This window comes from Eubalaena glacialis, chromosome X, assembly GCF_028564815.1.
Source record: "Eubalaena glacialis isolate mEubGla1 chromosome X, mEubGla1.1.hap2.+ XY, whole genome shotgun sequence".
Classification (NCBI taxonomy): Eukaryota; Metazoa; Chordata; class Mammalia; order Artiodactyla; family Balaenidae; genus Eubalaena; species Eubalaena glacialis.
The window spans coordinates 31,948,130-32,020,218 of NC_083736.1; the positions used below are offsets into that span (position 1 = coordinate 31,948,130).

The 72,089-nt window shown below is 37.5% G+C and overlaps 1 protein-coding gene across 1 annotated transcript; it reads right to left on the bottom strand.

Annotated features, from left to right (window-relative positions):
• Positions 1-1,781: 1,781 nt before the first annotated feature.
• Positions 1,782-31,404, bottom strand: TMEM47 (transmembrane protein 47). The gene is made up of 3 exons (XM_061178344.1): positions 31,099-31,404; positions 15,626-15,766; positions 1,782-5,162 (listed from the first exon to the last, which is right to left on the bottom strand). Exons 1-3 carry the CDS (start codon positions 31,322-31,324, stop codon positions 4,984-4,986), a joined length of 546 nt encoding a protein of 181 aa, XP_061034327.1. The 5' UTR covers positions 31,325-31,404; the 3' UTR covers positions 1,782-4,983.
• Positions 31,405-72,089: the final 40,685 nt, after the last annotated feature.

Below are 72,089 nucleotides of genomic sequence, written 5' to 3' on the forward strand. Positions count from 1 at the left end.
TGAACAGTTCAGCTCCTGTTCTCTTAGTTATACTTTGGAACCATTAGACTTACGGCTGGAATATAAATGTGTGTCACCTAGCTGGTGAGTCTTTGAAAACAGATTTTCCAAGTATGGATATATGGACCCTCTGCTCGTGGCAACATCTAGTAGTTGTTAAAAATGTGAGGACTTCCCAGTCTGCAAACCTGCCTTATATCAGAAAAATTGTTGGCATTTTATTTGATAGAGTTTTGTTACTTAGTCTGATTTTAACTTTGACATTAAGTATCTATGACATTGTGTTCCCAATACTTGACACAGAAGTTATTCATGTTAAATTATTCAAATAAATTAGTGCTTCCTGTGAAAATACTAAGCGCTTAATTCTCATTTTTATTTGCTCCTTTAATCTTATCTCATTTAAGGTTGCACTTCTGAAAAGCTATTAACAGAAGGTCGTAACATGAAAATTTGACCAATAAATTAAAAATCCAGGTATTCAGTGGATTATTCTACAGAATACAAAATAATTTCGCTATCAGTTAATTTTCTAACCAAAATGACTTAAAGACCACCAAAATGGAACATTGTGTTGACAAAGCATGGGCCTGACTTAATAAAACAAACCACAAACTGACTATATGGCCACTATGGCAAAGCAAATTAAAATTGTTTTCCTGTTTCCTGTTCACAGTGAAATCTCTGAAGGCAATGGATTTTCCCTTGTCTAATCCTAGTGAAGTTATCTCTCCATGTCTTCCAAATTCAGAGAAACTGGGTCATGGATAATTACCAGGCAGGACATGACTGTAAAGGTGTTTTGCCCGTGAGAATTCTGTATGAAAATGAAAGTACCTTATACTGAAAATATAATACATCAAATGAATGATGCTGCTCCAACAAATTAGAATAAGGTCATTGAAAAGGAAAATTTCTACGACAGAAAATTTGTGAAAATGTTAGAATTCATAACTTAAATGTGCATACTTTTGAACGTCTGATATTAAATACCTCATAGATTTATGAATGATTTACAATATTTTTTTCAGCAGAAAAATATACTGTGAACCTGTCAAGATTTGAGCGTTCATGAGAAATGAAAGGCATGACAAAAAATATATATTTTATATTCAAACTGATTTTATCAACACAAGAAAGTTTGCTCAATTATATATGGTTCTATTTCTACCTTCCAGAAAATTTTCTGACAATCATACAAGTGAATTTTTTGCTCTAATATAAATTTCTTTCCAAGTATACTTAACATTTATCTAATACACAAAGGGTGATGGGAAATTTGGACTTTATGAATTTCTACACATACACATACGCACATTGAAAATTTAGTGTCTAATTAAAAAATAGAAATAATGCAGGAAAGCCTGCTTTAACATACCTTGCAACTACTGAAAACTAAACAAAAACCAAAATAGAGTATCAAACCCTTCACTACTCCTCTTTCTACTTGTGTGATTAGACAATAGGAAAAAGGAGAGCCTACACTATATCTCCTCTCTGTGCCTTTTAAGATAGAAAGTTAAAAAAGACACTTAATATTCTTTCTTTTATTGTTCATATAACTCAGCTGCAGAAGATAGAAAGGATTTGGGACATAATTTGAAACAAAATATAGTTAAAAATTTTTTTACACAAAATGAACATGTCATATCAAGCTATGTTTTCTAAATAACATATACTTTATAAAAGAGAAAATGAACTGAAGACATGTAATTTAGAAACCTGTTAAAAGAGTCCACACAGTAGAGAAGACACAAAGTCAAACCACATCAGTGAAGCCACTTTTATTTTTATTTTTTCCACATAGATAACTTCATGTCAGCTACAAAAATCATGAAATGAAGAACTGATCGTGAAACTGCAAACTCAAAACCACTGGAGTGATAAACAGGTTCCCCCCAGAGGACTGTTAAAAAAAAAATAACCAGAATAGCATGAGTTCATATTTAAGTATTAAACATGTCATATATTTTAAAATAATAAATATATAACAGCAGTAGAGAAACTAATAGCATAAACAGCATGGAGTATATTTTATTTTTTAAGACAGATGAAATTTCTAGGCACAGTTTTAGGCATTAAAGAGGACACAGAGGCATAGGTTAGTGTGCGCTGCTCTGTACAAAAATACAGTCTGAATAAATTACATTGCTAGCCATACAATTAGACGTCACTTACCAGTCAGTTCATTGCATGTTTAATAATATACAGGTACATGCTAATCCATATATATCATTTATATTTCAAACACATAGGTCTCTCTATATTTATGTCTTTAAAATTTACATGTTGAACTTACAAAAAGCTAAATTGTTGTGCAAGAAATCCAAATAACTAGCCCTGCTGAGTACTTTATGCTATATGTATGTATGTATATCTCTCTCTGTCTAAGATAAACAATGGGATTGTAGTTAATAGTTTGGCTTGTAAGAAAACATTAAACAAACCTAAAGCTGCAAAGACATAATGTTATTGTGGGTGAAAAATTCACTTGTGTTGATTCTGATAGACAAAACAGTATTTTGGATGAGCAATGACAACTTTCATGTTATATTGAACTTGTTATTAATGAAACACTTTCAAATATTAGTGATGGTAGAAATATAGCATAGGGCTCTTCACTGGGAAGGGGAAAAAAGTTATATAAGAAATCTACTTCTCAGTAAACTGCAAATATGTGTGCCTTAGCCTATACTATATTCTGTCACTTTCCAGCTTTTCATATTGACAGAGAATGAAAACTTTGTTAAGACTCAAGATATGATATTGGTCTAACAGCACACTGCATCCTCTACTAGGACTAAGAAAAGTGCCTCATTGATGTCAGCACCAAAGTACTGTTCTTCCATTATTCAGGAATAAAGAGATTCTCTCCCAATAAAGAGTGTTTAGTAGCTGAAATCCCTTTCCAACAAATACCGTTATTTCTCATGCTGCTCTGATAATATGCAATTAACTGCAAGATAGTCTGGCCCAGATTTTACTATTTCTCAAGAAAATTGCTTCAAAAGATTCTATAATAGTAATATCTTTCTGGAAAATTTCCACTCATAGTTTCTTATGATTTTATACAGAATTATATACTTTTATAAAGGTTTCTCTCTAGGATGCATTTAATCATTTTTGTCTGTCATTGCTAAAATAAGAATAAGCCTGGTTCTTCAAATTTACTTTGTGATTCCATAGAAAAGTCACAAGATAAGAGGGGTTTCTTTAAGCCTTTGAATAATAAAATAGTTTTGTTTTTTTCCTGTTGTTTTGGCAACAGTTCTTAAGACAAGCTGAAAGCAGAACTCTGCTTTGGGAGGTAAAGCAAATTATTAAATACTATTGATGTGGTCCTGCTCTTAACAGATTTTGCAATATAACAGAACACAGGTACATTTTAAATGATTTCTCCAATGCTTCTTTCTGCAAGCGGGCCAAATAGTGTCTTTGTTAACAAAAATAATTATTTATAATTTTTATATTAGAACTGTATATTTGATATAAAAATATGTTTACAATTAAACTAACCAAATTTGTATATTAAACAGGATTAACACAAGTTTGCAGTGTAAGACTCGTTGCAAGCTTATTCCCTATTATTGATACTTCCTTCCATTTGACCAGTCAATAAATGATTCCCTTACCATAAATCCATCATAATTGTGTGCACAAATCAGTTAGCCCATTAGTTAACTTCAGAGGACCAGGTGATAACCAGATGAATTCTACTCCTCTATTGACATTTAGACATTTATATAAATCTATCACTATTCCTTTATTTTTTAATGAAGACATTTCAAATACTTGGAAAAAAAGCAGCCTTCTATTTTAATGAATTTTAAACAAAATGATCATCCTAATTGCTACTCTCTTTTGAACTACAGGGCTTACAGAAGAATCATTAATTTTCAGATTAACACCATTTCAATTTTTCTTCTTATACAATTCTATTAACACTTTCCAGTGAAACAGTAGAGAACATAGAGCAAAAGCTTTAGGGTATATGCACTTTTATACGGTAAATAAGTGTGAATACCGATCTAAGCCTCTTAAAAATGTGTACAAGGTTAGTGTTCAAATCACTTCACTAGAGCAAACATTTATTTTATGTGCAAAAGGCAAATGCATGTGTAGGGCTAGGGAACAACTTATTACCATTTATACTAATGGTTCACCTTCTATAAAAATATTTAAGCTTGTTACATATGCACAACTGTTTGCTGTAATGTTTGGTAAGTGATTTAAAGGGTACTTAGGACAAAAGCAACTCATGCATATTTCTTTCTAGTTGCCCCAAGGAAAGTAGAGACTCAATTTTTCCTCATTCTAGATATGGCTGAGGCAAAATTTCTAACCACATAATGAAAAGCACATGTCTCCAAGTCTTGACTTCCTTCCCAGGGAGATGCTGATTGCCAAAGCATAACCTCCCTTTAAAACAAGTATTCTTGAAGGTGGAACATGTATCATTAACCAGTTACATTCAGAACCCCCATTAGATGCTGAAGGGAAGTTCACTTTTCAAGAGTTCACTCAAGCAAATAACCAACGGCCAATGTAGTCACTGGGTGGGATAAGCAGGCGATAAGGACTCTAACAGTGGAATCCTTGTCAGCACAAAGGAGCTTCTAAACGTTGCTTATGCCAGCTGCTCCCCTGCAGGCAATAGGAGATTCAGGCATTTCTCATTCCAACTAGTTTCTCACAATGGTTGCTGTCATATAGACCCTTCGCTTGTCAAGAAAAGTGACATGAACATATAGGAAGTTTGCAGCATTTGCCTATGTCTAATCAGCTCTCTTAATTTGTGCAGGTCCCTAAAATGGATGTAAAAGCTGGTTATGATGTTGACAGCCAAAAGGCAAAAGATATTAAATCAACTGAGCAAACTGCTTGATGCTCCACAAGTGTTTTAGAAAATAGTGAGTTAGAAAAGATGCAGATGTAATCCATTTGTTGGATGGTTGATTTTTTTTTAATTTGAGACTATTGGTTCTAGTAGTAGTCTTCGTAGTTCTTAGGGTTCAGGCAATAAAGGATGGCACCCCCAAACGAAAATATAGTTGCACCCCAGGCCAGGCCATAACCCCAATTGAACTCATGGTAAATTTTCAAGCTCACAGTTTCAATGAACTTGATTGGGTAAAGGACCAGGCTGCAAACCTGTAAAACAACTAAAAAAAAAAGCAAATCAAAATTAGGAAAATGTTATTTACAGGAAATAAAATGATATACAAATATACATATGTATGAGAATTACACTTTAATCAAATAAACAAAAAAGCCAAAAAATTTGAAGCATTGCTTATTCTAGATGGTACACTTTAAAATATGGACAACTTTTTCTGTTTAACAGTATTTCACAGTACAGTAAGAATTACTCTATTAATAATTAGCAAATCACTATAATAGTATTTGATGAAATAATTAGTGTAATATAATTTATATGAGCATACAAAGCAATGGTTCTCACTTTACAAACACATATATAATTATCACTATTATGGCAAGTAGTACTAGTTTAGCTAAACTGTTTCACTATACAACACCTGTAAATAGCTTCCCAAGAATAGTGACCCCAAATAGCAGCTAAAAACCCTTGTTATTTATTTATACTCTTGAGAAATTGGGGACTTTGAATTCATTTGTACTGATGAAACTGGTGTACCTGTGATTCAAGATGTGCTTTTGTTGCTGTCACTTCTCAATATCATCTAACTCAGCCCAATATTCCAAGTCCTACCTTGATGTCCTTACTCTGATCAAAAACTGTTTTTATTCTTTTATTTTCATCCAGTCCATACCTCTCATCTTTTAAAATGGGTTCAAAAGTCATCTTTGTCAAGAAGCCACACCAACTTACACCCTATTAGATATAACAGATGACATTTATATATTTATTCCTCACCTACTTTCAAAAAAGAATTAAGTCTATGAAAGCATGGGAGATAATCGTACTAGAAAACCTAAGTTAATGATGTCTACCACAATAGGGCACAAAACTTAGCTCTTACTTCTTAGTTAAATCTTAGTTCTTAGGCAGGGCTAAAGGGGAAATGTGATGAGTCATACTTAATAAAATAAAAGAAACCAGTTAATCAGGAAGGGGGAGGTGCTTTTTAAAAAAATATCTAAAATGCAGTTGGTATTTATCCAGTGGATATTTTTATATGGGAGACACTGGATTATACATGAGGTGATGTCTTCCATTCAAAATCATAACTTTCTATTGGATCAACTATTATATAATTTCTATTTTTTTTTGGCCACGCCGCACGGTTTGTGGGATCCCCAACCAGGGATTGAACCCATGCCCCCTGCAGTGGAAGCACAGAGTCCTAACCACTGGACCACCAGGGAATTCCCTTCTATTTTATTTAAATCAATTTAACGAGAATTTATGGGATGCCTTGTTCTGCCTTGTTCTGCCTTATCTGCCTTGTTCTCTACTATATGATGGCTTCCACCCTCAAGAGACAATCTTCACCCTGAAAAATCTGAGATATAGTAATATGTGACAGGGATTGGCAAACTACCAAATCTGGCCTGCTTTTTGTTTTTGAAAAAAAGTTATACTGGAACACAGCCAGGCTCATTCATTTATGTACTGTTCACACTACCATGGCACAGTTGAGTAGCTGCAACAGAAACCATGTGGCCCACAAAGCCAGAAGTATTTACTATCTGGCCTTTTATAAAAAAAAGTTTACCAATGCCTGATATATAACGTAAATTTGGGGTTAAAATAATTATTATTTCACTCATCTTAAAAATACCGTAAATTCCAAAAATGCAACAACAAAAATGTGAATAATTAAGGTGTAGGAGACAAGAATAAACTTTGACACAGTAAAAATGAGACCGCTTATTACATTTTTTGAAAACAGCAAGAGGATGGATAGCGTGTTTAATTAAACTGGAATTTCGTGCTTTAAAATCTACTCTCATCTATTCTCAGTACCTGTAAAATATCATTAGTACCAATATGACTAATGTTCCTAGAAAGTCTACATAACAGTCATCTATCTCTGGCATAAGACTGATGAACTACAGAAAACTCATGAGGGGGCATAATTCCTCAAAATTATTACTTTCGATAACGCTCAGACTAGGGGTGAAATGACCTTTCTGGAAGCAGATATAAGAATTCCAAACATTTTTGCCATGTAGCTCAACACTGCTCTGGGCCAGCACTAGCCTACCATACTTCCACATTACTACTGACAGTGGATGGATAAGTAGGTCCATATAACAGGAGAATCTCTCAACATTCAAAACAGAAATCACACCTTGTTTATAGTTTAAAAATCTCAGAAAAAGTTTTAAGTCGTTGTTAGAACAACTAACAGCATATTATATAATCCACACTTCTATTTCCAGCCACTAAGTACTAAATGTGTATTAATTTAAAAACTGGCTGGCTCTGTGCCTTTGTGATGGAAAGGGTGCTTTCATGTTTTAAATGTGTTAAAACTAGCAAGAAGTCAATTACTATCAACCATGAACTACAGAAAAAAAAAAAATTCCAAAGTTACTAAGTAAGTTAAAAAGAAAGAAAGGCATTTTTCTCCTTTGGTTTCTATACTCTGGTCACTAGTCAAATCATGACTGATCCTGCCAGGATATGATTGAAATATGAATGTGAATTAGAAACAGTAAAATTCATTTACTCATTCAACAAATACTTGAATGTTTCTAAAGTGACACAGTTTAAGGCACTGGTAACACAAGTTGCTACCCTCATGGCTAGGCACACCATTATCAGTAAATAAATACAGAATACGGCAGGTATTGCTAAGAGACGTGAAAATACAAGAAAGCAAGAAAACAAGACAGAGGGATGCAGGCTGCTCTTTTAAATGAGAGCTGAAGAAGGCCTCTCTGGGGAGGAGTCATTAAAGCACAGACCTGAATGAAGTGAGGGGTGCAGGTCAATATAGTGGGAAGTGAGCGATCTTGGGTAGAGGGCACAGGCAGTGCAAAACTCCTGATGCAGGAGCACACTGGGTACAGTGGAACATCAGTAAGGATGCTATGGATGCAGTACAGCGGTACAGAGAGCAAGGAAGGGAACAGCATGAGATGAGATAGAAAAGACAGCCAGAGGCTCATTCAGGAATAGCCTTGTGAACCATGGCCAGGGGTCTGGATTTCATTCTAAATGTGATGAGCAACTGCAAGAGGAATGTGAGCAGAGAAGTAAAAACTGATCTGAATTATATTCTAAAAGGATTATACTGCTTCTTTTGTGAATCAGCCAGTTCCTGGAGTGAGGTGTTCACCTAGCCTGCTTTTTTTTTTTTTTTAAATTAATTTTATTTATTTATTTATTTATTTATTTATTTATGGCTGTGTTGGGTCTTTGTTTCTGTGCGAGGACTTTCTCTAGTTGTGGCAAGCGGGGGCCACTCTTCATCGCGGTGCGTGGGCCTCTCACTATCGCGGCCTCTCTTGTTGCGGAGCACAGGCTCCAGACGTGCAGGCTCAGTAGTCGTGGCTCACGGGCCTAGTTGTGGCTCTGCAGCGTGTGGGATCTTCCCAGACCAGGGCTCGAACCCATGTCCCCTGCATTGGCAGGCAGATTCTCAACCACTGTGCCACCAGGGAAGCCCCCTTAGCCTGCTTTTAATATTCATTTCAATGTGTTTTATTTAGCAAATATTTGGTCTTCATGGTATAATATAATGATATAGTTTCCCTCTAGTGGGAAAAGTAGAAATACAACTCCATTAGGCTCCACTGGCTTCCTTCTCTCTCTTGAGCAGCTTTCTTAGAGATGGAACTTTACTGTGTTGTTTGCCAGATGAAAATGACCCTAAAACGCTTTATGCTTCTGAATTATTTTACTCTCTTTGGAATCACTGAGAAAAATGCATGTAATAGCAAAATTGAGAAAAAAATATAATCCTGCATTTGTAAATAATTTTCTTCATTTAATATAATATATAGATGCAGGTTAAAATGCCTCCTTGCCTTTCACAGATGCTGCAAAGGAAACTAACAAACACATCTAGAGTCCAGAACTCAAGAAAATAACACCATACTATGTTTCTACTTTACCACCAATCAATGAAACATAATAGGCATTGGCTGTGGTATTTTCTATGCTCTATCTCAGAGGCATAAGTCAAGTTGTATAGCATTTTAGAATTTGAAGGGAATTTGAGGTTCATTTTATTCCCCCTCCCTACTTTTTGGAAAAGAGGCAACAAAACTACCAGCCGGGGCTTCCCTGGTGGCGCAGTGGTTGAGAGTCTGCCTGCCAGTGCAGGGGACACGGGTTCGAGCCCTGGTCTGGGAGGATCCCACATGCCGCGGAGCAACTGGGCCCGTGGGCCACAACTGCTGAGCCTGCGCGTCTGGAGCCTGTGCTCCGCAACGGGAGAGGCCGCGATAGTGAGAGGCCTGCACACCGCGATGAAGAGTGGCCCACGCTCGCCGCAACTGGAGAGGGCCCTTGCACAGAAACGAAGACCCAACACAGCTAAAAATAGATAAATAAATAAATTAATTAAAAAAAGAAAACTACCAGCCATGAAATTGTGCAGACAGAAACATGACAAGAACTTAGAGGTTCTTGTGTTATTTCTAGTTTTCTTTAAGGGGATATTTTTCAATGTTTTCAATATTGAAATATTCAAAATATTCAATATTCAAATAGTCAATATTTTCTAACATGGGGATATTTCAATATTTCAACAAACATTTATTGGATGCCCACTGCATTCTAGGTGAAAGAGGTAAGACAGATAGGACACGGCCCTTGCCCTTTGATATTTCATACTCTATCGCAGAGACAGACACACAGATACAAACAAATGTGTTCAACAGTAGTAGTAGAGGCATGTTCACTTATAATCCATTCATCATGTTTATTGAGCTCTAATGATATTCCAAGTACCACTTCTGCCTGCAGAAAGAAGGGAGGGCTTCAGAGACGAAGCACTATTTGAACTGGTTCTTGAAGGATGGACAGTACTCGGTCAGAAGAGAAACATGAAAAGACCTCTAGGAAGAAGAAGCAGTTTCCATAAAGCTTAGAGATATAAGAGGCTGTGCCCATAGAAAATTCACATGGGTAGAATGAAGGGCACAGTCACATGGAGATGTTTGGTTTAGACTATAAAAGACTTATTAGCATGTCATAAAAATACAGACTGGTTTCTATAGGGAGACATTTCAGAGGTTATTTGAATTGTAGATGCTGTTGGTACCCTATGCTCTCATCCTCATAATTCCAGTATATGTCAGCCTGACTTTCAATTGTCAGCACCTGCACTTTTTTGCCTGACTTTTCCTCTGGCCACAAAAGCTACTTTGCCTGACTCCGAGGCAGGTACAGTGTTCTGGGAAATTACCATTGCTGTTTCCCCATCATCACCAACAGCCCTTACCAATGACTATCAGCATTTGGTTTATAAATACTCCAATTCCCTAGTCCTTCCAGTGAGGTAACTCTGAGGGGTGTGTTCTGCACTGGTTTCCAAAATTTTTCCAGGAAGATTAAGCTCCAGGTGCTTACAGTGACTACTGGTTTGATAATGTACTCTTTATTGGCTGCCTTCTCTTCCCTGTCTCACTTTCTTTCCATATCCCTTCTTTTACCTCCCAGATTAAGTACTTGCACTTGATTCCTTGCTTCAGATTCTGCCTCTGGGGAAACCAAAGGAACAAGTGACAAGACCAGATTTGTATTTCAGAACTACATCTCATGTGTTTGTATGCAAGACAGCCTAAAAGGGAGGAGACTGGAGGAGGACAGGCCCCTAGGAGGTTAGTCAGTGCATGGATACCTGTGCACAGTGATGACTAAGATAACATCAGTGGGAAAGGTCAGGGAAAGTAAAGACTATAAAAGAAAAACTGAGTAACTGGATTCCAGGAAAGGGAAAGGAAGGAGTCACATAGTTTAACTCAGACGTTACCACAGAAAAATAAATTAGGGGGAAGTTCAAATTTGGGAACTGAGATGTTCCACCTGAGGAAGAGTTATATCCTCAACTAACTCAGTAATGGTGGTGTATAAAAAGAAGCTACAGACTTAGAAGATAATTTAAAGACAAAATTGATAGGACTATCCAGCCAAGTCCCCTAAATATCAAATTCACATAAAGGAAACAATATTTGTAGAATAAAAAACATTTGCCCATGAAAGGTTAACATGAAGCTATCAATTTCTCTCCTTTTAAATTTAATCTATAACTACTTAAAATTAAGCAGTACATATGAAATGAATTCTTGATGGTGATACTGTAAACTGTTCTAACCAAAGGGTAGTTTGATATGGATAAAGATCTGTGAATAGAACTTTTTAGTTTGAAATATAAGCTGGACACTGATTTTTCTGTCAAAATCTAGACTTGAAATACCTCCAGCCATCTCCTTGTGCCTGACAGGATGGAGAGGAGGGCTGCAATACACAAGCCTCTAATCAGAGATGGAAAGCAGGTGCAGGACCCCCTCCCAAAATATCCCCATTCTGCATAAACGATCATTTAGAGGAGGCTTTCTGCAGATATAACAGAAAGGAACATCCTCAATAATACAATTAGTGGGGATTCTGTCATTTAAAATCTGAATTATGAAAGACTCAGAATTTTCTGCAACTTGTCTTAAAGGCCATGGGGGAAAAAAAGGAAACAATCATCCTAAGTCCCAGTGGGGCATAAAAAGATCTGCAAAACCAGACAATAAAAGGACCCAGAAAGAGGCAACCCCTCTAATTTCACCAAGTCTTTAGTGAGAACTAGATGTCAGGTATCAGAATCTCCTCATGCATTTTCTGTTATTGTCAGTTACACAATAAAAAACATGCTATAGTCAACTGTACTGGACATGTGCATGGTTTTCATGATGTGCTATGTTTCAGTCATGCTGTACTGATCAGCTTGTGGTCTTTATGACACCTTGAGTTGCTGCCATCCTTCAGGTGTTGCTCCCAAGAGATGGAGTAACTGGAGTTACAGGATGGACTTCAACTGTAGTACACAGTTGGCAGCTGAATTAAAAATTCAAGGCTGATTCGGCTCTTATTTTTCTGTTATATGTACCCAAGTACAGATAACTCGTGAAACCTCACTTGGGCTCTCAAATTAGATAGCTGCCCTGAATTGAAACCCTGGCTCTGCAACTTACTAGCTGGACAACACCGGACAATTACTTAACCTTTCTGAGGCTGCTTCTTCACTGATAATATGAGGAAAATAAATACCTAATCTTAAGACTCTTATAGCAGAGATAGCAGTGTGCTACAGGTCTAGCAGTATGACACATGGTAGGTGCTCAGTTAATTATTATTATCATCAACAGTATCATTATAGAGAACATCTTATTCTGAAGTCTAAATTTGTAGGACTGAAGGTAGAAGAGTTGTGGAACATAGGACAATGTTTTAGATGGGTTGCAGCGATGGCTAGCTCTTAGATCTTCTAGCAATTATTCAAGCAGGTAGCAAACCCACCCTAAATCAAGGACCTCAGAGAAAAAGAGAAGACAAGAAAACCTTTAAAATTTGTTTGGCTGTGTTTATAAGACTTAATCATCAGCTTTTAGTAAAAACCCTTTAAGAGTATATTATCTAACACCAAGATAGTGTAGTTGCATACTATAGGCACCCAACATATATTTGTTAAATAAATGAATGAAAATATGGATATATGAAAAATAATCTTTACAACTGTTACTTTTTTGAGCTGTTTTGGTCTTAGATTTGTGGTCACAGGGAACTTGCTGCTTCATAAATTGCCAACAGAGAAATGGTTTAAGAAAACCAAATTACAGTTAGCTAGTTGTTTTCATGCCTGTTTTTCCCTATCAGATTATAAGCCACATTCCTCAGTCTTCTTTCCATCATTCATTCAGCTATTTACTGAGTGCCCCAGAGTACCAGGCACTGCATATGGTACTGAATTAATGATGTAGTTCTGTGTAGAGATGTTTCCAAGTGGTAGTGCTATGTCTGTTTTGATTTTATGTACTGCAGGTTTCAGCAGAAGCAAAAAAAAAAAGAATATTTCTTAGTTGAGATAAGTATCATTCCCTATGTGTGTGAATACCAAGATAAAGCTTAATATTATTTGGAGAAGAAAATATTGTGAGAAAAGCGGAGAAATACAGACCATTTTCAAGCAGACCAGGATGAGTAAAAAGGGAAAATAGTCCCAAATACACATTTACAAAGAATCACTAAACTGGTGAGACAAGCCAACCACTAGAATAAGTATGTTTCCTAAGAAGCAAGCAAGATAAAACAACCATGATTTTTAGCTAGCATTGTTTCAAGTAGGCAGATTTTCCAACTTTGTTAATCTTACACCCAAATCATAAATGGATTATTATGTTTAATAAATATCTTTTCCAGAAGTCAGCTACAGGCAACTCTTTAATGGCTTTTTGCAGATGGGAGAGAGAAACTTTTTCATGACATGTTTCAAATAACCAGTAAGTTTTACCTTGTTTATATGCAAAGTGAACGCTAAACTAATGGTTATTTCAAAAAAAGCTTCCATAAGCACAGTCTCAAAAGAGAATGAGTAAAATTAAATCTCAGCACATGTACAGTTTTAAAATGTAGCAGTATAATGCTCATTTTCGGTCTTGGCAGGTAGAATAATACTGTATGAATGTTGCTTTAGGGATTCGTCTCGTTATTTTATAATTTACTAATATTTGTGGCAGCGAGAGTTAAATCAAAATCTTTTTTTGACCAAATCCATTACCTTTAACTTATACTCATTTACAATATGTTTTCTGTTACAACCAGTGCTTATTTTCACATTTTCACAAATTTTGCTATACTTGGGAAAAACTATAGAACTTTTTAAGAAAAAACTGGAACTCCCAGTTATTTCTTAAGAATGTTTATAATAGGTGCTTTAAACAACAGATTTCTTTATAGATTCTGCATATGCCATTATAGAGTAAGTTAAAGGCTAAATGGGATAGTAACTAGGTAGCACAATAATACTGGATATTTATAAGAGAATGTCTAGACTGTCTCTATCTTCATAAATCAGAAATATGAGTATTCTAAAAATTATTCAAAACATAATTCCAGTTTTAAAGAACTGTATATCATTTCAGAACAATTTATCAAGAAATTCTATTATAATTGACTCTCTAATCACTATGTTAATAAATCCTAGCTGCAAAGATAAACTTATACTATAATTAAAATATCTAAGTTATTTCATTGTAAAAATAGGAAAAGAGCCGTGGCAAATCCATGAACTGAGAAATAAACTGGAGAATGATGGAATCTTTAGGAGAATCTTCATGTTATACTAAATGATTCACAATAGAGACCTTTATTACACGAGATTAACAATATAATGATATTGTGGTCACCGCCTAAGACTTCAAAATATTTTTTGTAATAGTGTTTTCTACTCTATTAGAAAGTATCTGTCATGCTATTTAGCCAGTTTTATAGGTGTCTCAATACAATGACCAGTCCATAATAGGTACTCAATAAAGAGTGAATGAATGAATGAGGGATTCAGTAGTGAATGAACCACCCGTTTAGGATTCAGTAGCCTCCTAGCCCCAGGTCCACCAGTAACTACTATGTGATCTTGAGCACATCACTTAAGAGATTTTAATTAGATCTATTTCTACATTCTTTCAGCCCTGTGGACCGTTGTTTTTATGACCCTTGCATTCTGACCAGTCTTCATGGGTATAAGAAGATGAACATAAACAGCAGGGGGCAGCAGAACACTTCTGATTTTATATTTTTAGACCAAATGACCCTTCAAATCCTGAGAAATTTCATCTATTCCCATCTTTAAACAGCTTTAAAAAATCCATCTAACAGGCTAGATGGTTCTGTCAGTGTCTTCATTGTTGACAGTCACAGGGGCTTATTTTGCAGTCTTCAAATCAGATATGACTGACAGGGTAAATTGAAGGCACCAACAAGAATTATTTCAGTTTCGGTCATTTATAAGAATATTTAAGGAGATCCTTATAAATGAAAATTAAACTCATATCAAATAATGTACTGGGCTTTTAGTCTTATAAGCCCCTTTTCTAAATAGCTCCCTGACTTTTAGTAAAACTTCCATTTTACCTGGGTTGATATTTTAATCCAAGCTGTGCTTCATAGAAAGATGGGTTGCTAAATTAATGAATATGCCATTGAACTTACACGATTGAATTGTCTGACGGGTCATGTTAAACGTTATGATTTTTCAGTATAACCATGTTTATTTCAAAACAGATTTATACCTTTAAGGGTACACATATTGGAATTTTTTTTCAGTTTTATGTCAGAAAAAAACAATTTTGCCTTAAGATCACCAAGGGGGCAGTAAAAGGAGGAAAAAAGTACTGGATGTGAAGAAAGACGGTAAACACATCTGCTGCAATTCCTAAGGCAACAGCCCTTGTCAAGAGCCATTATTTATTCGTGTTTTAGTTCGAAGTTTAGAAATTGCCACTGTGCTCTGTGAAATGCTTAACACACTGAAAACTGATACTATGATAAACCTGTAGCCAATTTATCTTAAAATATAACAAATGCCTCTTGATCTGTAGGTAATACAGCAACCACATTACTGTTTCTGCATGAGAAGGGAGGATGGTAGAAAGGTTCATGAAACTTTAATACTGGTTTGAAAGTAATGAATATATTTACCTGCTGCAAAAAGCATGACAGCAACAGGTCTGTAGAAGCGCCTTCGAGATCCCACGCAGATGGAAATCAAACCCACCAGGAATGCAATGAGAATGATGGCAGCACCGCCCAAGAGTAAAGCCAGAGTAGCAATCTGCCAGTCTGGAAGGAAAAAAGAAAGGCATTGCTTTTTTCAAGCAGTAAACTATGCTCAGCAGCAGTCACCTTGCTGCAGCTAAATAGATGTGATTTTACTGCATACCAAGCATCCTTTGGGATTTGAGATGTTTTGCAACAAAAATTACTATAAATGTCCTTATTCAGAAAAGTCTCCTACATTAAACTAAACACAGTTGGGTTTTTTTTAATCTTTTTTTTCCATGTACCCAACTCTCACTTATCCTTCCAGACCCACCTTGAAATCTTCGCTAAGCACAGTTTTTAGACCACAGGTTTGCCATGCTTTTCTTCCAAGGACTCTATTAAGCATTCATGCTAAATTGGTGCCCCCTGCACAACCTACTGTCATTATTATTATTATTTAATTTTCTATTGAGCTATAAAGTTCACAAATCATAAGTATAGAAAGTAGAGAACTTGATGAATTTCATGTATATTTACACACCCACGTAACTACCGCCCAGATTAAGATAGAGAACATTTCTATCACCCAGAAAGTTCCCTCGTGCCCCTCCCCAGTCAATAATTACCCTCCTACCCAGGCTACGAACCAACATTATTTATGTATTCGATTTGCCTTTTCTTAAACTTTATATAAATGGTATCAATTCTTTGATGTCTGGCTTTTAAGTCTGTATTTTCTGTCTGGCTTTTATGTCTCTGATATTCAACCATGTTGTTGCATGTGGCTGTAGTACATACTTCGTTTTTTTAATTGCTATGCTTTCTTAGAAAGCCTTCCTTTGCACACACACACAAAAAAACCTCAACTTTTTAATTGCCTTTCTCTCCCTCCCCCCCCAACTAAAACAACTCCCCCAGCAAATTAGCATCAGGAAGATTTGTTGTTTGTTTTTTCCTCTTCTCTTTCCTTTCATTCTAATCTTACTGTTGTATTTACCACCATAGGGATGGTTTCTGAAAGTAAGTATTCCCAGGGTGCCAGAATGGACTCTAAGTGGCTCCTTGGCTCCTTTCTTCATTCACACACGTTAACAGTAAGCATATACTGACCACTTACTATGTGCAGGCCTCTGTACAGATACTTTGAGTCTCCCATGCCCTGAATGAAACCGAAACCTCGCTGAAATGTATTTGTTATTTCTTATAAAATAAAGATTTAGAAAGAGTATGACACAAAACTGGCCCATTTTCCATTTTACAAGAGTAGAATGTTCTCTAAGAAGTAAAGTGAATATATAAAAGCACTATCCAGCTTAGGAAGCATCACAGAAAATGATACTGTGGAGAACATTCTTTCATGGGTTTTGTTTGGAAGTCCCAGGCTGCCTCTTCTGGTCCTCACTTTAATGTATGTGCAAGAAATAAAAATAGACTTTAACCCATGGTTAAATTGCAATGCAGTCTATCCAAAGTCAAGAACTCATGATATTTTGATGCTGCACTCTGAAATTATCCCTCCAGAGAGCTCCCAAAGTGCACTCTTTACCACTGCAGGATAAGGGACAAGTAGAGGAACCTACAATGCCCTAAGATTTTCTTCTTTTATTTACACTTGTATAACCCTGCCTCAAGCATTCTCTTCCACATCCTCTCCTCCTAATAAATTCTGGAAATACAGCTGGCACTGAACTAGAACTCGCACAGCATTCAAGAAACAAACAAACAAGGGAGAAAACAGAACAAATCCATACTCCTTAAAATATAAAGATGAATCACAAGAAAGTGGAGAGCATTTTTTTATGCCATCTATTTGTAACAAAGCAATATAACTTCAAACAAAAGTATATCTGGCTTTCAACTAGAGTTTAAAAGGATAGCCATACTATGGGTTTTTTTGTTGTTGTTGTTCCATAAAAGCATGTAGCTTTGAATTAAAAAAACAAAAGAACAATCCTTACATTTGGAAGTCTCTAAATTTTTTTGAAAAAGTTTATGCATAGCACAATTTTATTACACTTTAACATAATAAAAATCCTTCTGAAAAGTTATAAGTTGAAATTTCTGAATAATAAATCAAATTTTCATTATATCTAAATGTTTGAGGTACAAAAAATAATAATAATAAAATCAATCCATCCAGACATCAATCAAATTCCTGGAGGCTTTAAGAGCCAATGCTGAACATTTTCTTTTTGGAGTATTACTTTCATAAAATGATTATTGCTTTTAGCAACTTACTCCAATTTATTTTAAATAAATAAGAATTTTGAAAGTATCAATTTTGTTTAAATCAAGATACAACTTATTCACTCACTTTAAAAATATCTTAAAAATAAAAGCACAGTAGATTGCTTTTTTCCAATAAGCTCTTTCACATAGCCCAAAAGGCATAAAATGCCATACATTTGACTATTTCTACTTTTCAATCCAAAATAAAACAGGAATTTTGATCACTTTTCTCTACTTTAAATATCCTCAAAGAATAGCTAAAATATATGTATTTATTTGCATTTTGTAAAGAACAAGACTAAGAAAAAAATTGGCAAACTTTCCCTCTAAAGGGCCAGATATTAAAATATTTTCGGCTTTGTGGGTCATGGTCTCTGTTGCAACTACTCAACTCTGCCGTGTTGTGTGAAAACAGCCCTAGGCAGTATGTAAATAAAAGGAGCATGGTTGTGTCCCAATAAAACTTTATCTACAAAAACAAGTGGTGGGCTGTCAGGCAAGTTTGCTGACCCCTGGTCTATACCTCATGTACCATTTTAATTAATTAATTTATTTATTGAATGTGTTTTTAAAAATTGATTGATTGATTGATTGATTTTTGGCTGCATTGGGTCTTCGTTGCTGTGAGCGGGGGCTACTCTTCGTTGCAGTGCGCAGGCTTCTCATTGCAGTGGCTTCTCTTGTTGTGGAGCACGGGCTCTAGGCGCATGGGCTTCAGTAGTTGTGGCACGCAGGCTCAGTAGTTGTGGCGCACGGGCTTAGTTGCTCCGCGGCATGTGGGATCTTCCCAGACCAGGGATCAAACCCGTGTCCCCTGCATTGGCAGGGGGATTCTTAACTACTGCGCCTCGCAAGGAAGTCCTCATGTACCATTTTAAAATGTTGAACTTTCGTTTAGGTAAAGGCCTCTCAGACAATAATAATTTCATAATGAAGTCAATTTGATTAATGAGTAATACAGGAGTGCAAAGTGATGCATATCCAGCATAACAACGGAAAACTGCAAAAAAATCCTAATTTCACATGTTGAATTTCCTTAAAATAGTAATACTTTATTTCATACCGAAAGCCAATAAAATGCAATAGAAGCTACAGGAGAATAACAAGTATTAAAAGGGACTAGAACCTAATTAGGAGGGGAACCTCTTGTAGCAAAGGAAATCATTCTAAAAAGTAGATGAATACAACCAGTTCTGATTTTCTTCTATATGTCCTATATTTAATTTTAAGTATTGAGGCTGTGGCTAATGAGAAAGTCACTTTAGACATAAAGTCAAAAAGGAGCACCAATCACCAGCATCTCCACAGTTATGATATTGCTACCCTTCCCTTTGGTCCACAACCATAGCTATGCCTGCTCGAACAGAAAAGCCATTTTATTTTCCAAGAGACTAGAATTGGGCCACATATGTCTGCCACTGTCCTGGCCAGAAGCTGGGGCTTAGACTGAAGTATTGAGGCTATATCTCTGGTGGACAGTGCCAAGTTTGGGGATTGTTGTCATTATACCCATTTGGAATGATTCACTTGGGCAGGTTGCCCAGGACCAAAGCTTTAACTCGCTGACCAGTTGAACATCAATCAGTAAGCTGAAAAAGCGGTTTGAAATGGCTACCATAGTCAAGGAGGCTCAGGGTAGTTTTCAAGGTTCAGCACTAGGCATATTGGAGCTGAGAACAGTGCACGTGGCATTGTGTCTCTTTCAGTAAACAGCAACAGGATCCACTGTCCAAATATTAGGACCTGCCTCACAGATGAGTTAAAGTCAGGGACTATGTAGATAGGTCTGATACCATTTTCCTCTTTCTTACTGAACAAGACTAGGAGATGGGGGAATAAAACAAGTCAAAAATATTTTTACAGATACCTACTAATGGCCATTAAAATAATAGGCTGGGATTCATGTTTACAAAGATATGTATTTACTTATCTACCAAATGTAGATTTAACAAGAATATATACATATAAAATATTTTGTTATATACTACAGGACTTGGGCAATTTTACATTAATACTATAATAAATGACTGGAAAACTATACACGAATCGTTTTTTCCATTAGAAGGTTTGCATGCCACAAATACTTGCTATCCCATATTCAGTGTTTGCAAAACAAAATGTCATAAAATTCTCAATTTTCAGCTCCATTTCTTCAAAAAAAAATCATTTATTTTAAGTTCTCATAATTGGTTAATTTCTATATCAATCTTAGTTCCCCTATTTTATAGTCCTCACAGTATTTAATCAGATGAAGTGTTAAGAGTCCTTAGAGATTTATTACTCGGCATTAGTTTTATACATTTCTATAAATGATATACTGATACTGTAGTGGAGCAGTGAACATAAACCAGCTCTGCAGAACATCAGTGGCTATGGTTCTGTTTTACACATTGCAGTGCTCTGCACAATTAAAATTGGTCATTGTTCAATGTTGGGCCACCTGATTTGAAATCTGAGTTTGGTTTCTAAGACCTGAGAGAACAAGTGATAATAGGTTTGGAGGAAATAATGTACAACCTTGGTCCATAAACTGGTTAGGTCTCAAATGGGCTGGGAGGGATGTTTTGGATCCGGAAATGAAACCTGAAATGAGGCTGGCATAGTATATGTCAGGTTCCACTTAAGAGTATTTTGGCAAAACTGACACAGTGACACACCAGATGCATTGGAACTGCACCTACAAAAGCCAAGGCTAAAGATAAGTATGTGCTTCCCTATGACAGCTTTCTCTAACAGAAAAAAGAAAAAAGGAAAAAAATAATTAAAATATATATATATATATATATATATATATATATATATATAAAAGACAAATACACAATGTTATACTTTCCCCCGCAGCTACAGAACAAAAATTGGGCAGTCCATACGTCAAAACATCAAGTCCAACATTAATGTGCAACTCAGGAACTAAATTCAAATCCTCTTTCAAAGTATTTTTATTAGCTGGTGCCAGAGTTTCCAATGTCTATAAATGCTTTAGTATTCTGCAGAACTGTGCTGACTTACTTTACAATCTAATACATGAGACTGGCCTGAAATTGCTACTGCATTATGAAAATTCTATGGGCCACATTATAACTGCCAAATTGGAGAATTCACATTCCCTTGGGGAATTCATGGTCAAAATTTACTTCCGATTTTCAGGAAAAGCAAAATCTAAATGATGATACATTTTCCACACTTTTGAGCCAAGCTCAGTGTACCACACCAGTGCCTAAAGCTTTCCTCCACCCGTCTCATTTCAAAACCTTTAACTCATCAGACACAGGCTAATTTATTTACCTCTGTAGATATTGTTTATACGCTGAGATTAGTTCTACTGTATGTAAATCCTTGAGCACACAATTGTCACTTCTTCTAGGAAATTAGATATAATTAAAAAGCAATGAAGAAACACATTTTTAACCTTATAAATTCAACTCCCACAGCAGGAGTGGGTGGTACTTCCCCGAGTGTATTCTAATATTTTAATGCACGATTATCACTATTCCTATAAGTCTCATCAGAAAGTAAAATATTGATTTTAATAACTTTTATAATCACACTGAAATGTGCCAGACAGGCACTTGTATTTTTACCTTTGAATTCTCCAAAAGAATATTAACCAAAATGATATCCATAACTGCAATCAAAATCATTCACTACTCAACCTAGAAGAGTAATCTTTTCTGTCATCTTGACGCTGTCTCACAAGCCATCCACAAGTTCTCCTTAAAGTTACTCTGCATGTGGCAGATGAAGTGGAAAATCGGAACCATTTTTGAGTGAGTTTAAACTTTGTTTTCTTGGCTAAGTTGCATCCTGACCTAAATCCGTCAGCATTGCGTTAATTTTCCACTGTTCCATGGGATACAGACACAAACAAAGGCAGCCAAAAGAAGAATCCAGATTCTAACTTCAATAATTACAATGACCATCTCTTTTTTCAAACAACTAATATCAAAACTAACATTCACATGCAAACAAATATTTATGGTAAACAACTACGTCTTTCATAAAATGACAAACAGTATAGACACTGTGTGCACCGAGCTGCACAAAGTCAAGTGGAATGTCAGAGAAGCACCTACTTTAAAACCCATGTTAAGTTGGCAACAATATGATTTAAGTCTCACTCTTTAGGACCATTTATGGATAAAAAATGTGTCAGAAATACAGCGCCAACCCGATTTTAAGCACATAAATGACCTCAGGTAACCATCCAAATACATAATGCAACAATTTTAATGACCAAAGTGCAGGTCAATTTTACCAAAATTTTGGAAAATTCTGGTGGTCCAAGAGTGCCGAACAGGTTATTAATTTTCAAGCCATGACAATTTCGTTCAAGACTTTTGAGTTGTTTTGTGTTGATGTTTGAAGAATACACATACTTTTTTCTTTACAAATAAAGGGGCACTTTAGCTGCTTCACAGAATTCTATCACAGAAAATTTGGTGGAAATGTAATTTATCATCTAAACACCATAACATACAGTGTTTTTTTCCCCAAATAAAACCATTGTATACACTGCTTAGCCAAAGCCCTGCTATTAAAGTATGTTTCAGTATTTAGACAAAAAAGAAAGACACCATCACTGCTAATGGCTGCTGTTTCTTACCAAGTATTCTATTAGAAAGATTTCGTTAGCATTTGATGGTAACTAGTATTATCTAATGGGTACTGGTATTTCTCAATAGTAATTCCTAATCATAGTACATATATAAATTTGTGATGTGTTTGTTATATCAAACATTGTTCCTTCTCCACTCTTTGGAAAAAACCTAAGAAGGTTACAATTTGGAAAACTTGGTTATTTGGAAAAATGAGAAGAAGAAAACCCATGCCAAGACTAGGAGTGGGTGACCTGCCTCTAAGCAACTAAAAAGCTTTTGTGATGGGTTTAGCGTAGCTAATAATAATCAAAGAGCAGATGGAAGACAGCCAGCCAGTCACCCACGATCAGAATTAAAACACCCCCCAGTAAATATGGAGGGATAAATTTGGCAAGCTAGTGCCCCCACCAGTTCCCTGTTAGCAAGCTTCTTTAGATGAGAGCCCTTCTTCTACCCCCCTGCAGAAGGTGAATTTATATTTATTTCCTCTTTTATAGTACTTCGTACATTTGTATTATTTCATTAATTTGTTTAAAAGAAACTTTCCTTCATCACCTTGCTCTCACCACCAGAATGACTAGCTGACTTTGTACCAGGACAATGCTTACTCCCTGCTAGGAAATCAATGAATATGTTTCAATGAAGTTAACTACTTGGATACATAGGAGAAGATAGAAAAGACCCTCCCGGGACATTTCTATCTCTCTTTAAGTCACCTACTAGTGCTAGGAAAAGACTCCAGGTTGCCTTCACAAAGCACTATGCATTATGATGAACATTTGGTTTCAGGACCATAAAACATGACAGAAATAAAACTCCTTCTGATGGAAATTTGAGTCCTTTTGAGGGGGTGCCTTTTCATGCATAGAGAATATGTGACTCGGAGTCCCAACTTCTATTTTTTTAACATCTTTTTGCCTAAACGCATATATTTTGTAAAGACAGTCAATATTTGTGACCTTATCTTGAAACATGGCTCATTAAAACTATCATTTTAAATCTCACAACAGTTAATAAGCTGGTAGAGATAAAAATGATCTAGGTATTTTTTTCCTGGTCTTCTGGAAACCATGGATGCTTCATTTTTGTAGGAGTTATTGTTTGTTTTGTTTTGTTTTGTTTTATTAATGGGAGTCTTTGGTGCCAAAGGCAAGACTACAATAGAACAGAAGATTGATGGTCTACTAATGTCTCAAAATCCCAAACAAATATAGGAGCAAAAAAGGGTAAGGAAGGTGTCCTTGTCTAATTTTCAAGGGAGATGATCCAATACTTTGAAAAGACTGGTAAGATTTAACTGTCCATGCCTTTGACATGTGAGGATGAAATTCTGCTTAAGGAAAAATCTGTCTCATGATAAATAAGTGTATCTTTAAAAAAAAAAAAAATAAAGCCAGAATGCAATAATAAGTTTTTTTTGTTTTTGTTTTAATCTTTATTTATTTTTTGGCTGTGTTGGGAATCCATCGCTGCTTGTGGGCTTTCTCTAGTTGCGGCGAGCGGGGGCTATTCTTCATTGCAGTGTGCGGGCTTCTCATTGTGGTGGCTTCTCTTGTTGTGGAGCACGGGCTCTAGGCGCGCAGGCTTCAGTAGTTGCAGCACACGGGCTCAGTAGTTGTGGCATGCGGGCTCTAGGGCGCATGGGCTTCAGTAGTTGTGGCACGCAGGCTCAGTAGTTGTGGTGCACGGGCTTAGTTGCTCCGTGGCATGTGGGATCTTCCCGGACCAGGGCTTGAACCTGTGTCCCCTGCATTGGCAGGCGGATTCTTAACCACTGTGTCACCAGGGAAGTCCCCCAGAATGCAGGAATAAGTTGATAGGAAAAATCAATCTCTTGATAAATAAATGTATCTTTAAAAAAAAAATAAAGCCAGAATGCAGTAATAATTTGATCCAGTGAAATTTATATGCATATAATCAATTTAAGAAACTTACATGGCTGGCTTCCACAGACTTTTGGAAGTGTTTTTCAACTTAAAATCAAGCAGTTGTTTTAAAGAACCCTATCATAGAGAAACTTAAAGAAAAAGAAGTTTTTGTTGATTTTTAAGGACTAGCCACGGTAACAATGTAAAATTTGATGATAATAAACATCTAAAACTTAATGGACTTATCAACATAAATGAGTCTATTTGAAGACTCTTTAAATTCTATGGGAAATCAAATCTTGGATGATAAATAATCTTCTAAAAAGTAGACAGCTGTTTCACATGTAGTCCTTAACTTCTTCATCCAAAGTTCCACACATGATAGTATTCAACAATCCTTCAAATACCAAGAGATAGTTATCTGCAATATTACTGGAAATTCTGAAAACCCGCCCTGCAAAAATACTATGGCTAAGTACAATCTCTCTATTGAGTCTTTAATATTCTGTCTTGCCTTATTTTTCTTGTCCATGCAATAAATTTAATCGGGCAGGATTATTTTTTAAAATCTTTTATACTCCAAATGTGCTGTGATTCTGTGATTCAACATATGGGCAATTATCAAGAGAAGAATCATGTTCTTAAAATAATGAAAATACAAGCAAACAAAAAACATCCCTGCAACTCTCATACCTTTCTAGCACTACAAAACTTGGCTCCTGTATGGAATTGTTACATTTTAGTGTTCATGTACAAACCATGTCGTCAGACTCATACAAAACCTTCTAAGAAAGGCTAAAATTTTATCATGAAATATGAAGTAGCAAATTAAGAGTTCAGATTCTTAATCAGTTTGATCCTTGATCATTTGAGACTATAAACCAAAAATGACCTAAGGTTGAATATATAGAGAGAAAAACGTTCTCTATTTGTAGACAGGTTAAGTTTTTGAGCTCATTTGATTCCAAATCTAGAGTAACCCCATACAAGCAACTAATCATTAAAGCCATGTGTTGGTTGAGGGCAGTTTTTGCCCCAGCCAAATGTTATTTATACAATTGATTCAAAGTTCTTAAAGAAAGAAGCTATGTAGTTGTCTTGGTTCTTCAGAGGCAATAAAGAAAGAACGCAGATTTCTGGCTAGACTCCAGTGGCAGACTATACTTGCAAATGTGGCCCAAGAGCATTTCCTATCCTACATGCTCTTCTACAATGTGACCTTGCCACTGCTCCATCAAGAAGCAGAGCCCAGTTCTCCTCCCCTGGAATCTGGACTATACATATGGCTCCTCTGTGATTTCCCAGGCTGGTTCAGACAGAGACTGATTCTCTTTGAACTCTTGCTCTCAGCAAAACTACTCATCCTGTAAGAAGTCCAACTATGCTGAGACCACCATGTGAGAAAGGCCAGTCCCAGCTGAGTCCAGCCTCCCAGCCATTCCCAACAATAAGTCAAACCCTGTGAAACCATTTGGAAGAGGATCCTGCAGTTCCAGATGTTCTAGTTTCCAGCCATGCAAATCACCCTCAGCTCCAGCTCCAGACATCCTGGAGCAGAGACAAGCCATCCTCATTATGCCCTCTCTGAATTCCTGACCCACAAAAGTCATGAGCATAATAAAATAACTGTCATTTGACACCACTAACTTTGGGGGTGGTTTGTTTTCCAGCATTAATATAACTGGAACACTCTTGGAGAAAACCTGTCCCTACCACTGATTGAGAACTTGGTAAACTTACAAAAATACCTGGTCTTCTCAATAATATATGGAGATAACATTAGCTAAACTGCAAGTTTATTCAACACTGGGAATAATAGAGATGTCTGGCCTGGAATAGTACTGAATAAAAGGTAGCTATTAGACAATAATTTTGTGATCATGCTTTACCAAGAGCACTGTTAAATGCTGGGAAGTACATATCAAAATTTAAATTTGAGACTAACAACATACTTCATCATTCAATGCAAAAAAAAGTTTACCACTTAAGGAGGAAAAAGCCCTCAATTATTGAAAAAAATTATCATTTTGGGTTTGCTTCTCTGAATATATAGGAAGAAACGCAACCCTAAAGAGCAGGTATGTTTGCATATTTAATCTTCATGACAAATCATCTGACGACAGTAAGCTGTATGAGGTCATATGATTGGTAAGTGGTCAAGTTCAGGGCAGTTTGAATCCAAAGCCTCATATATTCTTCACAACACTACTCTGCCCTCCTAGAGGATTATGTTATAATTTATCAGCGTTCATAAAGAAGTTTACTGTGATATTTAGGTAATATAATCCAGGGACTTAGTTTGGAGCACCTACAATCCTTTTCACTAATATATCCAGTAGTACTTTGCGGTCTCACTAAGTGGGCTTAGTATTAAACAGAAACCTGAAAGTGATTCTTCAAATTTATTCCTGACAGCGGGCAAAATCTGTTGCTTGAGATATGCTTTTGTTTGTTTTGGTTTTGTTTTGAAAGGTTTTATGAAAGGCCAGGCTTCTCACATACTCATCAAATCCCTTAGCTGACAAAGATTGATCTAAATAGCTCCCTGGAGATTACAATCATTCTACAAATGTGAACAAAAGAGGAATTATATCTGCCCACAAATTAAAATGTCCTTTGTAAAAGTCAATCTGGGGAACTTCAGAGTCTTAGGAGACCTTAAAAGGAAATCATCATCAAGATCTTGAAATGTTATACTGGGTTTTCTCTGGATTATTAATCAAGAAAGTTTTGGTGCTAAGTGCTGCTCTTTGAATAATTTTCTACCAGTCTACGCTGTATAGGTTAAATAAAATTCCATTTGTTCTACTTCTGTTCTTTTTTAGGAAGCCAGAATAGAGTATAACTGTTGTGACCTCCAGGCTTGCTGAGCTATTTGTAAACACGCATCAATATCAACTAATTTCAAGCAACAAGCTGAACTTTCCCTGGAGTAAATCACATTGCAAAGTTTTCCAATGAAATTACGTTTCCCAATTAAGATATGGATTCAAAATATGCACAGATGATACACATCTGAACTCAGAATCACTGTATCTCAGATTTTCTAAGATTTGCAGGTGTTTAGGCAGTTCCGTTTATCTTAAACTACCACCCAAGACAGGTTTTCTTATAATGCCTTTTAAAGTGGATTTTTATATCACAGTTTTCAAAAAATGAGCTACATACAAAGCACTCTTAAAAGAACCCCTTGTCAACTGAAAATAATAATATTCACCTGTTATTAGCCTACAGCGCACTGCCATTTCAAAACTGCCAGTGACTCATTACAAATGCAGCTATTTTTAGGACAGTGCGCAAATATTAATATTCCTTGAAAAAGGAACCAACTATTTAATCAAGTATTTTGTGGATGGAAAGATGGATAAATGCCACTTGTTATATCCCAAAATTACTCTCAGTAAATTGTGTTCATTTGGCCATCTGCACACCCTTACATTTTGCTTAGTCAGTAAATAACACAGACGTCAAAAAAGGAATCTGATTTATATGAAATAGCTACATATTTATAAATTTTAAAGAAGCAGCATAAAATTACCCTAGAGGTTATACAGTACGTTTGAGTCAAGTTTAGGGTGTCAGCTTTCTGTATACACTTGAGTAATCCTATTTGTACTAAGGATTCTCTTATAATTGCTATGGCTGTGAAACCCCATAATTATATTCTAGGAAAAAAGTTATCAAAACTAAATGCGACTAAGCAAAAGTCTAAAACATTACTATCATTTAAAAATAATATTTAAGATGTATTAAAAGGCTGCCAAAATCATCCTTAGAAATTCTGTGGCCAGCAGCCACGTGAGTACTACCTATTCTAAACTTCCTAACAAGCATACTTAATTTATTTATTTTTTTCCTGTTTCCACCGCGAATGACAGTCTATTAGCCATTTTCTCATTTGTCTTTTTTGGGAAATTTACAGCTTAAAGATGAATGCCTGGATAGTCCCCCATACACTGAATTGGGACACCGGAGAAAAGCATTACGGTTGACTGACACCCGGATTACTGGTTCGTACTAGAAGTGCTGACGCAACCTGCAATACACCAGGACACAAAAGGAATGGTTCTGCTTTTGCTTAAAACCATAAAACAGGTTATAAGCGGCAAACGATGCACATTTGGTACCAAAATTAAAATGCGGCTTTAAAAATAGTGGCTGAGGGGAAAGTTTCCGTAGGAACTGGGCCTAAGTAGGACATATTGTCATCGGTAGAAACATTCCTGAAATTTCCCTTCTGTATTTACAAGCTTGCCTCTTCACGGCAGTTTCAATTCTAATTAAGACAAAGGTTTTTAATTAAGCCCTGAAGATACTGGTAAAGGGCCTTCAGTAAAACTGTCCTTGGTGGTTCCTCCTGAGATAATTCATTTCGAGAGACAAAGAAGTGGATCTCTTAAAATCTTCAGAGAAGACATTTCCCTCCCTGCTTTCTGCTATTCAACACAGCAAACAGACTGAGAAAAGCTGCCTGCCCTTTGGAACGGGCAAGGAAAACATTGCTCGTTTCACTTCAAGCTTCCCCCTTGTTTCAGAATACTGGTGCACAGAAGCTTCAAGTGCACCGAACACTGTAACAAAATAGACTTTGTAAAGTGGGGAGATGAGCGATTTTCCAGATTTTGTTTCCTTTCCTCCTGCATCCTCCCCGTCCACCACCACCTTGGGGAGGAAAAACGAACTGCTACTACATAAAGAAAGTCAAGAACTTGTTCCAGATAGCCTCCAACAAAACCATTTCCACCAGCCCAATTTGCTTCTGAAGTATACTTTTTCTAGGATGAAAACTATTTTATTTTCAGGAACGCAACAAGAAATAAATGCTGCAGTATGAGTTTCAGCAAGAGGGTAGAATAACGGGTTTAGAGGAAAAAATCAGAAGCTTTACCAGCCTCCGATTTTTACCTTGCAGAGTCCTATTACAACTATATTTGCATTAAGCTTGTGTCTCCCTATTTCCTTGCTTAGAGAGGAAAAAAGCAGAGATAAATGGGTATGGAGGCAATGAAGGAAAGATTAGCAAACACTGCAGACGCGCCACAAACTCGAGCTGGCTTCTCCCCATTCCCCACATTCCTGGCCGAGAGAAAAGGATACGGGCCTGAAAAGAAAATGGGAGTTGAAGCTTGTTTCTCCTACCTATCTGAAAAGTCTTTATGCAATCAGGGGGCTATTATTTCAGGAGACAGTGAGAAAGGGGCAAAAGATTCACGTTGCTAAGGAGACGTGCTGGAGCTGGCATTCCTACATAAATTTCCATTTCTATTGGAGAGGGGAAAGAAAGCATATTTTCTCCAAAGTTTATTTGGATCCCCTGGTTACTGAAGAAAGGCATTTTACCAATTTATTTTATCTTTAGTTGTAAACAACCAACCCTGAAAGAATTAAAAGACCTAAATGTTGACCTCCCGCTGCCAACCAGTCCCCTCCACAGTAAATTAAGCAACAAAGACGAAATCCTTCAATGGAAATTTTGAGGTAATATCAAAGAAAAAGCCTTTTGTAAACAGACAAATTTATGGAAGAAACTAAACCAAGTGCACTAATTTCTCTTATAACAAGAAACCAAAGACAAAAGCAAATCTGATTTTTGTGGCTCTTTATCCTATTTCAACTTGCCTGGAACATGACACGTTTCCAGTAAAGCTTTATAAATAGTCCCAGAGAAGACAGGAAACTGTCACGAAGGAATTTAATGAGTTTCTCAGGGGTGCGCGTGTAAGTGTGTAAAATCACAGCCTGGTCCTCTGCCTTTTATTCCCCTTTCTCTGCACTGACACCAGCAGCTGAAGAATCAAGATTAGCGAGGAATAGGGGTTTGCAGCAAGAAATCGGAAGTTGTCAAATTTCTGTTAAGGGCGTAACATTGGGAGGGCAGGGGAAGGCAACCCGGGCTCAAGGAGAGAGTAAAGCGGTAAAGGCCCTCCGTGACTACCTTATTCTCCGTCCTCCACCCCATCCCTTTGCTGTTTCCAGTGCTGGCTGAATAAGCCACAACTTTCCAGGCATCTGTGGGTACCTCATGCAGAAGAGCAAGAAAGATCTGGAGGACTGAAGAGGCATTTGCAGTGGGAAAGAAAGAAGAGCAACTCTCAACCAAGGACGGTGTCACCAAAAAAGGCAAGGAAATTAAAGCCTGTCCCTCTCCCAACTCTTCACATCTCTCAAAAATTTAAGGAACTAAAATCCAAACCAAAACTCACGGGAAAACCCAGGTAAAGTGGAGTAGAACAGGCAGAAACGGGGGCACTCAGAGGTAAACTCAGGCAAATTCCTTCTTGAGAGAGAAGTGGGGAAGGCAGAGAGAACCCACAGCATCCTGGTGGGAGTTGGGGCGCTTTTGCTTGTGTCTTTTTTAACGCGGGTGTGGAAGGCGTTGCATTTTCAACACAGCCACATGGTTCTCGCCTTAAATGATAACAATTACCCAAAATAGCATACGTGTTACTCCAGAGCCCGAGGAATGGCCACGGGAAGAGAGGGCGTGGGACATTGCACTGGGTTTGGCGACCGGGATTGGGGAGAGGTGAGGGGTGGAGATCAGGGAGTTGGCAGGAGCCCGAGGATCCGCAAAGGGCCAGGATGGAGGGGGCGGACTAGGGTGGGGGACACACAAGGGAGAAGGGGAGGCGGGTAGAGGCGGTAGCTGTCCAGGCAGCGGGGCGCGGGGCGGTCCGGGGCGGGAGGCAGGGGTCGCGGCGCGCCGGGCCCTCACCGCTGCTGAGTGTGGACTCGCAGTGCCAGATGTCCAAGCTGGCGGGTTTCCGGCAGGACTCCCACAGGGACAGGTAGTACTGGTGGTCGGCCGTGACCCAGGCCGGGCTCAGCACGGCCCCCAGGTCCAGACACAGTGCCAGGAAGATGCACACCAGCCCGACCAGCTTCAGCGGGGTCAGCACCGACACGCGCACCTCCTCCATGCCGCTGCCCGCCGAAGCCATGTCCCGGGCGCCGCAACCGGCCCGCCCCGCCGGAGACGAGGACGCCAGGCGGGTCCGGAGAGCCGGGAGCCCGACCTCCCACGGAGGGAAGCAGCCGAGCCGCCGCGCGCGGGGACTCGCTCCCTCGGGGATCCACGCGCTTTCCGCCGCGCCACGAAGGTGGATCTGCGGGGCGGCCGGCCGGGGACCGGGTCGTGGGCAGCCGCAGCGACGCCGATCCCGCCGTGGACCTTCGCTGCCGGCCCCGCGCAGCGATCTGCCCGCGGCCGCTCCGCTCCGGCGCTGCCCCGCTCGCTCGCTCCGCCCCGGCCCCTCCCCCGCTGCGGGAGGCGGCGCCGAGCGGGGAGGGGCAGCGGTCAGCACCCGGGCCGACGTCAGGCTCCGGCTCCTGGCTCCAGGCTCCCGGCGCGAGAAGCTTGCGCCCGCCCCGCCCCTGCCCGGTGAGCGCGGAATGGGTCCGCTCTCTCTCTGCTCCCCGTGCGCTGTGCGCGGGCAGCGAATCCTCCCTCTACCCTAGTGTTCTGCGCGCACAGAGCCCCATGCGAGCCCTCCGCCCCCGAACCGCTGCGCGGGGCAATTCCTCGAAGCTGCCCGGTGCCCGGCCCCCGGCCCCGCCCCTGGCCGCGCTCGCTCCGGGGTCGCCTGGCTTCCCGCCCCCACCCCCTCCCGTCACGTGGATTTCCTTTTCTTAGCGAGCTGGGGTGGGTCCTTTTCTAGAAGGCGTCAGCTGTAGATTCCTAGGTTTCTTGGGCTGTGGCCATTGGAGCAAAGAGAGGTTCTCTCTCAGCGATGTAACACATTCCCTCCCGCCCCGCCAATTTCTCATCCCGGGGGGATTTGGAAGAAGGTGGAGAAAAGTGACAAAAGGCATTTTGTTCTCTTTTCAAACTCAGGATGGACCCAGTCTTGGACGCGATCTCTTCCCCCCCGCCCCCTCCCGCCAGTTTTCCCTATTTCCTAACTTTCCCCGCCGGCCTACTGCGGCTTCTATTCTCTGGGCTCGCCTCCTTTCGCGCCCCCTAGGAAGGGCGGCGTGAAACGAAAGAACGCAGGAGCTAAAATGGGAATGAGAGCTCCCACAAAATGTGATGTAAACCTTACTTGCTTCCCCGCTGCTGTGTTCTTTGCACGTTGTTTAAAACCTTTATTCATTCGGCTTTACATTATGCCAAGTGGGATCTGAATCCCTCCATGGGATTAACCTTTTCCTGTGCCCCAAGACCTAGCCCAGGGCCTGGCATAGGATAAGTGGCATATCTTTAAGTAATGAATCTACGCATATTTACTGTGTGCTTGGGGCTAAGGATTCAGCCCAGTTCGACCTTGTCTCTGTTTTTAAGGAGACGCTCTATTTTTTCCCCCTGTACATGAGGAATAAACTCCCACTGAAATTGAATTTGCAATTTGTAACTGACTATAGTTCAGCTTGTGATTGGTAGGTTGTCTGTCTCCTGTATCTCTTTGACTACTTTCCCTTTTTCCTATAAAAGAAACAACTTATTTGATAGTTCATTGGGGGTAGGGGTGTTCCCAGATCTTTCACTGTCTGAAAAAATTGGAGAGAAACCCAAAAATAGTGGTTAAGATCTGAAGAATGGAAGAAATGCCTTCTCTCTTTTAATGAAACACCATCCTCAACGCTGCAGGAGTTCATACTTTTTGCGGATAACAGTTTCTTTTCTTAAAATCACATCTTTCCATAGGGCTGACTACATTTTGACCGAAGCAACATTTTGAATGCAAGAAACAGTTGAGTTAGTGTCAAATGACGAGAATAAGAACCAACCCAATGTGAAATAAAAACCCATGGTTTTCTTACATTTGTTCCCCTACCTCTCCATCGTGATATTTACCGCACTTAACAAAGAATGCTAGAGCACTCTGAGCTCCGGAACCTCTAACTTCCAACAGGATTTTTGGCCTCCCAACCTTCCAAGGAGAAAGAAGCTTACGTGCTTATCCTTGAAAACAGTTCCTAATGGAACACTGCAAAGTTATAAACCAGGACGATTAATAGGGAGGACCAGGCTTGGGATATCTTTCTTTTACCTGGATATGTGTTCGTGGATTTATAAGGTACATTTGAAAATAATATTTAAGAATATTTCTTGACTATGCCCTCAAAGTTATCTTTTTTTTTCTCCAAGTTCTATCACTTGCCCTTTAATAAGTTCCAGTCCCAGTCTGCCAGTATTTTCTTTATCTTCGTTCCGTCTAGTTTGGGCTTCCTTCCTCCTCCGGCCCCACCCTCCCCTTGCTTCGTTTTTCCGGCTTGTACTAAACTGCTTACTTGAACAACTCCATCCTTCATTGTACCACCTATAAAATTGTCTCTGTACTGTCTCAAAAATTAGAAAAATAAGGCATTGTTAACAAAAAAAAAGCCAAATTCTCCTAAAATACTCCATTCCTCTTTTAATATGTCTAGAATTTGCACAGCATAATACAGATCACCAATCCTTAATCCTCATTTTAAAAATACAAAAAGCTCTCAAGACAGAAGGGTTTTTTTTGTTTTTTGTTTTTCTTTTCATAAGTTTGTAGCAAACTCATTTGGTAAAAACAAACAAACAAAAAAACAAAAAACAATTACAAACTGATGTGAGGCTATTTATGGTTTTGGTTTATCCCACTTAGTGTGAATAAATATGGAGCCACAAACCCTGTTGGGTGTTGTCTAATTTACAACATATGAACCATAGCATCATTCAACAATCTGAAAAAGTTCCTCAATACAGCTGGCCCCAGAGGTTTCATATAAGGGATGGTGGACCTGCATTTACTCTAAAAAGGGAAACGGTGGAGCAGAGATTGTAACCATAGTTAACATTGAATGAAAACCTACCAAAAAACAAAAAAGGTATCTGGCCAGAAGTAGGATGGGAGGTGACAGCTAAGGGGTGTGTGTGTGTGTGTGTGTGTGCGTGTGTGTGTAGGAGGGGAGTAGAAACAAGAATTGAAAAAGACCCATATCTGAGGGACTTCCCTCGTGGTCCAGTGGTTAAGACTCCACACCCGAATGCAAGGGGCCCAGGTTGGTTCCCTGGTCAGGGAACTAGATTCCGCATGCCTCAACGAAGATCCCACACACGGCAATGAAGATCCTGCATGCTGCAACTAAGACCAGCGCAGCCAAATAAATTAAAAAAAAAAAAAAAAGACCCATAACTGAGAAATGATATGGGCCTACATTGAACTGTGAAGAAAGAGTCCCTTGCTTAGGCGAATTTACTAGAGATCTCTTAGAAGTGATGACTTTTTGGCCCTTCATTATGGTGCCACACAAAGGCCAGACACCCCCTCTTTCACCTGAACCTAGCCTGGGCACCATATCACCATGGTCACCCCTATCCCTGGACCTCACAGAGGCAAAGGCTAAGGGCCCAAATTCTATCCCACGGTATAGGAGCTCCATGTGAATTGGAGTCATAGAACTCTGACGTGGAACTCTGCCTGAGTTGTATAGCCAGGGAAAGGCAGGAAGGAGTCATTCCCAGACTCTGAAGTAAAGGAAGAGATCCGCCTCAGGCTTGCATCAGTCAGGCCAGAAAAATAGGGCAGCAATGTGAGAGGTGAAGTCAGATGGAAGAGATTGGGAAGTCTATTTAGAAAAGTAGGGAAGTGTCATGGTGGGAGGTAGAGGATATGGAAGAGATGAGGGGGTGGGGAGGGAGCACGTTCCAGACTTTGAATGTGTCTTGAGAGAATAAAGAGGAGTAAATGTCACATTGTCTGCTCACAGCCTGTCAGCAAGGGCACCATCTCTACATTTGCTTAGCAGTTGAAAAGTACAACTACTAAGGTTCAGTCCTTTGGGATAACTCAGAAGGGATGTAATCAGTTAGGAAGGGAGAAATGATGTACTGTTTTCAGGAATGAGCCCAGCAAATCTCATACACTGTTCAAGTCACCAAACTTGTCACTGTCACAGCAGCCTCTGGTCAATGTCAATCCTGTGCCCCTTCTTTAGGTAGGCAGTGGGGAGGGGTCATCCAGTTTTTCTGAATCCAGGTCACCATCCATATAAAGTAAGCCTTATCCATCAGGGACAGGGCAATTTGGCTCTGCAATTTTAAGTCATGCTTCTCTTTCCAGCTGCTGGAAAGGTCTTCCTACAGCACGCACTAGTTTGCTATAGAGAGGAAGAAATAGAATGGAGGGGAAAATTATGAAGCAACCGTTAAAAGATTAGAAATATCCACCAGCTGTTTGTCCAGTGTAGCAGATAATAATGTTGGCAAAATACTTTAGAAATTAGAAACAAAGACTACTTCAGTGGTTTACTCTCTTTACTATAATTCCATTCTCAAGGTCCATGCTAGAAGGATTCTGATGTGAGTGAAACCACGATATAATAAGTCCTGCCTGCTATTTATGATAATTAATAAGGTCCAAGAGAGTTCCAGGTTATGGTGTGTTCTGTATTGCATTATTGAGATTTCTTCTGTTGTCGCAAAATTCTTGGCTTAGAGTTATCACAAATAATTGTGACTAATAAGTACAACTTCTGCTCTTTTAAAAAAAGAATATTGATGAAAATGAAGAATTCCACATCCAAGTAACTATATTCAATCATTTTCTAATGTCTTTTATGATTTAAAAATGTATAATATTGAATCTGTTAGATTTAAGTCGATAAGAGCACATTCATTGTTTCACATTATGTGTGAGTTTTGACTTCAAGTTACTTCTTATTTCATAATAGCACCTATGACCATAATAATTTACTTGCCCACAGAGAAAGGAAATAAATCATGAAAGGGAAAACACAAGAGGCCACTGGAGTTGAAGGATGATTAGTTTTAAAGTAAATATGTTTATTGTAATGAAAGAAGTGTGTCAGATGCCCAGGAATTAGAAATACAGGGAAAATCAGAATATTCCCAGTGGGATTAATTCTAAATGCCTCTTCCATCTCTTTTTCAAGCTTCTATTTTCTTAACAAAATCAATTATGACACAAGTTTTCCTCCATATTTATATTTTATTTGTATTCACTTAGAGCTTTGTGGAGAAATGACCAAGTATAAGCACTTCTAGTACTTCATGACTGCATTTTTAAAAAACATTTTATTGGAGTATATGACTGCAATTTTAAACTTCTGGTTTCTTTGTTTCTACAACTATAAATTGAAACTTTCGGTTACCCTGAAGCAAATGCATGCCTACCCACATATTCTCATCCTGGTGGCATTTCAGTTATCCTTGGCCATCATCATCAGGAAACATTTCTACATCTCTCCTGGTGTGCCCCACGCTTGAGGACTAAATCGAAATTGGAACAATGGAAGCCTCAGAAATAATGGGGTAGGATGACCAGGTTTAGATTTTGCTTGGTGAAGCTCGAAGGGGACTAGTGTTGAATCATGACTTGGGTTTGACTTAAACAGAAGTCAAGGGAAGTTAGAGTAGAGATGGATCATCATCATTAGGAATCATCATGGGAAGTTGTTCACATTTTCCTTTGCTCTCTTTGGAGCCCATTAGCTAAGCTTTCTCTGTGACTTTAGATTTCAGTCTAAAGCCATCTTTGTGCACTTCTTGCTGGGTTTTCATAGAGACCTTTTACTCTTGGACATTTAAATGAAGACAGCTGTGACTTGATGGAAAAATTCTAAGAAGTGCCTGCTTAGAACCTCCCCTCCCAAATTAGACTGCAACAGTGTCAGTTTTTCATCTCAAAAATAGTTTCATCCATGATGGTTGGCACTGTTTTATCCTCTCCCATGTGTTTATTTTTTGTACCATAGATGATCTCAAAATTGTTGTAACTGGAAGCCCTTACAAGTGCTCTCCTGATAGGGACTCTGTAGTGTAGGAAAGTTCTCTTTCATTAGAAAGTGTAGATCCCTTCTCTGTTTTGTGGCCTGAAGCACTCACACTCACGATGGAAAAAGATTAACCCCAATTCATACATCTCAAGTATAGCAATGGCTCAAAGTTAATTGAAGGAAAGGCTGAAATTAAAAAAGGATTAAGTAGAAAGGAGGGTACCTGGAGCAACTGATATTCACACTTCCAAGTAGAAGAAGGCAGCTAAGCTATTTCTCTCTGGAATTTCCAAAAGGTGGTCTTAAATGTCAGCAATGCTGGGGGATTGAGGCTAGTGGAAAAAAGATCCTCTTAGGAATTGTATTCCAGTGTAACTCTCACCTCCTGATTTCACCTTTTAAAATTTGTCGGTAAAGTTAGTGAGTACTGCATGATTCATCAGTAGTCTGTCAAAATTCAAAATGTCAGTTCATTCAGGTCCCAACAGATATTGGTAGAAATATCAGAGCAATATGAAGATCAGAGCTTTTTGTCATTCCCTGAATCGTTTTTTTCAACTTTTCCTTTACCTGTTTCACATTTTCCCCTCTTTCCTTTCAAGCTTTCTGGTCTTTGGTAAACAAGAATGGGAATTATTTTGATTCAGCCAGACCAATGTTAAGATAATCACTCTGGAACCTACTGAGTATATGGATTTGGGCTTGCCATTAACCTCAGATCCCTTCTTTATAAAATAGGGTGATACCTATGTCATCGAGTTGTTGTGAGGATTGATGAGGTAATCTATATAATGTGTAATGTCTGGCATATGGTAAGCACTAATCATAATTATTATATTAGCATAAGCCAGATGTCAGCTAAGGCCTTCTGGTCCCTAGGAGATTTAGGTAAACTTTGTTTGACTCTATAATTTCATGATCCTTCAGAATCCAAAATCCTTTCCCAAATCCTTGCTGCTTCTGTTCTTCTCTGTATCTGTCAAATACAAATGCTCAATTCTACCCCTAACCAACCTAGGTGCAAATGTCAGCCCTCACCAAATTTCCAGGAAAAACAAAAAGCACATCAAGTAGCACCGTATAGTTTTGAATTTATGAAACTTTTCTGATGACTTAAGGAGCCATGAGGAAAGGGTGCTACACTGTAAAGAGGAAAGCCTTCCACATCTTGCTTGTCTCATCAGAACCCGCATCTGTCCTCTCTTCTCTCACTCTCAGTCCCATCCCTTCCTTCTCTCGCCATCTGCTCATTCCTATGGCTCTAAATCCTTGCCACTCGAAGTGTGGTCCACAGATGCCAGCAGTACTGGAGTCACCTGAGAATTTGCTAGAAATGCAGATTCCTGACCTCTCCCTGGACTAACTGAATCAGAATCTGTAGTTTAGTGGGATCCATAGTGATTAGTGTACAAATTAAAGTTTGGGAAGCACCTGATCTACATCATCTTCTCAGGTCTCTTGGGGCTCAACCTCTACTGCAGGTAGCTGCATGAAAGAAGCTGCTAAGAGAATTTTTAAAAATCACCATTTTCTTCCTTACTCTTCAATGCATTATGTGGTGATCAGGAGAATGGAGTTTCTTTCATGTCCACTTCTCAGCAGGCTCTAATTGTCGCTGATTTTGATCCCATTGGCAATGATTACTCCATAAGGGTCATCAGGGTTTTCTTGATTCAATAGTTCTAAACCACTTTTTTTTGTTGTTTTTTCACCTGCTTCTGAGAGCTGTCATTCTCAGTGTAGTCCCAAGAGTCTGAAGATGTGTTAACTGACTGATGAAGACAAATGATGATGCTTCTTCAAGTGCACATTAAAAAGCAACTTTTAAGACTGAGGAACGCTAAGAGTGACCCCTGGCTTTTTCTGAATTCACTTTGAGACATTTATTGCAACTTCACGGTACATAAATAAACTACTAAGGATCAAGAAGTAAAAGGCAAAAGTTCAATTATCCTAGTCATCTGAAAGAGCATCATAGAACAAAATACAGCAGGACACTGTGATAAAGACCATCAAATACAGAGAGTCACAGGCCTGGAAATGATATGTGTAGGTAAAGTAAGAGGATGAAGCTGCATTGTTGTGGTTTCAAACTCAGGCCACTTTGACATTTGATCTCCAGACTCTTTTTAAATTCCTTATCTTTAGCCAACCCAGTTATTAGATTTGGGAAACTCACATATACTATTCTTAATTGCTGAATTGACAAACAAAAAGTGGTGTGCCAGTGAACAGTGTTGAGAACATAAACTGCCTGTGGAGGCGAGAGTAAGCTAAAGATGTCATTTGGGAAAGTTTATCCAGGGGACATGATGTGTGGAGTGAATGGATACAGGATTTTTCAGTATGATGAAGAGAAAACTAAAGTGAAAGGCAAATGAAATTTACTTTAAAAATTATAAAAGCTCAATTATATATGAATAGTTGGCAGGTCAGGAGAAAAAATAGAAGATAAATAAAAGTTATTGATTATTAGAGTTGACAATTAAGACGGAAAGGACAGGCTAGTAACCCTTGTAGGGACTAATTTTTCATAGCTGGCATAGAATTGGGGTGATTGACGCCACCATTCTATGTTATGACACCATCACCCTACAGTGAACTAAGTGAAGCTGTGATTTCTGATAACCCTTTATTATTTCTTGACAAGATGTCTCCAATTTTGATAAAGCCAGACAGATAAAGCAGATTCTTAAACACATTCAGAGAAGTACATTTTTCTAATATATTCTATTCAATATCTTTTGCAATTCTTCTCAACATGTTTTGAACCTTTTTACCAATTCACTGTCACTCTCATATCAATCTCTGGACATTTCTTTGGTCATACATTTTAATGCTTTGTGTGTGTCCAGGAGGGAGAGCACATATTTTGTGTGTGTTTTCTGTGCTTTGGGTTTTTAAATCTTTTTTAACATATTTTTTCATTGACTGAATTAGTGTGTGCTGCTGTTTCTCAGGCCTTTCCTGGAGTACATTTCTCTCTTAGAAACAGGCTTCTTTTTAGGAGAAAACACAAATCTGGTTTTCATTCTTTGCGCAAGTTTCTGAGTACAGGATCAAATAATGTAAGAAAAAGTAAATACATTAAAGTTGTTCTTTGGAGTCAGCAAAACTAAAATAGAAATTATTTTAAAGGGTGTGATTTTAAATATTGATAGACTTGCTGCAAAATCCCTTCAGTTATGCCATGCTTCTTAATTCTACTTTCATTTATCATATTCTTTTAATCTCATGGTGTTTTCCCAATGTTTTTTGGTGTTTACTCCCTTTCCCTAAGTCCAGTGAGAAAAACAGAGAGAGTGGTTAAAACAATCAAAAGGCATTTCTAAAGTATGTGTACATGATTTACCTTTTCCCATTTAAAAAATCTTATCTCTTTTTATTTCTTTTTCTGCTGTTGTCATATTTAGTCACTCACACGATCCACATTCTGGCTTTTTTTTTTTTTTAATAAGCAAGCAGTAAATCAAATTGTCTGAAACACACACACACACACACACACACAGCACAACACACACACACAGCACACACAGCCCATACTCAATTATTTGTATGACATCAAATACTGGTGAATATCCTTGTCTCTCCCCAGGAAATATGTAGAACCTTCTTTCCCTGAAGTACAGTCAAATTTCACTTGGGTGTGAGCAATTTCCCCAAACTGAAAACTGTCTGCATATTTTGGGATAATATTCCTACTGCTGTTTTACTGAATATGGGGCTGGTTTTGCCATTACCAAGCCAGATCCATGCCAATCAACATGTCATCAAACCCAAATTTATGACACAAGGTCTGACCAACTAAGTGTTCTAAAGGAACAACAAGGCAAAATATTAAAAATCAAGAGTGCCCTGCAAAATCCAGACATAGGATTGCTGAATCTGTAGTGCAAAATGTTCACTCTGTCTTTGATCCCTGCTCGCAGCCAGACTTCTTTATTATTGAAGTGGCTTTTTCACCACTCCATTTTCCCTTCACTCTTTCAAATGGTTTTCTAGCTATGTCCAAGTTTCTCATCATATCCGCTAATGCTGCAATGTTCGGTCTTGTAAGGGGTTTCTTGCCTTCCCATCATCCCTTCTGGGTAGTATCAGAACAAGTGTTAAGATAGTAAATTGTGTACATAAACGAGGATAGTGTTGGTGGTAATCATTTATGGTGCTTTAAATGGAAAGAGATCAGAAATAGAGAAATTTCTCTAGGTTTAGTTAGAGTTGACTATACTTTCAATAGTGTATTTGACAACGACTCCATAAGAAGAAAAAGTTTGGAAAAGCATTATATAGAAAAACATGCAAAGCCTGTTTGGAAACAACCAAGGTATGTGATACTAAAGAGTGAAGAGTTGAAAATGATTCCACAATTTAAGTCTGTTTGAAAAAAATATGATTCAAAAGGCAACTTACAGAAAGTAGAATAGTGGTTGCCAGGGGCTGGGAGGAAGGGAGGCATGGGGAGTTACTGTTTAATGGATTTAGAGTTTCAGTTTTACAAGAGTGGAGATTGATAGTGGTGATGGTAGCACATCATTATGAATGAATTTAATTCCACTGAACCATACACTTATAAATGGTTAAAATGGTAAATTTTATGTTATGTGTATTTTACCACTATAAAAACATTGGAAGGAATAAAAGGCAACATTTTTTTTCTTTCCTCCAACGTCCCTTTAAACATTTTTAGTGCAGAGTAATCTTCCTCCACTCTTTGCTGAAAACTCTTATAGAGCTCATAGGTGTCTGTTCACTTTCATGTAATAGGGAGTCCCATGTCAATTTAGGTGGTAAATATAATCTTGATTCAGCGATTAGAATGTCCAGCTGTGGGACTTCCCTGGCGATCCAGTGGTTAAGACTCCCAGTGCAGGGGCCATGGGTTTGATCCCTGGTTGGGGAACTAAGATCCCACATGCAGCACAGTGCGGCCTAAAAAAAAGAATGTCCAGCTGCAATATGTTAATCAAAGCTCCAAACTTCATTTAGCATTAATTCTTTGTAGGTTGGACGTATAAAGCCACTCTTTTATAAAGGGGTGCTGCTTCTATTCTAGGTCTATTTTTATGCTGCTGATCAGGCTGAGGGGTTCAAGAGATGGAACTGATCCTACTCTTTTCTTTGTAAATTCAGTAATGGGAAGAGGGAGTCTCTGTCACCTTCACTCTGGCATGTCAATATCTTTTCTATTTGGTATCTCATCTAAATTTGAGGGAAGGAGAGTTCCATTATAAGACCCTGTTATGATGTGCTGTCAAGTTTGGCTAGAAGGTTGGGAAAGAGGGAAAATACTGTGGGCATCACTCAGATGACTGGTCAAGGACTGTCAGAGACTTAAAAGTTGTGACACATGAGTATTAATAACCTAGTGTGTGAGAAATGTAAGTAGCTCCAAATCAGATTTCATTGCACATCATTTTATTAATATTATTATTATAATTTTTGAGCACCTTTCAACTTCTAGCATTTTCTAGGTGTTTTACCCATGCTTTTAAAATTTCTTAAATGAATACAGCCACACAAAGAGGAAGGTGCCAGTGCTGCTTTTCAGGTGAGGTAACTGAGTTGCGTAAGGTTTGAGTTACTTACCTAAGGCCATGCAGTTAAGTAGGAAAGCTGAAATTTTTCTCTTCTGTCATATGAAATTGATAGAACATCAAGATTGCTGCATTATTCCCAACTAATGTTTTTTTTACAAGGAGGCCTAAAGCTATGGTATACTGAAGGAACAAGAGTTGACAATCACTGCTAATTGCCTTTTGTTCTATTCCTGCTAGAAGACTTCGACTCAGGACTGACACCCCCCCACCCCACCCTTTTTCTTCCCCTGGCATTGCTAGTCGCCTTTTTCTCCACCTTGAAATTTAGTCTTTCAAACTAAGCAGTATTTGTAAAAAACACACACCAAGGTCACTTTGTGCAAAGCATGATCTGAATACTAATACAGACCAAAAATTTGTAAGACTATTGTGTTAACCAGGGATGAGTGATGTCATCTTAAGTGAAAGATATTATATAAGGACACAGTATCTCCTAGTTCAGATATCTTTTGTACTGTCATACTTTATATGTCTTTTTTTTTTTTGGTCATACCCTGCACAGCTTGTGCGATCTTGTTCTCTGACCAGGGATCGAACCCTGGCCCTCGGCAGTGAAAGCACTGAGTCCTAACCACTGGAACACCAGGGAATTCCCTGTATGTCATTTTAATGTATCATGATCTCATGTAAGAAACCTATTTCTATACAACCAACTAACTAACCAAATTAACTAACACTCTCCACTGTCTGGGTAAAGCAGGCCAACTGATGCCCAGGGCATACTCAAGACTCAGGGCTACTAGGCTAATCTATTGTAGCCCCACTCACTGTGGAGATGAGTGTTTACTAGGAATTATTTGTTATGATATCTGTTTATGGTGCTTGCCCATGTTTTAGTAATTGTCAAATTAACTGTGGGAGAAGCAATGGTGAAAAGTTTGAAATAATTAGACAAAAATCTAGCTGCAGTCCAACTCTGGAATAAGTCCTAAGTGTCTAAGTTCTCTTTGTACTTAAAATAAAAGCAAAAACAAAACCCAGATAAGCATTTATTTATGAAAGATGTTAGGAGACTTCTAATAAGGAGTCTTATTCAAAGGAAATGTCTTGGACCTATATCACTAGATTCATAAACAGGTGCTCCTTTATGAGGAGGTACCATTTTACCTGGAAGAACAAGGGCTGAGAATGTGAGTGCAACATTAAAAATACATACACATGTGTACACACATACATACACACAGAATGATAAAGTTAGAACCCTAAACCAGGGTACTCCTTTGTCCCGCAAAGGATCCAAACCACCAAAGGCCTCACCTCAGCAGTGGACAAGGAACCATCAGACCTCAGAGAACCAAAGTCCAGCTGTGACTCCATATGACAACATCATGGTATTAGAACCAGACTCTCTAGCCCTCTGTGTGCATAGATTCTGGAAGAAGAATTGACCAAGTAAATTCTCTTTTCCTTGGTTAATGCAAGCTAAAGCCCTCAAAAAGGAAAAATTGGACATACTGCTAGTAAGAACAGTTTTAAGCAATCAATTTGAAAAATAAAAGAGATATGACCTTGTTTACATCCCAACCTATTGAAAAAGGTCATAAACATTAAACCCCATTTTAGGAAAAATTGTTAGATTGACTATAAAATGATCTAGCTATCTTTTCAAGACAAGAAATACATTTATTTAATATCCATTTATTTCCAAATGTAAAAAGCTACAGATTTAGAGAAATTCTGATTTGTACAAAAAAGCATTATAATTTCCGCATTTAATTTAAAGTTATTTTCTTGCTTTTGGTTCATCCAATAATTTCACTTAGAGGTACATATCCTAGAAAAATTCGTTATAGCTTTAATATTAACTTTATAGTTTTGATATTGCAGTTGGACCAATATTTGCACTCAGCTCCATCCAGGTTAGTTGTTTTTTGCATCACAAAAATGATGTGAATATGCAGTTAAAAGAGCTAAGCTAAAGCCGGTACATATGCCCCTTTCTCCCTCATGAAAGAGCAGGGCAGGTTCTGGCCCTGGGCTGGAGCATTACTTGTTCATGGGCCGTGCAAAGAATGCAGATAAAGGATTAATATATGAACCTGCATCCTGGGGAGAAGCCAGGTAGACCACATAAACAGATTTTCAACCCTAAAAGTGCCAGACCAAGAAGTAAAATCCAGGGATGTGGCAGCCAGTGGAACTGAGGGAATAAGATGATATTTAGGAGGTTCACGATGGAGAGAGGAGAGGTACAAGGCATCCAAGGCCTCTCACTGTTTAGGAGGGAGCTTTCACAGGCTCTCCCATGGCCTGAAGGCCGTGGGTTATTTCTCAGCTAAAAACATATTTTTCAGTTTCCACTGGGCTTGTGTACACTGTTCTAACTTTGTGGAGACACTACTGAGCATGGGTGAGGCAGTGATGGGTATTGGAGCACAGTGTAGTTAGGTCCCTAGAAGGGGTTATGTCCAAATGACCATAAATATTGTTAATGATTTCCTCTACTCTAGAGAAGCAAGTCTACATCTGACAGAGTCTACCTCTGAGCAAACCGCCAACCCTAAAGCTGTTTTTCTTCACAATCACATTTTTTATTATGAAATACAGCATATTTACAAAAGGGAGGTATATCAATTTAACCAATAACAAATTAATGAGTGCTTGTTAACCATATTAGAATAGAATATTAGCAGCTCAGAGCCCTGTGTATGCTCCTCACTGATCTCCGCTTCCTTTCTTCAACCTAGATGTGCACATGGTCTAAAAATTTCTCTTATTTATTCTCTTGCTTTTACTTTATACTTTTACCACATAAGCAATTTAGTATTTAGCTTTATCACATTTAGTGCTATATGAATAAAATCCTATAGCATGTCTTTTTCTGTGACTCTTTTTTGAACTTCATAAATGCCAATGCATGCAGCTACTATACTTCCATTTTTTTCTCTTGCATAATGTTCCACTGCATATTTATACAATGAATGAATATTTGTTTGTTCTTCTGTGGAAGACCATTTGGACTGATTCATATGCCTTTAAGAACAGTGCTGCTCAGAATATTCTGTAAGCATTGCTTAAGGCCTATGTGCAAGTGTTACATGCTAAGGAGTGGAACTGTGGGTCATCAAGTATGCACTTGTTTACCGTTATTGGATTTATACTTCCACCAGCAGTGCATTAATGTCTGCATTAAAAACTGGACATGATCACCAGTTGACCTTCAAGCTGGACCCGGTTAATGAAAGGCTCCTCACCCACCCCCCTGTCCTTGGAATTACACCCACCATTCCCACACTAGAAGCTGTTCCAAGGACGCAGCCTTGAGAGAGTAATGTATTGTTGAGACCATCTGGATGGTATATGTGACTAAACCCTGTTAAGGCTTCTATATAGACTTTTAAGATTCTGGTGGTTGGGTGCACAGATCTGCTCATCTTGCATCCACCCAAGACAAGCCACCTAACAATATGGAGTGGTCAACCCCTTTGGTCTCTCCTTGCCCTTCGTGTACAGGGGCCAGTTTGCAAACTGAAAATGAAATATATTTTCTGTTGCTCCATCTCTTCATGAACACTTGAAATTTCTGAAGAGATCTAGGAAAAACATCTCAAAACTGTTCAGCTGTGGGAAGAAGGAGGGAAGCGCTGATTGATACTTTTTTTTTTTTTTTTTACCCTGTTGTCCAAGATGGGACATTGGGTGTTAACTACTCTGTATTTTTAGGTTTTGCATGCATAAGTGCAAGTGGGCTCATGCAGGTAACCCTGGCCAGCATGGGTTCCAGGAAGGAAGAGGTAGAGGATGCAGCCCCAGGAGAGGGAGCTCCTGAAAGTAACTGTTAAACAAAGTCATTAAAGGCAGCATGGTAGTGGTTGCTGCAGCAGGAGATAAAATAAGAGTTAACACACAAGAAGTTTTATAATTTTTGTCAGTTTTCGTTTTTGTAGATGTCCTTTATCAAGTTAATAGTTCCTTTTCTAGTTTTGTCAGCTTTTTGAAGTAAAATATACATAAAGTAAATTCACCAATTTTAAGTGTGCAATTTAATGATTTTTTAAATTCATTTTTTATTGAAGTAACATTGGTTTATAACATTACATGTTTCATGTGTACAACATTATATTTCTACTTCTGTATATACTACAGCGTGCTCACCACCAAAAATTTAGTTTCCATCCTTCACCATACAGTTGACCCCCTTTATCCATTTCATACTCTCTCTCTTCCCCTCTGATAACAACTACTCTGTTCTCTGTATCTATGTGTTTGCTTTGTTCATTTATTTTATTTTTTTGGTTTGTTTGTTTGTTTTTATATTTCACATATGAGTGAAATCATACACTATTTGTCTTCCTCCGTCTGACATTTCACATAGCATAATACCCTCAAGGTCCATCCATGTTGTTGCAAATGGCAAGATTTCATCTTTTTTTATCCTTGAGAAGTATTCCATTGTGTATATATATTACATCTTCTTTATCCATTCATCTGTTGATGGACACTTAGGTTGTTTCCATACCTTGGCAATTGTAAATAATGCTGCCATGAACATAGGTATGCATATATCTCCAACTATCCCACTTCTGAGTATTTATCCAAAGAACATGAAAACACTAATTTTATTTTTGACTAATGCATATAGTTGTGTAACCTCCACCATCATCATGATATAAAACACTTCCATCACCCCAGTATGTCCCTTCATGTTCCTTTGCAGTCAATCCCTCCTCACCCCAACCCCACCCCAACCCCTGTCACCTAGGCCTTGGCAACTGCTGATCTGCCTTCCATAGTTAATGATAGAGGTTAATGACTTCCTATTATTTCTAGTTCTCTGAAAATTCTTATTAGGAAAGGATGTTGAATTCTATCAAATGTGTTTTATTGATCTATTAATATGATCATGTGTTTTTTCTCTCCTATAGTCTCTTAATGTAGTAAGTTTTACTAGTATTTTTAGTAATATTAAAATAATTCCTGGATAATACCAATTTGGTAACGATGGGGTTTTTTTCAACAAGGCTATATTCAGGTTGTTGTTTGTTCATGAGTAGTGCATCTGTATTCATGATTTGTTCCTGTAACTTTTCACAGTATACTCTTTGGAAGGAAGTTATTATGCACAGTTCACAATTAAGGAGTGGAGACTTATGCTCTCTCTCCTTAAGGGAGGAGGATTTACATAAATTATTTGGAATTCTTCTGCACAAGAGACTTGTTTCTTCTCCCTTTACTTTTTTTTTTGGCCACACCACAAGGCTTGCAGGGTATTAGTTCCCCGACCAGGGACTGAACCCGGGCCCATGGCATTGAAAGTGCTGAGTCCTAACCACTGGACCACCAGGGAATTCCCTAATTATTTGTTCATTTAATTATTTATTTATTTATTAATATCACTATGGACTCATGGATACTTATTTTATATTTTGGGTTACAACTCAATGCTATGTTATTTATTTTGTTACTCAAATGTTGCCTCCTATGTTTCTTTGACATACCCAAACCATTGAACTATTTTGTTTTGTTTCATTTTGTTTTCTTAAACGCTTTCTTTCTGGCACTAAAAGTTGCTCCAGGCTTATTGTGTACATTTTCAGCCCCAGTCCTAGAATCAGCCATTTCTCCAAGGATCCCAGTTCTGTAACTTTTTAATACACTATTTTAAAAATTGCTATAAAGGTTATTATGTCATCACCAAATGAGTTGGAGGAAATATTCCTTCTTTTTCTCTACTGGAAAATTTGATTTATTGTTGGAATTCTTTGTTATTTCACATTTTCTGGAACTTCCCTGCAAAGCCATCTGATTCTAGTGTGTTTTCTGGTAGGATAACTTAAACTATTGATTTTGTATTTTAATGGCTTTCTATTTGTCTAATTGTACCAGTTTAGGTAGGTTGCATATTTCTAAAAATTTTTTCCCATTTCATCTAATATTTTAAATTTATTAACAAAATTATTCAGAACATGATTTTATCTTTTTAATCACTGTAGTATCTGTAGTGTGTCATCTCTTTCACTCCTAATATTGTCCATTTTGCCTTCTCTATTTTGTTTTATTTGTTAATATGATCAGAGATTTGTGCAAGTTATTAGTCTTTTCAAATAATTGTTTTGTGGGGCTTTGTTGGCCTCTTTTGTTCCTATTTTATTTATTTATGATCTTTATTATTTATTCCCCGCTATTTTGGGGAGGTTTATTATGTTGTTCTTTTTTTATTCTTAGGTTGGATACCTGGTTAATTATTTTTAAATGATTCTTCTTTTTGAATATACATACTGAAGGCTATAAAGTTCCTCTAAGTACCACTTTGGCTATATTCTACAGTTTTGATATGTGTGATTTTGGTCATTTAGGTTGAAATATTTTATAATTTTATTATGATTTTTTTTCTGACTCAAAGGTTATATAAAAAAGTGCTTTTAAATCTCCAAATTCCTTCATTCTTTATTCATCCTACCAGTATTTGTCACAAAAATACCAGGAACTGCTCTAGTCATTAGTCATATAGCGATAAATAAAGCAGAATAAAAACTATGCACTCTAGGAATTTACATTCTAGTGAAGGGAGACAGATAAAAAAAATAAGTAATGTTTTAGATGGCATGAAATGATTTAGAGAAAAATAAAGTAGGGAAGAGGGAAAAAGAATGAGTTATGGATAGGGTGTTGGAGGCCTCAGTAAAAAAGTAATATTTGTAAAATAACCTAAAGGAGATGAAGGAGTGAGTGTTCAGAGATTTGCAGGAAAGATCCTGACAGAAGAAACAACCAGTGTACAGTTCAGAGGTTGAATCAGGCTTACTGTATTAATGGAACAGCCAGTGTACCTGGAGCACACTGAGGGAGAGGGGAGGAGATGAGATTGGAGAAACAAAGCCAGCTTGGAAGGGAAGGTGTGTAGGCCTTGTGGACTACTGTAATGACTATGGATTTCAGCTTTCACTTGTAGCATGATGTGAAGCCATTGGAGAAATTTGAACCGAGGTATGACTCATCCAGGTTAGGTTTTCCCAGGATCATTGCGGGGTAGAGTTGAGAATAGATTGGATAGGAACAAAAGGGAAGCAAGAAGACAAAAATTGTATTGCCATTCACTTCGTAGATTAGAATGTGGTCAATTTTCATAATGTTCCTCAAGTTCTTGCAGAAAACATGTATTTTTCAGTCATTGTATACAATGTTACATATACATTCTTTAGATCAAACTTATTTATTGTGATATGCAAATCTTCTGTATTCTTGCTAAGTTGTTATCTCTTTAATCCATTAGTTACTACAGATGTGTCAAAGTCTCCCAATGTGATAGAGGTTTTGTAATTTTCCATTTAATTCTGTCAATTTGTGCTTTATATAGTTTGAGGCTATATTATTAAGCCCATGTGAGTTAAAAATCATTATTATTGGGACTTCCCTGGTGGTCCAGTGGTTAACACTTCGTCTTCCAATACAGGGGGTGCAGGTTGGATCCCTGGTCGGGGAGCTAAGATCCCACGTGCCTCATGGCCAAAAAACTAAAACAAAACAGAAGCAGTATTGTAACAAATTCAATCAAGACTTTAAAAATGGTCCTCATCAAAAAAAAAATCATTATTATCTTTTGGCAAATTGAAACTTTTGATCACTATGTAGGCCTCTCTTAATCTTCAATAATGCATTGGTCTTAAAATCTACTTGGTTTGCTTTCAAATACATTGAGACCACCTTTGTTTTGATTAGTGTGTGCCTGGTGTATCTTTCCATCATTTGACTTTCAATCTTTCTGAATTTTGATAATTTAGGTAGGTCTCATGTAAACAATATATGGCTAGATTTTTCTTTATTTTGTTTACAGTCTGGAAAATCATTATCTTTCAAATCTAGAGTTTAGTCCATTTACATTGTTATAGGATTATGGATATATTAGAATTAATTTCTGCTATCTCCAGGCATTCATTTTGTACTGTTTATCCCTTTCATTGCCATTGCTAGTTTTTCTTCTTTTTTATTATATTTTCCATTAAGTTATTTTAGATATTATACTCTATTTCTTTTGGTATTTATTCTAGCTATTTATACGTGCATACTTTATTTAGTCTCTTTCACATTTTCCAAATCTTTGTCTCTCTGAGCTGCTTTCAGGAGAGTTCTTATGGATCCATCTTTCATTTATTCTTCTCTCTTCAGCTGTCTAATTTGCTGTTTAACCCACCATCAAAATTTTCATTTTAATTATTTTGGTTTTAGTTTCTACAAATTCTTTTGATTCTATTTTAGATCTGCATTCTTATTTTTTATTGTTCGTTATTTCTTGTTTAAATATTTAAACTTCTATTTCATGTTTTGAAATATATAACCATAGTTATTTTACGTTCTGGTTCTGAGGATTGCAACATTGGAATTCTTTGCACATTGGGTTCTTCCTCTTAGTTGTGGTAACTGGTTTCTGTGGCTTTTGTATTTTTTTTCTGTGATCTCATGTCGCTTAGATTGTTATCTGTGGGAATTATTTGAGGGCTGGGTTGCAGTTGTTTCCCCCAGAAGGGTTTGTTTGATTCTGCCAGTCATCTAGGGGTCCAGAGCACTTATCTTAAATGCTTCTCTTGAAGTTTCTGGTTATGTAAATTTGGGCTACAGACATACGTGAGAACTGCTTTTGTTTAAATATTCTCAGGGCAGATTGTACTCTCCTTCCATACAAGGTGAATGTCAAGACAGGCAATTTCACTTGCTTTCCCCATGGTGTGCCAGGTTTATTTCTCATTACCATTACATGGAAGGTCTATCCCTTCTGGATCCTAGCTTTAACCTGAGAGTTGTATTAGACTCCAGCCTTGGGCAAGCCTTAGGCTCTGCTCCTGTCCCTGTGACTTTCAAAGCAGCAGAGAATGCTCTGTTCAAGGTCACCAATGCTCTGTTCAAGGTCACCAAGCAGATGCCCTGAGGATAAAGCCTACCTTTATTTCTCTTACATCTTGGGATTTCTATTTTCATTTTATTTTTTGTTATTCACCTGTTCTTTATTTCTTGCCACATCAGTAGTAACATTAAAAAAAGATGTTTATATTCTATGCAAATTTTTCTTATTTTCCTTAGAAGGGATGTTCAAGGTCTCAAGTCTGCCATACTGCTTCAAATAAAAGCCACTTCACACATGCTCTCCTTCCTTACATGTAAATATATTATTTTTCTCTTTTATGTATTTCATATGTAAATATGAAATATATTGTTTCATTTTGACCCTCTCCCAAAAGATTATATACTGTGAAGAAAGAGGTAACTGTGATAATAAGCTAAACCTGATAATTTGATAATTGTTGGTAAAAATTAGAGATAAACAATAATTTAGTATGTCACAGGAAAATATCCAATTATATTATCACCTATGTCTACTAGAAATCAGCAAAATGTAAACCATAGTTATTAGTATAAAGTGTGGACAACCATTTTCCAAATTGGTAGTCTGAAAACTAGAGGTAAAAACCAGTCAATTTAATCTCTATTTTAATGTTATGTTTCTTCTCACTATCTCCAAAAATACTAGGAAATTGACAAATGATGTGACAGAGAGATGGATAAAACACTATCCTGAACCTCTTTCTGATTTCTCCCTAGTCATTAATTTCCATTTTGACAACTATGGAATATATACTTAAAAGCTTTTGGAATTTGATTACCAAAATCAGAATCTTTTAAAATACTGACTATAAGCTCCTTGACAAAAGAAGCTTATTTTCTATTAAGAGTTTGGATTAAAGGAAAAGTGAGATATTATCTCTATATTCAAGGAAATCACTGTGTGCTAGTTCAGCTTAACCAACAAAAACATGTTATATTGGTATAATGAATAGAGATTTATAAAAAGCATTAAGATATCACATAGGAAAGCTCTCTGATCTAATATCAGAGGGATGAGATGTTGAACCATGATGCACAATGTAGAACAATTGGAGAATTGAGTAGGGAAGAAACAGTTGGTGCTCACCAATTATCCCATCTATAATTTACAATCTGCTTTGCAGTTAAGTTAGGCTATATGACAGGTTCTGGTCAATGGACAATGCATGAAAGTAGCATAAGTCACTTCTTAGCTAAGGCAGTTAAGAGCGGGGGTACCTCTTTCATCCTGCTTTGGTTGCTGACATGACCTGTGTGTTCCAGATGGTATGGCAACAATATGGAGAAGAACTGACCAGTCTTCATTAGACTTCACAAAAGTGAGAAAAAATATTAATTGTGTTTAGTTATGAGATGTCTGGCTATAGCTGCAGGTAATGTTAATTACCTAGATTAATACAGTAAGGTCTTAGTTTGGGATCCACCCAAAACAGACCCCAACACTGGCATTTGAGAATGAGTGGTTTATTTGGGAGGTGACACCAGGACACACCAGTGAGGAAGTAAGATGGTGAAGAGATGATGGTGAATAAAACATTTGTTTTCAAGCAATTGCTATGGGTAACTTGAGCTTCATCCTGCTGGGGAATTCTGAAGGACAGCATAGACTATACACTTCAGAGTTATTCCTAAGTGATTACTAAGGGATGATGGGAGTGAGAGTTTTTATGCACCAGCTTCTGTTAGCCATTGATTATAGGTTTCTCCTGGGAGGTGTTGATTCCCCAGCACTTTTTGCCTGATATACAAGTGAGAAAATGGGCCTTGATGGCCAGAGAAAGCTCTCAAAGAAATGCAGGTGCGCACAGCATGGTTTCACTTGTATGAAGGCACAAGACAACATGACATATCATAGGAAGTATAATGTGAGAGGCTGCATGGCATGAGATAGCACTGAAGAGATAATATGGCATCCAATCATGGAGGCTCTTCTTTGCCATATGAGGACCTTTTGTCTTTTGGTCTTGTCAGTGGCAGAAAGCTGTGGATGGATTATAAGTGTAGGAGTGATGTGGTCAGATTTGTACTCTAGATTGGTCACTCTAGAGGGTATTTGGAGAATGGAATTGAAGTGGACCAATTCAGTGATTGTTATAGTTCTCCAGTGATGAGACCACAGGACTCAAAACTATGACAATGATAATAGAGACAATACTGATAAAAGCTAATATTATTTAGCAGTCAGTATGTGCCAAATACATAATTTTAACATAATGAGTTATTTAATACAACAACCATATCAATAGAAATTATTATTATATGTATTTTTAGGAAACTGTAGTGGAGAAAGTTTGAGTACTTTATTGAAGATCAGAGTTAAGAGGTGGATGAGCTTGGATGTAAACCCAGGATATGTTGTTCCAGAGTCTACACTCTTAACAAGCTCAACACTGGCTGTTGGTAAAAAAGAATAGATTTGTTTACGTTATTTGGTGAAATGAGCAAATCATGGTGATTTTTTCTAAGGAAGAGGATGACGCCAACATTTCTACCACGGATAAAAGGTTAGATGCACATTTATAAGCAATATTTTTAAAACAAGAGAAAATTCTTCATTGCGTAAAATGTTGCTAAGAGGCATTTATTTTAACAACAGCAAAAAAGCTTCTGAAGTTTATTTTATCCCTATGGTTGTAATAAAAGAAATGAACCCTGAATTGCACTAATTTCTTCCAAGAAACTGGTACACTAATTTGGGGCCAAAGAGCTAAAGTATGAAATAGCTCAATGACAGGGAGTATAGTATTTTGTTTACTGGCAATTTGGCAGGTAGAGTCTTCTGACCTGGGAAAATGGTCCTGTAGGCAGGAGGGGCTTGTTTTTGTCATGATGTGAAAAGCAAACCTAACATGGATAAGATTAGTAGCCTTACTTGTAGTGGTCGCTACATGTAGATTCGAATTTTTAAATATTTTTTCTTAAAGACAAAGATGTGCCACACTTCAAATATTCTTTCTCTAAAGATGGCTGAAATTATATGGAAAATGAGCTTGAATATTAATTTTGGTGGTACTGACAGCCAAATAATCACCATGAGTGTTGTGGTTCTACTGTATAGACTGAAGGTGATTGTCATTCAGTCTTCATTTGAAAGTACATTTCCTCAGATCAGTGCTCTAAAAATATATTTCTTAGGCTAGGTAAGTGCTGTAGGAGAAACTTATTAAATGTTGGTAGGAACTACAGTTGACCCTTGAACAACACGAGTTTGAACTGTGAGGGTCCACTTATACATGGAATTTTTTCACTAAGTGCATACTATAGCACTACACGATCCATGGTTGGTTGAACCCAAAGACGCAGAACCGTGGATACAGAGGGCCGACTGTAAAGTTATACATGGATTTTGAACTGCAGGGGTCAGCACCCCTAACTCCTGTGTTGTTCAAGAAGATGAGCCAACCGTCCACTGAATTCCACAAACACTCAACAAAGAAACACCTGCCAGAGAAGCACAGCAGGAAAATAGGCAGCAGGTGCCACACCCTTGGCATTTGCTCAGAGTAAAACAATCCCTGGTTCCACTGAGGCAGAAGGAGGGTGTTCTTTCTTGTAGCTGTTATTTTTCTGTTCTCTAGCAATGCAGAGTTATATTTATAGTTTATTTATAAATGGATTAAAAATATCTCCACATTTCTTAACTGACACATTTTGAATACCTATCAGTCTTTCAAATTTGCTAAAATTGTTGCTTATCTACTTACTGGCTGGCTGATTGCTTGTGAAACTTTTTTTTTCAGTCATTTAAGCTTTCAGTTTATTTTAGAAAAATCATAATAAAAAGAAGGTAATATTTACAGAACAATAGGATTCAAATTCAAAATGACCATTTCAAGCTATGACTCTTCTTCTACCTGTAAGATCTTGAGTTATAGGCTTAACCTCACAGTCTTGTTTCTTATCTGCAAAATAGGGTTGCTGTGATTATTAAATGCATATGGCCCAAGGTAGAATTGCTGAATATATATTAGGTGCTATTTTATGCTAAAAATGTCTTAGGAATACCATGATATAATAATTGAATTTGAAGTGTTCCTTAAGGATCACCTATCCCAATCCTACGTTAGCTGGTAAGGAAACTGAGTAAATTGTTGGTGATTACAAAATTATTAGTGGCAGAATTAAGGTTTTTATCTAGATTTCTTAATTGATGCTCTAATTTTCATGGACATTTCTTAATTTTAGTTCTTAAAGATAATTTTTATTACTTAAAAAAGGAAAAGAAACAGTTAAAAGCAGTTGCTGACTACTCATGGCAATGTATAGTTGTAATATCACTTTCATGAATAAAGAATCCAATAAATAAATATTGTAGCAACTCTGGATGTTAGATGTAGAATAGGATAAAATGACCAGATGGTTGATTTCAATGTAAAATACTTTTCTTGCCTATTTCAAGACTTTTCAAAATCTAAAAGAAAGCATTTTCTTCTCTGATTTAGAAGGAGAAAAACCAGCACAGCAAAAGTGCAACTGTTGAGAGTGGGCAGGGTTGTGTTGGGGTAAGGTTGAAATTACAACCTCACAAAATTTTATCTTGTAGCAAAGAGAGGATGAATCCATCCTGATTTTGCCATCGAAAAAGTAAATTCAAACAAAATAAAATGAGAGAAGGTATTTCAAATTATTTTGAAAAGTAATGATTTCTGTATTGGTATATAAAGTATATACTTGCTCATATTATTACAAGTTCAAAGCACTGATATATATATATATATATATATCGCCACACATACATATGTATGTATGTCACTTTGCCTCATCTAGATCATAGACTGGTTGCTCCAGTACCATCCTTAAACTAGGTGTCATTCACATGACTGAGCATATTACACATGCTGAGTTCATTTACCTTTAGAGTTGTCCAATGAGGTATGTATCATCTTCACTTTTGGTTGAAGAAATTGAGGCTCAAAGTAGTTAAGATGTTTGTTGAAATTACAGAAACAAGGTTTTGTTCTAGTTCTCTTTTTAAAAATATTGGGGTATAATTCTGTGAGGTCAGTGTGCCTCGTTTAAGCCACAGGGTAGTCTAGCAGAAGTCTCACACTCACTCCCACAAGGAGGGCCGTGGATTAGAGAAGAACGAGGGCTGATGTTCAGCCAGTAAGAACCGATTTAGCTGAAATGATTGTTAACATTTGGAAATACTACTCTGCCACCTGCCTTGCACCAGCCTGCCTGACATCACCTTACCTGGAATCTAGGAAATTCCTAGATTTCTCCATAATCCAGTAGGGCAGAAATCATAGCTGGCAAAGCAAAAGCTTCCTGTATCCTGCTCAGGGCTTTGCCCAGCAGCAAAAAAGTGAGGGTGGGGAATTGGCTACCGCCTGCTTTCTCATTCCACCTGGAAGCCCCGAGAACAAGGGAGTATGGGATAGGCAGCCTGTAGATGTCAGCCTTCTGGGGCACAGAACCAAGCAGGGGAGAGGTAAGAATGGGTATGGTGGGGCAGATGGAGTATAACCAGCATGGCAGTGGAATGAAAGATCATTACAGGAATTAAAATGAGCCCTAAAGAAATGCATAAATCTGCAATTCTAGCACAGCTGAGTTTATGACCGTATGTTCATGTCTGAGGTAGGAACCCTAAATTAAGAGAAGGAAAGCAGAGGATTTGGGTTTCAACTCTTTCAAGGGCTAGTAGGTTTAAGTTGTAGTTGCTTCCTCTTCTGATCTAGAGGCCTCTGTAATAACCCCCCTGGCGTCTATGTAGATGCAGGGCCCTGAATTTGTCTGTCATTCTCCAACTGTTGGAAAATGTCAATATTCACTTCACATTTACTAACAGTCAGGTTGTTGAAGTGGGAACATCTGCTGAAGAGGATTTATGACAGCAGTCCTTGGAGTTAGACTGTGGAGCTAATGGCTTTCGAGAACCCTGGGATGCTGAGTCATGTGTATGTTTTAGGGAGCCCTTCTTAGGCAGACCTTACTTCCTTTTGCTGCATAAGTATTGTGAACATGCTCTCGTTCAGTTTTGTTCAAGAGGCAAAATATCTAGTATTTATAAACATCTTTTAAATGGAAACGTATAGATCCTTCTGTTAAGTCTTCTAGGAGGATGATGTAAGTCTGATTATAAAAGAGCAGTAATATAAAAGCCAGAGTATAAAAAAGCAGGAATTTGAATGTTTTTAAATTCTGACAGGAATTTACTTGCATGAGAGTATCATAGGAAGCTGTGTGTGATGGAGGAAGGTGGAATCCAGTGAAAAGCCACGTAAATCTGCGATACCCCTAAATGAGTTCTGTGTTACCTGTGTTATCACTGTACTTCCATTAAGTTCCACATAGCTGTCTAATTAATTTGGAAATTATGTTATCTCTATGTATTAGTTTTCTAGGGCTGCTATAACAAAATTCCACAGACTGGGTGGCTGAAATGACAGAAATATATTTTCTCACAGTTCTGGGGGCTAGTTCAAGGTGTCAGTGGCTTTGTTTCTTCTGAGATCTCTCTCCTTGGTTTGCAGATGGACAGCTTCTTGCTGTGAACTCACATGGTTATCCCTCTGTTTGTGTTGTTTGTGTCCTAATCTCCTCTTCTTATAAGGACACCAGTCATATTGAATCAGAACCTGCCCTAATGGCCCCACATAATTACCTTTTTAAAGACCCTATCTCCAAATACAATCACATTCTGAGTTACTGGAGGGTTAAGGCTTCAACATATAATTTTGGGGGAAGGGGACACAACTGAGTCCATAACACCCCATGAGGTCCATTATCACTTTTCTGTAACCCTCTTAATGAGCTGTATCCCAGTATGTACTGCACAGTTATATAACATCAGTATGGCACATTTTAGTCTGTGCGATGTCTATTCAATATCCATTTATCTCTTCCTTTTCTTTAGACTACCAAGATATTCCCTCAGGTATCCACCTGTTTATGAGATCATTAGCACCAAGAGGTAAGCCTGGATTGGCTTAGCTCAGTCAGCATATACCTTTCTCTTTGGCTACAGCCACTGGTGCAGTGTTGGACATATGATCTATGCCAGCCCAGTTACTGTGAACCTGTAGACTTCTTTCTTTTACTGTGGCAGATATTTTTTCTTCTGAATATGGACAAGAAAGCATGTAACCTTTGTAGTTTTTGGCAGCCATCTTGTGACCATGGATGAGAGCCAGGTCTAAGATGATGCTGCAGAAGGAGAGAGATGAAAGGGATCAGGGTTCTTGAAGATCCTATTGATCTATTGAATCAAACCATCCTTGAAATTCATCCCACATCAGGACTTTCCAACTATGTAAACCAATACATTTCCTTTACAGTTTGAGCTGTATTTAGCTCTTCTTTTTTGCAGCTGAATGTATTCTGATACAAGGCAGTGATGCTTTGTGCTTTCTGATCTTACAGAGATAACCTTCCAGCAAGTCAACAAATGTTTATTGTTCATCTGCTATGTATGTGCCAGTCATTTTATTAGGTGCAGGGGAGAAAATTTTGTGCAAATTAGATAAGCCTAGCTTTCTTAGCTTATAGTTTAGTTTGGGACACAAACTTTCATTAAATAATCACACAAATAAACGTATAATTGTTAACTTTGAAAGCACAAAAAAAGAGATATACTCAAGGTTATAAAAGACTATAAAAGGAGGAGCTCACCTAGTACTTGTTCTAGTCAAATTTTCCACAAGGAAGGCCTATTTAACCTGGAATTTGGAAGAAGAGTACCAGTTAACTAGGTGACAGAAAGGAACAACAATGACAAAGTCTTGAATCAGGAAAGAAGAAGGCACAGCATTTAAGAAACTAAGTGAATGCCAGTGTGTGTGGCTCACATAGATTAAGTGGGAGAGGACATGGCATGGCGTTCTTTTAAAACAATACTTGTTGCAGGATCTGAGGTCTGGAGCTTCTCGCATGCTATTTATTTATTTATTTAAATCCATTTATTTATTTATTTATTTATTTATGGCTGAGTTGGGTCTTCGTTGCTGCGCGCGGGCTTTCCCTAGTTGCAGCGAGCAGGGGCTACTCTTTGTTGCGGCGCACGGGGTTCTCATTACGGTGGCTTCTCTTGCTGTGGAGCACGGGCTCTACGCACGCGGGCTTCAGTAGTTGTGGCTCGTGGGCTCTAGAGCGCAGGCTCAGTAGTTGTGGCGCACGAGCTTAGCTGCTCCACGGCATGTGGGATCTTCCCGGCTCAGGGCTCGTACCTGTGTCCCCTGCATTGGCAGGTGGATTCTTAACCACCGCGCCACCAGGAAAGCCCTCGCATGCTATTTATAAACAAATTAGCTGTCATTATTTCATTGTGCTCCTTATCTCAATGGTGAGACAATAGAAACTCCTAATTATAAATTTTATGCTGAAACCATCATGGACATTTCTTTCTCCATTTTACCTGGAAGATTTGGAATATTCAATATATGTAAAGATTAGTGCAGGGTTTTAGTGTGTGCATGCACGTCTGTGTGTGTGTGTGTGTTTATGAATGTGTGTGTGTTTATGAATGTCTGTGTGTCTATATGTGCATATTTATGAATATGTGTGTGTTTGATATGTGTATATATTTATGAATGTGTATGTATGTGTAGCAAAGTCACTAAGTAGAGGCTTGGCTCTGCCCATGCTATGGGGCCAGGCCTAGGCAAACATATATAATTACCTTCAGAATTCATTATTATAAAGGAATTTTCCTCTAAGATTGTCAAAAGGTTAGCTTAGGATAAATGGAACATTTACCAAATTCTTCAAAGTTTATTGCAAACATCAGCATCAGCCCTTTCTGGCTCCTTCTCTCTGATTCCCAAAAGAACATTTTAGGCCTATTTTTCTGCCAAGAGTCGAGTTCCAAGAGCAGAGTGAAGTTATGGTTTGAACAAAGAACAAACTCTGAACTGACCCTTTGAGTACCAGACACTTAATTTTTAAATTTCTTCTCTCAAAGAAATCGATTTATAGACTTAGTCTTCCTTATAGAAAATATCTGAAATATTTGCCCCCAGGTTCATTATGCACGAGGATGTCAGCAGCACAGTCTGATGGCTATAGCAGAAGATTCAGCAAAAAGAACTATCTGAGAAGACAACACCTTTACAGATAGTTACACGTCCCAAATTTAATAACACAGTGGGCATGTTTTGATAAAATATTTTCAGTTATTATATGCTATGATGTAGAAGGAAATATAAGAAGTCTTTCTCTTAAGTATGTTATATTTGTGAGTCATATAATACAACTATGTTTGGAGTTATGCAGCTACAAGGCAAGGAATGCCAAGAAATGCTGGCAACCACCGGAAGCCAAGAAGAGGTATGGAAGGAATCCTCCCCTGGAGACTTCAGAGAGAGCATGGCCCTGCTGACACCTTGATTTTGAACTTCAAGCATTAAGAGCTATGAGAGAAGACTTTTCTATTGTTTTAAGCCTCCCAATTTATCGTACTTTGTTATGGCAGCTCTAGTAAACTAACACAAGCCCCTATTATGAAGTTCATGGAACATCAGGTTTAGAATTGATTAATTATACTGTCGACCAGTATCTCAAAAGTGTTCTTAAGTCTCCTTTAAGATGTTGGAAGATGTTCTGCAAAAAAGGATTCTGATGGACCGATAAATTTGGGAAGTATTTCATATCTTAGCTCTAACTTAAAAATTCACACTGAGTTTTGGGGATATCAAAGATTATGAGAACTAGAGAAACTGACTTTGTTTACCCTGAATTTCTCAAGTATATTTGATCAAAGATTCCTCTTTTCATCAGACACCATGTAACATGTCCACAGACACCATGTAACATGTCCACAGACAAACGTGTTCTGAGGGACTTGGCTCAGACATGCTAATGTAAGGAAATACAGGCCCTTGAAGGAGCGCTATGACCAGAGTTATGTTGAGGAAAAGGATCCTGCAGCAGCAAGTAAGATAAAGAGGAGAGAAGAGGAGATAGAGGCAAGGAGGGCAGACCTGAGCAGGGAGGAGGGTGGTGAGGAGAGAAAGACAAAAGTTAAAGAGAAAACCAAGGGAGAAGGCACAAGGGCTGGAGACACTGGCTAGCAGCTCTCTCCTATTTACAACACAACAACTATGGTGTTTAATACATCTTTTACATGTGAAATGGCTTTTGTCAAATTTTGGATTAGTGTTCACTATAGTACTGTAGGAGTTTCCTTATTATTTTTAAAATTTTCTTTGGTTTGTTTATTTTACCCAAATATATATATATATACTTTTTTTTTAACCTGACTGTGGTATTGCTGATTGCACATGCTCAAGAATTTAACCAATGGTCTAGTCCCTAAAAAAAGCAGATGAAGGGCATGAAGGAGAAGAGGTACAATGAAAGTATTCTTAAATTCCTTAAATCTCATTTGTGACCAGTGGCTAAGGAGGAACCAACCTCTAAGGAATCCCCCCACCTCACCCAAGTGAGCCAGGACTGCTTGACTCCTTACCCCCAGGAGAAGCCAGGGAGAAGTTTTCTCCTCAGCCAGTTTCTGGAAGGCTTATTATGTACCATGGATCTGCAATGGCAGAATTAAGATGAAATTTCCATGAAGAAGCCAGAGAGGAGAAAAATGCCACATATGGTTGGAAATTTCCCATATTCCAATGATAGGTGACATTCATTTCTAAGTTAGGTTTAGTATCAGTAAATTAGTTGGAAAGGTTTGTGTAAAAATCTGTCATAAACTCCTGCCTACTACATCTCTTACTGAAAAATCTGTCTAAAATTAGTAACAGAATATTCTAGGCTTGGATGACAGGTAATGCTCTAGAACTTTTGTTACCACTGCACCTAACAATTCTATGCCTGGTGCTTACTCCCGGTTGAGTGCTGTAGATTTCTTCTATTCCTACTTGAGGGCAAAACTGAATAAGAAATGGAAGTTGCATTTTGAATTGAGGTAACATTTAGGAATGATTTAAGAAACTTGATTAATGAGAACACAGACTTTTATGATTCAGTCATTAGGAGGCTTGTTTTTACCATTTTCATGTTTGAAACAGGTTCTAAATAATGTTCTATCAAACTGTTATAAAGCGTTTATAAATGGCATCGTATAGAATTATTTACATGTCTCTTGAACATGATAAAACTCTTCTATAATAAATTATTATGGAAAAGGCACTGCTATTAATCATTCATTAAACGTTAATAACATTTATCAATGTTTATTTCCTTTAAAGTGAAAAGAAAAATAGTATTTCATATTGAAAAATATCAACTGAATTAAGGATTTTATTTTTTTCCAGATTTGACTCTAGACTGAAACAGATTTTTACCTTTTAAAAATTCTAGTTATTAATATTAATGTAGGTAAAAAGAATATATTTGCATTTTTATAAGACACCCAGTCTCTACAGTAAAGAAGAGCTCTGTGAGAATATAAGGAAAAAAATTAAAATTGGATTGTACACTATAATTTTAAAACATTTTTTGTATTCCTCAACAAGGAAAGTGTCTCTAAATACTCACGTTCTTATTTAGTATATTTATGTCATCTTCTGGTGATGGTCAGTTAAGTTGGAAATATTAAAATTAATAGGTCCTGGTAGCATCAAAATAATTTGGTATTTCCAAACAGAATCAGTAGCTGACATTCTTTAGGTTGTATGGAGTGACCATTCTGTTAGTCTGCTAGTCCTAATATACCAGAATGGGTGCTAAATAAAATCAGGACTTAGACTTTTGAGGGGATGGGGAATACTGTGTTATGAAACCGTACCTGATATGGTAGGTGTGGATCTATTGTATATGTTCGAGTATGGCAATGTAGTTTGATAAACTTTTCCTGCAGTCTTCCTTCAGAAAGTGGGCTTTTCTTGTGTTAATGCTTGGGAAGAGTTAAGTCCCTAGACTAGAAAGTAGAACCTAGGAAGAAAGTCAAACTTGGGCCAGAAAAGAACCTCATTTTGGACTTTGCTTTGTTGAATTTAAACCTCCCAAAATCTAGAATCATGTATAAGCTCTTTTTCATGACAGGTACAAGAGATTTTGCTTCATGGACACACTATGATAAATTGAAAGCATTATGTTAACCTTTAATAAAGACAACAATGCTGTAAGATATTCAGAGATGAGTATTGTGGCTCTTAGGGAGTTTCTCTACTTGTCTCCCCTCCAATCTCCATTTCCACCCCTGGCCAATATAGTAGTCTCTATAGTACCTAGGAAGAAACACAAAGAGAAAATAAATTTCAGGAAATATTTTGGAGCTTTGATGTACAATGATGATTGCCCTCTGAGAAATTCTCACTTTATTATTATTGGATGTTTCATTTCAGTAAGAAGGTCATGGTTTTCTTCCCTAACCTAATTGTTTTTCTAAGAGTTGCAGACATGGCTGGAAAAATAAGTTGGAGGTATGGAGAGATGAGGTGAGGTTTACAGTACTTTAATTCTGGATTAATTTTGAACTGTAAGTTTAGTTCCTTAAATAGAAATCTATGAATTGGAAGAGCTGTTATTTGAAATACCTTTAGATGGGAATAGAGCCCACTGATTGGTGAAATATGCATGGGATTTCGAAGTATCTGTAAGCACGAGGTCTGCATGTTTCCAATATGATGTAATAAAGTCCTCAACTCTTGGTTTAACATTATTTAACTAATTTTGTCATAATTTTTAAGATGCATATGTTTGCTGATGTCAGTAAAAACATCCAAAATAACATATTTTTATTAAGAAAAATTTAACTATTATTATTGAGTGCTTGCTAGTTTTTAGTCAGTACACTAGGTATTTTAATACATTATTGCATTTCATTCTTAAAACAATCCTGTTACCTATTATTATACCCAGTGCAGGCATAGGTTACATAGGTCTGTCAGAATAAGGATCTATCAATTCTATAGATATGACCATAGATTTTTTGATGGTAACGAAAGTGATCAAAGAACACATATTTGACCAATGTCATGCAATTAGCAAATATCCTGGCCTATTAGTAGATAGTTTTATTTTTTTAATCAGTAGGCATAATGGAATATTTTTATATTGTATTATGAATAAATCTTCCAGAAAATATGAATACTCTGTATTAGAAAAAAAGAACAATAACATAAAATGAACATACTAAAACACCAAAGTAAACCCGTTTAATTTATCAGAATAGTATTTCATAATGCCATGGTTCATAGCAATCACTGTTCTCATTTTACATTTGGAGGTATACCTTCTAAATATTAATATATAGATAAATAAATATATATTGGTAGCTACATATAATATGTATAGATTTTAACTAGGACCACATTAGTTGTATAATATGATATGCTTTTAAAAACAATATAACTACAATAAAAAACATATAACTAAAACTTAAAAAAACTTAATATAAGTTTAACTTTTCTTATATACTGAGAAATTGCTTGAAGCCACAATTTCTAATGGTCATTAATATTCCACCATATTAATTAAATGATCTATTTTTGAATATTTAATTTATTTTCTGATTTAAGAAACCTGAGTTTGTAAAGCCTGTGGTCATAATATCTAAAATTTCATGTCTATATGGTGCTATGTATAATGCTATATGTGTGTATGTTTTACCATGTAAAAGGTGATGATTCAATCATAATATCTATAATTATGTAGGATGGTATAATTTTATTTGAAATAGAAATGTGATCAACAGTTTATAACGTATGTCTTGTTGACTAATCTTTATGGCAAAATGACCATGGCTTTCAGGTTAAAGATTGTTCTTAGGATTTCAGTCTATTAAGCTAAAGAAGAAGAGAAAAGTTGAAAGGAAATTACCACCTACCACAAACCAACTCAAACAACATATAATTCCTCCTTTGTCCTTTGATCCATAGCTAAACATACTTCTACTGATCCAGAATACTTTCTGAATGATGACAAACATATGTAGGTACTGGTAAGCCTGTTTTTACTATGAAGTTTCTTATCTTTGTATTGGGTTAGTCCTTCAGTATTTTGAGCACTATTGTTTTTGGCAGAGTAGATGTGTGAGACATAATAACCAGAAGTCAGTATCAACCATCTGTTATATAGCAATAATTTTAATGTGTTCAGTGATGCCTGATTTAATGGTTTTTAAATTTGGTTTCTTGTTTTAGGAAGAAGCTTCATTACTGACAGAGATATATTGTCATGAGAAAAGAATTGAAAAGGTGATATTCTGCTTGAGAATGGCTTCACATATACTTGATGTGTGCCAATGTCTACTGCACACCACTAAAACCAACTTTTAAAAGGACTGTTAAAGCCAGGTGAAGAAGTCAAACGTGACAGCTCATAGCCAATGGTATGTTGACTCCAGAACCTACTTTTCTGATTCTGTGAAATGCATCGAAAAGTGAGTAACAGTCAAAGCACAGATATGGTGTACATTGTGTGCTAGTAGCCAAAGCCAATTAATATAATAAATTACTTTTCAGAAGATTCCATGGTCAGTAATTAAAACTGAGATTAAACAATAATTTTACAGGCATTTTATTAGTAGTAGTTATAATGACTAAAGGAAAAAGCAGGATAATATGGTTTCAAGTGGAGAGAAATCAAATTGAGTAGTGACACTAAATTAAGAAAAGCCTTAAAAATTGGATGGAGAAATCTAGAAATGATGCAGCAAACAAAAGGAAGACGTTTAATTTCACAGAATGAAAGGGTTTGTTTAGGAAGATTAATCAAGGATAATAATTTTACCTTTTACTTACTAGAAACTAAATAAGATATTGAAATTACATAATGGATTAACATTTTATATTGCTAAGTAGGTTCGCTTAGTAAAGCACAGAAGCAACCTATGTGTCTTGTTCAATAATCAGTGATTAATAAAATGATGAGTTAAACCAGTCCTCAATCAAATAACAGCTGTGAGCACAAGATAATAAGAAAATCATAAAGTAATAAATCACTCAAAAGGGACAGATCACCAAAATTGTGTAAGTTGTTGTCCTAAAAATTAGGATTCTTGTCTAGATTCTACCACCATCTGGGACAGCTTTTCTTAATTTGTTGAGCCTCATGGAGCTTGTATGCACAGGCCACTCAAGATGGCTGCTCTCTTGCTCTCTGTACATCCCCTGCCCGACCAGTGCCTGCTTCACCTATACTCTACCCACTCGACCGACCTTCCTACATACTTGCCCCAGGCCCCAGCTAGTGATTGTTCTTTTCAAAGGGGCGGTGAGGGGCGTGCCCCTCTACTGGTTTCCCTGGTAACTAATGAGCCCACCTGACGTCAATTCCCCTACAACTGGCCATCTTCCCACCACCACCCCCAGCGCCCCAGGAGCAAAGACGGCTGCCATGTCCTGCCCGCCATCTGCCACACGTGGTGGTGGTGGGGTGTTGCTCCAGGACCTTGCTTCAGAAGTAAGCTCCCCCATCCATTAAACCATTGATGTCTCTGTCGCTGGGCTCTTTCTTTGGTCTTGAAGCTGGACAAGTACAGACCTTATAGGTCTGCGGGGTGCTGCCCAACAGAGCTACTGTGAAAAATGAGGGAACTGAACATCATCGTCTCTAAAGTTTCACCTTGCAATATATTACTGTATCATATCAATTCTAAGATGGGCATTTTTCACATTTAACTTCTCTGAAATCAGGATGTGTCTGTATTCTACGTTGTCCAGCTGGCAGTTACATCGTACTTGTCATTGCCTGCACATATGCACTCTTGGTTGTAGCTTTTAATATCATTTCAGTTGGGTTATGTTACTAAACATGTTGAGTTTCATTGCATTACAAAATTATCGGTATCGTTTGGTTTGAAATATAGAATTATTTGGCCTCAAAAATACAGCAGTAGGGCGCAAATTTGTTGCTATTAAAGCAAATGTTTATCGTTGGAGGAGTGAATACAATTTCATGATTTTGTGCAAAGAAATACAAAAGAAGCTTCATGAGACCTTAGAGAGATTCCCATCATAGAGACTTTGCTGTTTTAGGTTTTATTACGTTCCTTTGAAATTGCCTAATATACTCCAAGCAGGAAAAAATTCCAAATCACTTGGAAATAGAAGAAAACTTCAAAGCAAAAAGAGGCTGGTGTGACCAGATCATGTGTCATGTAGGACTTGCATTAATGCAATACATCATAATTTAATTCGTGATATATTTCTTCCTTAATTGTTTCAGTGAGTCTTACAACTGATGCTCTCTTAGGTTTGAAGAAACATGGTATGTATGTGCTTCTAAGGAGCCAAAATTGATTTCCCAAATTTCAGGCATTATCTCACATATTTTACTCACATATATGATTCCAGATCTCTTATGTAGTTGGCTCTTAAGTTATATAAAGTCCTGAAAAATTGGTTTAGATGCATAACAGATTGAAAAAGCATTCATACTTTTTTTTTAATGGGGAAGAGTATAAGTTTTAGTTTCTACTTTACAATGTCTGCACAAAACTTGCTATAGCGTCAATGCTACATTGGATTTCATAGCTGTAATATCACAGTGAACTTGTAAGCAAACTCTAAGCAAAGAGTTTGAAACACTGTAGATCATTACTTGAGCTGCACTGACAGGTGGGGATCATTAGAAATAACGATTTTCTGCTATTAATTCAGTTGTGATTATCATACACAAAAAAGTTATGATCAGAAGCTAAATGTAATCTGTGCATCAACAACCTTGATAATTTTTATAACTTCAATGAGTTTTCAGATTCTGAATGAGAAATCCTAGATTACTCTCAGATTATGAAGTGTCATTAAATACTATAAAGCCAGAGTAAAGTAGGCATAGTCCTTACCTATAGTAAAAATAAAGCTTAGGTGTTAAACTGCGAAAAACTACTTTCCAATGTATATATTTTTAAAATAGCTAACTCTGCAACATTTTCTCAAGAGTTGCTTTTCTGTGCTTTGTGCGTCAATTATTTTTCTTCATGTGTGCAGCAGTGTTTTGCAATTATTGGCCATCTTTTACTCCTGATTTCCCTTGTAGAAGATTGATTAGCACAATCAGTCACTAGAAAGCAATTTTCATCACCAAAGGCAGCTTCTTTTTTCTCTTGATTAGCAGCCCTGCTGCAAGTTATTCAGCAGAAATAGATAATCTGTAAGAACCCTGCCAGACAAACATTCTGATAAGAAAAAGAGGGCTAAACCTGAATATTGCCGACAGTATTCCAGGTAGGCAAATGATCAGTGAAGCTGGGCTGCCTTGTGTTTCTGTGATATTCCTGTTTTATTTGGAGAACTGGGCCTTCTGTACTGCTTTTTGTTTTTCTCGTTTCTGTATGAATCTTTGGGTCTTTGAGAAGAACACAAATTTGCCTGTGATATGTGTGAAGAGAGGGAGAATGCCTATTATGGATCAGTGTCACAAACCAGTGATTCTATATTTCTATGTGTGTTCTGTCACCCCCACTAAAAGTCCTGTCTATCTGAAGAAATAAGTCAAACGAAATTCAATTGAACCAGATAATTGTTTGTTCCTTTAAATTATGTCCTATTATGTAATAAATATTAGCTCTCCAGTTTCAATTTAAAATAAATTTCGGGAGGAAATATTTATGTTGGCAGAAGAAGGATGAAAGGGGAAGCTCAAGAATTCTTTCCTCCTAAAGCTTGCTGTACTTTGTCTGCTTAAAAAGAAGAATGCACAAGGAAGCAGCATGATAGAGGGAAAAAGTTAATAGATTTTGGGTTCATACATATCAGGTTAAAATCTTCAGTATGTCCATTTAATACCTGTGTGACTTTGAACAAGCCAGTTAACATTTCCAAACCTCAGTTCTCTCATCTGTAAAATGAGCACAATATTTTAATTACCTTGTCAGGATTAGAGATATTGTATCAAAAAGCTGAACTCATAGTAGGTTCTCAGTAAATGATAGCTATTTTATTACCTACATCTGTATCTATCTATCTACCTCCTATCTATTTATTTATCTTCCTACCTATTTATTTATTTAGATATCTAGACTTTAGTCTCTAAAGAAATGGCTATGCATGTTTATACTTTTTAACAGTCAACACATCTTAAACCTCTCTCTGTCCTTTTCTCTCTGTCAGGGTATCACAGGCTTGACAGCAGAATCAAAGTCTTTCCTCCCCCTCTACCCAAATGCTCCCAGACTCCCAAACCTAGTCTCCTCCAGCCCCTGTCTTCTCTTTCCCCATATACAGTCCAATCCATTCTCTGTCTTCACCACTTGCTCGCTGCTGTTTCCAGTATAGAGCAAATCCGTCCATCTCGTATCATCGTTTACCATGCTATTTCTCCAATTCTGCCCAACGAAAGGCCTCAGAACAAGCAGGGAAGGAGTTGGATAGGGGAGCAGCTGTGACTTCTGTTTAGTTAACTATGTGCTTCTCTACCTCCCCTCCCCCCATACTCTCCCCTCCAGCTATCAAATTCAGAGAGGCCAATTCCTTTGTTTTCTGTTATTCAGGACATTAGGAAAGAAGATTCAGAAAATTCCTTGTGCTCTCCCTTGGGCTCTCTTAACCCCTTTTACTTATAATTTTCATCAGTGTGATAGCAGAGAGCAAAACCAAAATTTTGTATATTATAGAAAATTAAGAACTGATTTAGGATTCCCTCGGTGGCACCCTCTGAAAACAAATTCTGAAACTGTATGAAGCGTTTTTGAAATTGGGACCTGTTTTATTGATTTACAGGGAAAGTTCCACTCAATGGATATCTGAATGGACTAAGAGCATGGTTAAGAATGGGTAATAATCAATGCCAGAATTTTTTATTTCATAGAAAGCAAAGTTAAAGATTTTTTTTCTGAAAGATTAGGAATGAATGCTATGAAAACCTGTAGGGCCTCTGACCAACTGTGCTCTGTCTTCATCTCTTTTATGCTTGGGGGCATTTCTAGCTAACATTTTCAACCTCCAGAAAAGAAAAACACAATGCACCAGTCAATTTCCTGAAATACAAAATAAAGCCTACTTCGTGTGTCATCACATGTGAATAAGCCATTAAGAGCTGAGACTGGCTGCAGCATAACTTCCTCTGAATTACTGTGAAAATTCAAATTTAAAAGGCTCCACAATAGTTTTACAAGGAAGGAAATATACTGGGGGAATAGAGCAACCTACACCAGATTTAAACTTGTACATTCCCAGCTGTTAGGAAAATGCAGATCTGTACCAAAAGGTAAGCAAGGGCTGTAGAAAATTTTCTGAATATTTGCATGAGGTTAATGTGATGTATTTTTGCTGAAATGTGTAAAACCAATTTTAGCATATAGTGGTCTTCTGTCTTTGCCTCCTTATTATAACATCTGTGCAACCAATTCAATTATTTCTTAAAATGTGTAAACATGATTAAAAAGCACCTTATGAATCTATAATATAGTTAATCATATTCACCAAGTGATTGGCACCAACAGCCGATGGTGCTGCACGTATTGTCTGTCCACCATCCCAGGGACCCTTGTACAAAAGATTTATGTAATTAATAAAGTGACTAGGACACATGTTAATGATAAGTGATGTGGGTGATATAGTTTCAAATTTAGGAGCCCTTTTCTTCACTGCGGCAGTCGCACAATCAGCTGTGTGGAGATGTGTGAGGGCAAAGGCAGTATGAATTAGACCTGCAGTTTTTGGCTTTGCCCCCATGAAACGGCGTCTGAATGACCTTACATGGCTTTGATCCATGGGAATATTAGAATCAGATGTTCCATTTGACGATCAAATGGGAAAAGGCATTTCAGGTAGTTGATACCTTTACTTACATGAGAAAGTTCATATATGTATTGTCTACTAGGAATTTTATTCTAGAATTCTAATGCTCCTAACAGGCACTTCTTCTCTCATTAGACAAATTGAATCTATTCCCTGACACCTAATTCTTCCAGAAAAGGTCTGTTATCTGACATCTAATTTGTGTAATGTATCTCCAATTTTATAACCTTTTCTAGATTTATGACAATAAATGTCATTCATTGTTGTTCTTGGATCTATTCTTCCTAAACTACAGAGTGATCTCCTTAAGATGTCAGCTGGATCATGCCACCTCCTCCCCAAAACTTTTCAAGGATTTCTGAGAATTATACCAAAAATAATATCTCGCATCATTTGGGAGCTGACCTCTATCTTCCTCTACAAACTCCTTGCCCTGCATTGCCCTGCTAACATCCTCCCTATGCTTCTCACTCCTGACCTTCTTTCATTCTCTCAAACACCTGAAGTTCTGACCTCAGGCCCTTTGTCCATCTTCCTCCTTGCCCTTTCCATGCCTGGCTTCTTCTCGTACTTGAAGGCATGCTGTACATGATTCCATCTCAGAAGGGCCTTCCTTGAGTTTTCAATTGAATTTAGGTTCCCTGTACACTTTAACAAAACTTACACTCTATACGGCACTCATCACGGCTCTTGACCGTGCCTATTTATAGGCTAATTTGTTTGTCTCCCCCAGACAAGGAAATATGTAAGGGCACGGGTTTTGTCTATTTCTCTCAGTACAGTATTCTTAGAGCCAAGCACAGTGCCAATATTTCTCGACGTGGATGAATTAATGCTGTCTCAACTCTCTTTTAAAATGGACTGGACAAGTTTAGTCAATGGATCTGTAAAAAATAAATATAAATTTCTCCCCATCCTGGGATCTCCTTTCCATATGGCTTTTGTTTTGATATTTTTCTCATTCAGTGGTTATAAGTGGTGGTTATAGAAATAGA

What these genes read in the sequence shown, in the direction of transcription:
- TMEM47 (XM_061178344.1), bottom strand. Translation starts at nt 31,324, where the DNA reads ATGGCTTCGGCGGGCAGCGGCATGGAGGAGGTGCGCGTGTCGGTGCTG. An exon ending in CGAGTCCACACTCAGCAGCG is followed by an intron (nt 15,767 to 31,098) that starts GTGAGGGCCCGG and finishes TTTTCCTTCCAG; the next exon opens with ACTGGCAGATTGCTACTCTG. An exon ending in TGTCATGCTTTTTGCAGCAG is followed by an intron (nt 5,163 to 15,625) that starts GTAAATATATTC and finishes TTTTTTTTTTAG; the next exon opens with TTGTTTTACAGGTTTGCAGC.